The sequence below is a fragment of the Gossypium arboreum genome, chromosome 3, assembly GCF_025698485.1.
Source record: "Gossypium arboreum isolate Shixiya-1 chromosome 3, ASM2569848v2, whole genome shotgun sequence".
NCBI classification, from domain to species: domain Eukaryota; kingdom Viridiplantae; phylum Streptophyta; class Magnoliopsida; order Malvales; family Malvaceae; genus Gossypium; species Gossypium arboreum.
Window position 1 is genome coordinate 96,612,776 of NC_069072.1, and position 72,089 is coordinate 96,684,864.

Below are 72,089 nucleotides of genomic sequence, written 5' to 3' on the forward strand. Positions count from 1 at the left end.
AGCTTGATGAGTATATTTTCATATGGAAGAAACGAAACAACTATATGAGCTATATTTTATGAGATGTTTAAATATTTGTGAAATAGGGCCAGAGAGATTTCTGGATCCCCTGTTCTGACTTTGGAAATTCACCATAAATTTTAAAAAGATAATTATAAGTCATGCTTTATATTTAAAGACTCATTATTGAGTCTAGTTTTATTAGAGACAAACGGCATAGGCATTGAAGCCACATGCAGGAGATATCTCGATTAAGTAATGCACAGAGGTCGAGTAGTCAAACCACGAAATAGGGAGAATTTAACTAATAAACTGTACTAATTGGCCTAACCAAAAATTTTATAAAAATTTTATTAGATATATATATGAGTCTAGTTTCAGGAAAAATTTACAGAATTGGATTTCGAGTTTCGAAACTCGAGATATGATTTTTAAAGCGACTACGATGCAGTTAGCCAGCTTGTCTAGAAAATTTTAAAACAAATTGTATGAGCTGTTTAAGTAATGAATTAAGCCCGTTAACACCTCGTGTTCGACTCCGGAAATGGTCTCGGGTATGGCGTGTTACATTTTAATGGTATCAGAGCTATGGTTTAGTCGGTTCTAGGACTACCATAGCGCGTATGAGTCTAACTATACATGCCTTAATGTTAGTATTTGATAGTGTGATGACTTCTGACGGTCGAAATTATTGTTTTGATTAGTAAATGGAACCCAATCTAGAGAGAACCTTAGCGGATGACGTTGAAAGTGTAGTGGCTGCTCCTGCGCAAGGGACACCGCCTGTTGAACCTCAATCATCCGCTAATAATCAAGATGATGGGGCAAAACAAGCCTTCTTTACCATGATGAATGAGTGGGTCGCACAATATGCCCGAAACAACTCGGCTTCTCAACCATTTCCAAATTTAAATAATCCACCTCAGGTACCTATAATACCAGCAAATACTGATCCGTTGAGGCCGAGTAAACCTCCTGTGGATTTGATTAGAAAGCGCGGGTCGAGGAATTCGAGCCACGACCATCGATGATCTTTGAAAATTTGAGTTTTGGCTTGATAACACCATCCGTGTTTTTGAAGAACTGTCTTGCACACCTGATGAATGTTTAAAGTGTGCCATATCCTTACTACGGGACTCGGCCTACTATTGGTGGAGAACCTTGATTTCTATTGTTCCGAAGGAACGAGTTACTTGGGATTTTTTTCAGGCGGAGTTTCGTAAGAAGCATATTAGTCAACGATTCATGGATCAAAAGCGTAAAGAATTCTTGGAGCTCAAACAAGGTCGTTTGTGATGATCTCGAATCTGACGTCGGTTGTAAGACTCAGTCGATATGCTCGGGAGTGTGTAGCTGATGAAGTCTGTAACACCCCTTACCCGTTACCGTCGCCGGAACAGGATACAAGGTATTACTAGAATATAACACATACCATTAAACATAACCGAGATATAAATATGTCATCCAATTTGATAGTGCATCATATAACATATGTCTTGAACAATATTGTCCAACTTTAATGGCTTGTACAAAGTAGCTAGTCGAGTACTGTAACTAATATTTTAAACCTAGACAAATATGACACGTAACAAAATAATTAAGCCTACTATACATGCCATAATTCAAAACGTTTAGTTCAAATACCCTAAAGTATGATAGTGCGGGTAGATCTTCACGATCCTTAACTCCTGAGCAAGCCGAAGGACACTATAAGACAAAAGAGAGAAACAAAGTAAGCTTATAGCTTAGTAAGTAAGTATGTAAATACTAATTAAAGAATCTAACATGTTTACACAACAATTCAAGTATATCTACTTTAACTTCACTATTCATTCCACTTTGATTAAGTTGTCTCTACTGCGTCATATTCACTAAATAAATCATAACTCGAGTTACAAAACTCGAAATTTAAATCCGTAAAATTTCCCTGAATCTAGACTCATAAAGATTTTTTCTAAGTTTTTTCTATAATTTTTGGTTCAGCCGATTAGTACAGTTTATTAGTTAAAGTTTCCCCTGTTACACAGCTCGACTGATCTGACCTCTATTCACTACGAATTGAATTTCTCTCAGTACAAAATTCAAAAAACCCTGAAGTCTGTTTCATTTAAAACTAGTCTCAATAAGGAATTTAGGCATGTAAACTATATTTCTTAATTTTCTTTGTACAGTTTTTAATGATTTTTCAAAGTTGGAACAGGGGATCACGTATTCATCCTGAGCAAGTCACATACAATTGTAAATATCTCAAAATATAGAATTCCTTTGCTTGCTCTGTTTCTTTTATATGAAAGTAGACTCATTAAAATTTAATTTCACATCTCATTCAACCTCTAATTATATTCCTCCTATTTTGGTGATTTTTCAAAATCACGTCACTGCTACCATCTAAAAACAGTTTTAATGCTAATTTCACTCTTTCACACATTCTTTATGCTAACCTCATTTTATCTTATATATGTATATACCACAAATCATTTTCACCACATTTCATTCACCATAAGTGTAGGTCCAAACCATAATATCACCACAAAACCATCCCGTTGAACAATTGGATCAATCCTCGATATTTAATGGTTTCAAAGACACACCCCACCATCATACTTCGTTTAGTTCGGCTCTCTTGTACACATGGTGAACACTTAGTACCACTCATGCGACCTAACCGATTTGTCTCGTAGCTCTCTTGTCTACATGGTGTCCTTCACTTGGAATCGCGCATGCGACCTAGCTACATTTATCTTTCACGTAGCTCTCTTGTCTACATGGTGTCCTTCACTTGGAATCACGCATGCGACCTAGCTACATTTATCTTTCACGTAGCTCTCTTGTCTACATGGGATACATCTCGTATCACACATGTGACCTAGCTACTACAGGGTGTCTCGTAACTTTCTTGTACACATGATGTGCACTCAGCATCATACATGTGACCTAGCTACGCCCTCTATTTCATTCGATCTCTCCAGAATGTTCAACCGGATCTCTCTCTATATTTATTTCCATTCTTCCAATAGTCAATTTATATTTTAACATCAGCTAGTATATTTATATAATAGGCTGAAATATAAGAATGTACATGAAATTATTGTAATATTTACATACAAACTTACCTTGGTACAAAATGTGGAAATTTTGCAATTTAGTCCAAAACTTTTTCCTTCCCCCGTTCGAGATCAATTCCATCTTTCTTGATCTATAATAACACATTTAGCTCATTTAATACTCATACTATTTATTTCAATCCAAAATCACATCATGGAAAAATTACATTTTGCCCCTAACTTTACAAAATTACAATTTTGCCCCTAGGCTCGGGAATTTTATTTCATCCCTTATTCTTATATTTTATGATATGCTGAACATTTTCTCTTCTACAACAACATCAAATTCTCACTCTATCATATAGTTATGAACAATAGGTATTTTTACCGATTATCTGCTTTTACTCGTTTTCACTTAAAACCGAGTAGCACAAGTTATTTAACATAATTTAAAACCTCATATTCTATCATAAAACATCAAAATACATAAATTTCACCTATGGGTATTTTTCCAAATATGAACCCTAGGTTAAATTATTACTAGTATAAGCTTAATCGAGCTTCCGGGATTCCAAAAACGTAAAGAACATTAAAAACGGGGCTTGGAATCACTTACTATGGAGCTTGAAAATTGAAGAAACCCTAGCTATGGAGAGAGGGAGAATTCGGCAGCAACTAAGGAGGATGATGATCAATTTTGTGTTATTTTTCCCATTTTATTTCATTTAATATCCAAATGACCAAAATGCCCCTCCTTACTAAACTTTCAAAAATTCCTTCCATGTCTTAATTTTGTCCATGAACTTAAAATTGGTCAAATTGCTATTTAAGACCTCCTAATTAATATTCCAAAACAATTTCATGCTAAAAACTTCCGGGATGCAAATTTTGCAACTTATTCGATTTAGTCCCTACTTTCAATTTAAGCACTTTAGGCATAGAATTTAATCACGAAATTTTCACACAATCATGCAATCATATCATAAACCCCAAAATAATTATAAAACAATTATTTCTATCTCGGATTTGTGGTCACAAAACCACTATTCCGATTAGGCCCTAATTCGGGTTGTCACAAAGTCGCCATGTGTAAAAGATTCGAAGAAGGATTGAATGAAGATTTAATGCTACTGGTGGGTATTTTAGAAATAAAAGAATTTGTAACACTAGTTGAACGGGCTTGCAAGGCTGAAGAGCTTGGAAACGAGAAAAAGAAAGTGACTCTGAAGCTAGAGACTTTCGTAAAAGATCGGCGGGTAAAACTTCTTTCTCAGCTGGAAAGAAATTCAGAGACGATACTAATAAATCGAAGACGACTGCAGGAATTTCTATTAGGGAGCGACCATCAACGAACTCTCAAGCTACTTCGGTTGCTAGTGTTGGTAACAATCGACAAGAAAAACCTAAATGTCCACAATGTGGAAGACAACATGTAGGTGAATGTTGGGGTAAGTCTATCAATAGAGCCTGTTATAGATGCGGTTCCAGGGACCATTTCATTCGAGATTGCACGGAATCTGACGAGAAAAATAAGATACAAGGTGCAAGATCGAGTGGTACAGCGACTAGAGGTAGACCACCGAGAAACACAGGAGGTAGGGGTGGTAGTCAGCGAGGGACTTCTGATACGGCTGTTCGATCTGAGACTCGTGCTCCTGCCAGAGCTTATGCCATCCGCACGCGAGAGGAGGCATCCTCCTCTGATGTTATCACTGGTACTTTCACTCTTTTTAATACTGATGTGATTCCATTGATTGACCCTGGCTCTACTCATTCTTATGTATGTGAGACTTTAGCTGTAACACCCCTAACTCGTGACCGTCGCCGGTGTCGGACACGAGGGGTTAACGGCCAAATCCTCTCAAGGTACCAACCAATTTGACATTACCAGTCAGGCTGGAAAACTGCATCACCGTCGCCTTAAAAATCATATCTCGAGTTTCAAAACTCGGAAACTGGTTTTGTAAATTTTCCCTGAATTTAGACTCACATACCCATCCATGGATTTATTTTTAGAATTTTTGGTCAGGCCAATTGGTACAGTTTATTAGTTAAAGTCACCCATATTACAGGGATCGACTGCTCTGACCTTCGCACGTTACAACTTGAATATCTCTCTGTACAGGGCTTTAATACTGGTTCCGTTTGTTTCTAATGAAACTAGACTCAAAATGGAATCTTTACATATAAGAAATGACTCCTAATTCTTTCTGGATAATTTATGGTAAATTTTCAAAGTCGCGACAGGGGACCCAGAAACCGTTCTGGCCCTGTCTCACGAGAACTTTAATATTTCTCAGTATACTGCTCATATGGTCGTTTCGTTTCGTCCATATAAAAATAGATTCATCAAGGTTCAATTCCATAATTTACTCACTATTTAATTATACTTCTACTATTTTTAGTGATTTTTCAATCTCATCTCACTGCTGCTGTCCGCAACAGTTACTGCAGTAGACTATGCCAATTTCATGAATCTTTCCTTGGCCTTAATCCTCCATCATACATGACACAAATTATGGCCACCTTATCAAAATTAGAGTTTCTAAGACTCGTGGCTATAGGTTCTAGCATCCCACTCGACGACCACATAGGCCATTTTCACATGGCTTAAAGTTTACAACCCACAATTCGACAAAATATAATAGCCTATACATGCCAAATGTTCTTCAACAATGAAGACAATACCAAAAGATTTCAGCCGGTGTGATGACTTCAACGACGGTTCCGATCACGTGAACAATACGAGTCCGAGAGACCTAAAATGGGTGACAAGAAAACACCGAGTGAGTTTATAACTCAGTAAGTCATAAGCATTCAACAATCATCCATTGATAAAGTTATCACAACATGAACAATAGACGAGGCTAGGTATTCATCCATATTGAAGCTATACCATAAATCCTCGGACCTTTCGGTTCAATCTCATACCAAGTCATACATCCACATTTCATATTCTATACAACAAGATATTTGAGGCATTTTCAATTCTAATGTACAACATCTCAAATTCCCATGACCGATCACACCTATTCTTACTTTTCAATATTCGAAATATTCAAAATCACATCTTAAACACAATAGTCATGGACAATGCCGAATCCTCAAGTGTTTGAACATAAATTATTTTACTAATATAAACATTCACGAATCATATTCATAGGAAGACCAATTTCTTTCCATAGCACATTCATCATCCATACTTAGATGAAACAACCAAAATCCTTCCTTTATACCTAGCCGAATGCTCCAATCATCCATACAAATTACAAATTTTTGCATGGCTAAGTAGAAGCCATTTAACATGCAAGAAAAATAATCATAGGAGAAGAATTTATCATTCTAAGTAAGCTCCTATCTCCAACACTTAATAATTTGGCATTTTGCCTAGACACACACAAGAAATCTCAACTTCCTTGACCTTACCAAGAGTGCATCCACCATTCAACTTAGCATATTACAAAACCAAATCAACAAATTCAATGCTTACCTCCTAGTAGCCGAAGATGCTTGCCGAATTGACCTAGGTAATCTTCCTTCCTTTCATTTTTTTTTCTCAAGAACAACCAAAAGAATGAACAATGAATGAACAAAACCTTTTTTTTTCTTTTCTTTCTCTCTAGCTACGGCACAATGGGGGGCATCCATGCTCATTTTTTTTTCATTTCTTTAATGCTAGTTTTTATTTTATGGCTTCCTACATACACCACTAGCAAAACATGTTGGAAACATGTTTCCTTTGCCCATAATCTTGTCATGGCCGGCCACTCACCTTAGGAAAAGGGTTATTTGACATGCAAGGACAACCATTTTCCCACATGTATTAATAGGCCACCTTACATTTGCCTAGCACATTTTTAAATTTTCTCACATAAGTCCTATTTGATAAAATTCACTTACAATTAACAAAATCCAAACATTCAATTTTTCACACATTCATATTCACATATTCTAGACAATAAATATTACGTTAGAACATTTCGGTGACTCGGTTTAGCGGTCCCGAAACCACTTCCCGACTAGGGTCAATTTTGGGCTGTCACATTAGCATCCAGTAAGACTCTACCTGTTGAGTCTACTGAGTTCGTAATTCGAGTGTCGAATCCCCTGGGTCGATATGTACTTGTTGACAAAGTGTGTAAGAAATGCCCCCTGATGATCCGAGATTCCTGTTTTCCGGCCGATTTGATACTTTTACCATTTGATGAATTTGATGTTATCCTCGGTATGGATTGGTTAACCGTACATGATGCAGTTGTAAATTGCAAAAGAAAGATTATTGATTTGAGGTGTGCAAATAATGAGATGGTTCGAGTTGAGTCTACTGACTTGAACGGAGTGCCAGCAATAATATCCTCGATGATCGCTCAGAAATATATTAGAAAGGGGAGTGAAGCATATCTTGCGTACGTACCTGATAACAAAGAGTCAGAAAAGAAAATTGAATCAGTACCAGTGGTTTGTGAGTATTCAGATGTTTTTCCTGAGGAGTTACCGGGATTACCACCCGTTCGAGAAGTAGAATTCGGCATCGAGCTTGTACCTGGTACCACACCAATTTTGATAGCTCCATATTGTATGGCACCAACAGAATTGAAGGAATTGAAAACTCAGCTGCAAGAGTTGACGGATAGAGGTTTCGCTCGACCGAGTTTCTCACCTTGGGGTGCACCAGTATTGTTTGTGAAAAAGAAAGACGGAACCATGAGAATGTGCATCGACTATCGTCAATTGAACAAAGTGACAATAAAGAATAAATATTCGTTACCACGTATTGATGATTTGTTTGATCAGCTAAAGGGAGCCTCGGTATTTTCAAAGATAGATTTGAGATCGGGTTACTATCAGTTGCGTGTTCGAGAATCAGACATACCTAAAACTGCCTTCAGAACGAGATATGGCCACTACGAGTTCTTAGTGATGCCGTTTGGGCTCACTAATGCCCCTGCGGTATTTATGGACTTGATGAATCGAATCTTTAGACAGTATTTGGATTGGTTTGTGGTGGTGTTTATAGATGACATCTTGATTTATTCGCACGATGAATCTAAACATGCTGAGCACCTGAAATTGGTATTACAGATTTTACGAAACAAGCTGTTATATGCGAAATTGAGTAAATGTGAGTTCTGGTTGAAAGAAGTTAGCTTTTTGGGACATGTGGTATCCGCATCGGGTATTCGAGTTGATCCGAACAAAATTTCAGCTATAATTGTTTGGAAGCCTCCGAGGAATGTTATTGAAGTTAGGAGCTTTTAGGGGCTTGCTGGTTACTACAGACGGTTTGTAAAGGGTTTCTCGATGATAGCCACACCAATAACGAGACTACTTCAGAAAGATGTTAGGTTTGAATGGTCAGAAAAATGTTAGAAAAGTTTCGATCAGTTGAAAACTTATTTGACTGAAGCTCCAGTGCTTGTGCAGCCTGAATCCGGTAAAGAGTTTGTCATTTACAGTGATGCATCTTTGGTTGGGCTAGGTTGCATGTTGATGCAAGAAGGTCGAGTAGTAGCTTACGCGTCGAGACAATTGAAACCACATGAGAAAAACTATCCAACCAATGATCTTGAATTAGCTGCCATTGTTTTCGCTTTGAAAATTTGGCGACACTACTTGTTTGGAGAGAGGTGTCATATATATTCGGATCATAAAAGCCTCAAATACTTGATGACTCAAAGAGATTTGAATCTAAGGCAAAGACGTTGGCTCGAGTTGTTGAAAGATTATGAGCTTGTCATCGACTATCACCAGGGAAAGGCTAACATGGTTGCCGATGCCTTAAGTCGCAAATCAATGTTTGTTTTGTGAGCAATGAATGTACACCTGTCTGTTTCACCCGATAATGTGTTGGTAGCAGAATTAAAAGCCAAACCATTATTGATTCATCAAATACGTGAATCCCAGAAAGTCGACGATGAATTGGTTGCTAAACGAGTTGAAAGTGTTTCAAATGTGGAATCAGAGTTTAAAATTGATGATGACGATTGTTTGAGGTTCAGAAGTCGACTGTGTGTTCCAAGAAATTCAAAACTTATTTCTTTGATTTTAAGCGAGGCTCATAGTAGCTGCATGTCAATCCACCCGGGTAGTACGAAAATGTACAACGATCTGAAATGTCAGTTTTGGTGGCCTGGTATGAAACGAGACATTTCTGACTTTGTTTCGAAGTGTTTGATATGTCAACAAGTGAAAGCGGAACATCAAGTACCTTCAGGGTTACTTCAGCCGATCATGATACCCGAATGGAAATGGGATCGAGTCACGATGGATTTTGTATCTGGTTTACCATTGACGCATGGTAAGAAAGACTCAATCTGGGTTATTGCTGATAGATTGACGAAATCTGCCCATTTTATCCCTGTTCGTACAAATTTCTCGCTCGATAAATTGGCAGAATTATATGTCTCCCAAATTGTTCGATTACATGGAGTACCTATTTCTATTGTGTCGGATAGAGACCCGAGATTCACATCACGATTTTGGAAGAAATTGCAAGAAGCATTGGGTACCAAGTTGCATTTTAGCACCGCTTTTCATCCCCAGACTGATGGTCAATCCGAGCGGATAATTTAGATACTCGAGGACATGTTGAGATGTTGTATCTTAGAGTTTTGTGGTTCATAGGAAAGGTATTTGCCTTTGATTGAATTCGCTTACAACAACAGTTTTCAATGAAGCATTAAAATGGCACCTTATGAGGCTTTGTACGGTCGTAAATGCCGTACACCATTGTTTTGGACCGAACTTAGTGAAAGTAGAATCTTTGGGGTTGATTTGATTAAAGATGCTGAGCGGAAAGTAAAAGTGATCCGTGAAAGTTTGAAAGCTGCTTCGGATCGTCAAAAGTCGTATGCGGATTTAAAAAGAAAAGACATTGAATATTAGGTTGGAGACAAAGTGTTTCTTAAAGTCTCACATTGGAAAAAAGTGCTCAGATTTGGCCGTAAGGGCAAATTGAGTCCGAGGTTCATCAGGCCGTATGAAATATCTAAACGAATTGGGCCAGTTGCATACCGATTGATTTTACCCCCTGAACTTGAAAAGATTCACAACGTTTTTCATGTTTCGATGCTTCGACGTTATAGATCCGACCCATCGCATATAATTAATCCATCAGAGGTTGAAATTCGATATGATTTGAGTTACGAAGAAGAACCAGTTTGTATTTTGGCTCATGAGGTAAAGGAACTACGAAATAAGAAAATCTCATTAGTGAAAGTACTGTGTCTTAAACATGGGGTCAAAGAAGCTACTTGGGAACTTGAAGACACTATGAAGGACCGATATCCTAACTTATTCGCTGGTAAGATTTTCAGGGACGAAAATTCCTTATGTGGGGGAGAGCTGTGACAGTCTTAATCAGACCCTAGTCGAAATGTGGTTTCGGGACCACAAAACCGAGTCACAAAAATTTATTTTAATTTTAATTGCATATATTAAATGTGGTAGTGTATGTGTGGAAATAATAAAGGTTTAAAATTAGCCTTAGGAATGTGAATTTTCATGAAAGGACTTAGTTGAGAAATTTAGAAAAGATGATAGATAAATTGAAAGGATTAAATAATAACAAGGTGAGAAAGTATGGATTTGCATGTCAAAATGCCCTTAATTCATGAAGTGGCCGGCCATGTGATGATGATCCTCCATTAAGTCAAGTTAAATACAATTTTATAATGGTAAATGATAAAATAATCTAAATAGAAAAATAAATTAATAAGAAATGGAAGGTGGGAGAGTGTCATCTTCTCCTTGCAAAACCGAACATAAAGGAAGAAGGAAAGAAAAATGGTTAAAAAGCATTCGGTCAACTTAAGGGATTAATCAAGCTCAAGAATCCAAAGGAGGGGAATCAAGCAAAGGCAAAGCAAAGAATATTGAGTAGTTGATTGGGAATCACTTCATTCGACCTAAGGTAAGTCCTTAAGCATTTTTGTAAGGTTGATTAGCTTGTATATAAATAATATTAGTGAATCATAAAAGAATTCCTTTTGTTAGGTATTCTTTTGGAGTGATTTTCCTATTTATTAATGTAACCATATGTGCTATTTGAATTAAGTAAATTGAATTATCATAATGAGTTGACATATGGCACTATGTGTGCGGAATTAAGTGGCACTAGGTGTGCCGATTTGGATGTTGAAGCATGAGAGAAAATCCAATGCACTATGTGTGCGGTTTACTATGGCACTATGTGTGCGAGTGTAATTAGCACTATGTGTGCAAATACGGTTGATAATATAAAAGGTGCATGAAGGAACTAAGTGATAGAACTACTAACTAAAATATCGAATTTGAGACATGTGATGTGTATGTATAAATTTACCTAGTGCATCATTGTTCCATGCTGTGAGGAAATGAATCTAAATCAATTGGGTTGTTTTGGTATTTGATTTGATTGTAGGACTTGGCATGAGATTGAACCGAAAATCTAAGAAATTATAGCATAGTTCGGTATGGATGGAGTAATTGATCTTGCATTATTTGTTTTCTCTATGATCTTTTATTAATGGACGGTAGTGTAATACTTATGACTTACTGAGTTATATACTCATTTGGTGTGTTTACTTGTTACTTATTTAGGTTTCTTTGACCCATTTTGTGTGCTCGGGACCATCGTCGAAGTCATCACACCAGCTTGCAACTTTTTGGTACCTTCTTCTTAGTTGGTCTAAGAGAACATTTCGGCATGTATAGGCTATTATGTTTTGTTTGAACTTTGATATGTATACTTTTAGCCATGCGAATATGGCTTAAATGTTAAGTTTGGATTTGGTCTTATGGGTGCTTAGTTATAAGGTTTAGTAAGTTTGGTCTTGATAATTTGGTTATGATTGATAGTGGTTTAAATTCGTTTTAGTTAAAGTGATCAGTACTACGAATGGATGATGTTTGTGGTAAGCATTTCATGCATTGAAAATGACTTTAATCTTAGGTTCAAATTCGGTTTTGGTTCAGTAATAGTCTAAGTCTATTTGATTATTATGCCGTATGTCATGGCTGATCATTTTAGGTGTTACACTTATGATATGGTTATTGAGAAGTATGAAAATGCTGGGTATGATTAGCCATTGGAATGGCTAATCATGATCATATTTGGTGTTATGTATGTCAAATTACTAGTTAATCCATTGAAACCATGAAATAGGTAAAATTTACCAAAAAAAATAGATTCAGACAGCAGTAGTGATGTGAATTTGAAAAATCGCTAAAAATATTAGAAATTTAATTAAATAATGAATAAATTATGTAATCGAAGCTTGATGAGTCTATTTTCATATGGAAGAAACGAAACAACTATATGAGCTATAGTTTATGAGATATTTAAATTTTTGTGAAATAGGGCCAGAGCGATTTCTGGATCCCCTGTTCTGACTTTGGAAATTCACCATAAATTTTAAAAAGATAATTATAAGTAATGCTTTATATTTGCAGACTCATTATTGAGTCTAGTTTGATTAGAGACAAACGGCATAGGCATTGAAGCCCTGTACAGGGAGATATCTGATTCATAATGCACAGAGGTCAGAGTAGTCAAACCCTGAAACAGGGGAGACTTTAACTAATAAACTCTACTAATTGGCCTGACCAAAAATTTTATAAAAATTTTATTAGATATATATATGAGTCTAGTTTCAGGAAAAATTTACGGAATTGGATTTTAAGTTTCGGAACTCGAGATATGATTTTTAAAACGACTGCAACGCAGTTAGCCAGCTTGTCTAGAAAATTTTAAAACAAATTGTATGAGCTATTTAAGTAATGAATTAAGCCCGTTAACACCTCGTGTTCGACTCCGGCAACGGTCTCGGGTATGGGGTGTTACACACACGCCCGTGTCTCTACCCATGTAAACAAAAATAGGCCATTTGCAAGGCCAATTTGTCACCCTAACATCAATGTACCTACACAATGCAAAATATACCATTTTCATACACAAAGGGTAGCCAAATCAATCCCAAATCATGGACAATACATACCATATTAATTTCATCTATTCCAAATCTCAAATCACTACCATTTACTTAGCCAAATACCTGCTAAAACAATATCAACAATATGGCTTATTTACCATAATTTACACATACACAACTTACCCTATAAATAACCAACACAACATCTAAAATCATGTTTCAACAAGGCATTTCTCAAGCATTTATACTCCACAATCAATTAACCATTTGAGCAACTAATAGACCATAACCACATTCATACTCTAACACCCCGTACCCGAGACCGTTGCCGGAGTCGAACACGAGGTATTTACGGACTTATTTCATTTATTTTCACAGTTCATTTTAAAAGTTTCCAGACAAGCTGGCTAACTACGTCACTGTTACCTTAAAAATCATATCTTGAGTTCCAAAACTCGAAAACCAGTTTCGTAAATTTTACCTGAAACTAGACTCATATATCCATCTACCAATTTTTTTCTAGAATTTTTGGTCAAGCCAATTAGTACAGTTTATTAGTTAAATTCTCCCCTGTTTCAGGGTTTGACTGCTCTGACCTTCATGCATTACGACTTATATATCTTCCTGTACAGGGCTTCATTACTTATGCTGTTTGTTTCTAACTAAACTAGACTGAAAAATGAATTTATACATATATGGCATGACTTCTAATTATCTCTGGTCAATTTATAGTGAATTTCCAAATTCAGATCAGGGGATCAATAAATCGCTCTGGCCCTGTTCCACAAAAACTTAAATATCTCCTAAACTACGACTCATATGATCGTTTTGTTTCTTCCATATGAAAGTAGATTCATCAGGGTTCGATTACATAATTTATTCACTATTTAATTCCATTCCTAATATTTTTAGTAATTTTTCAAATCCACACAACTGCTGCTGTCAGCATCTGTTTTTAAGGTAAACTTTACCTATTTCATGGTTTTCCATGTATCGACTAGAATTTGTCATACAAAGCACCAAAATGATCATGATTAACCATTCCAATGGCTAATCGTTACCAAACATTTCCATACCTCTCAATGAACAACATACAAAACGATTATAATGCTATGCTCAAAGTATATATAAGCCATTTTCGCATGGCTATCCAAATTTATACAAAACCAAAGGGTACATGACCAACAACAAAAGGGTAGTCCTATACATGCCATTTTCGAGTTCAACCAAAAGTGTACCAAAAGGGCTTTGATAGTGTGGACGACTTGACTTCGACAATCCCGAGTCCGATGGTGACGAACCAAAATCTATAAACAGAGAATCAAAGAAACGGAATAAGCATTTAATGCTTAGTAAGTTTTGAGCAATGAAATTAGGCACAATTGAAGTATAGCATTCATATGACTAAACGGATAATTTCATATACACACATTCTCAAAATCATACCTACTTCACATTACCAACCCTTATACTCATACATAAGAGATCAACTTAACCAAAAGTCGGAAGCTCATTAATCGACTGAGCGAATACTATTTAAAAGGAATCAACTAATCCAATGCATATACGAAACATACCTCATCGTTGGGATTTTACAACCATATTAATTGAAATTATTACAGCAAGATCGCTCATTCCCAAACCAAGTACCTTCGGGATTTAACCGGATATAGCTACTCGCTCAAATGCCTTCGGGATTTAACCGGATATAGCTACTCGCTCAAATGCCTTCGGGACTTAGCCCGGATATAGTAGTTCGCACAAATGTCTTCGGGACTTAGCCCGGAATTAGTAACTCGCACAAATGCCTTCGGGACTTAGCCCGGAATTAGTCACTAGCACAAATGCCTTCGGGACTTAGCCCCGTTATCATCCGAATATTCATGCACATATCAGTAAATCATGACACATCTTTATTTCATTTTCATAACTAGAATTCAAACACAAGTCAATTATTAAGCATTCCCATTTTCGGCTCAATAGCCACATACAAACAGCATGATTTGGTTTGCTTTGTGACATGATCTCTATGCACATACGGCTACCCATCATACATATAGACTAATTAACTCAACATATAATTCAAGTAGAATCATTATATCACCGTATATTTGTTATGATTATACGTCATGACTTAATCAAATCGTAAGCTAAGTTTCATTACTCGAAAACTTACCTCGGATGTTGTCGAACGATTTCGACGGCTATTCGATCACTTTTTCCTTCCCTTTATCGGATTTAGCTCCCCTTTGCTCTTGAGATTAATTTAACAAATAAATTGATTTAATCATTTGAACATCAAAAAGAGAAACTCAAGGTACTTAACCCATATATACATTAGACATTAGAGTCACATATATATGAAATCATGAATCAACTCAACATATTAGCCCACACTCTCTTTTAGCCGATTATCTAAGCCAAGATAAAAGCATCAATATGCTTGCCTCTAACCGAATACATGCAACACCAATCTACCTCATGTGGCGAATATGCATGTCTATGTTGAGGCCGATTATATGCTTAATACTTCCTACAAATATGGTTACTTGTATTGACTACATACCATTTTGTTTCAAGTTCAAAACTCGGCTAATACACATATATACACTAGTAATCAAATACTAACATTTGCACTTCACCTTACTACCAATTCTCATCTACTTCCTACCATGGCCGAATGCATCAAGACACCATACCATTTCAATTTTGGTCATGGGTTAAACAAAGAACTTAATGTCTAACTCAAAAATGCTAAAAAGAAAATCCAAGAGTCATCAATCACCATCACATGTATCACTACAAAGCTTCACACTTAGCATGTAAATGACATCAACACAAGTCCACCTTAGCCGAAACTTAGCTCATCTTCATGCCTCATCACCACAACATCAAACACCAACCAAGAAGACAACACCCATGGCCGAATATCATCTCCGTCTCATAGCAAAGATTTAAACCATGGGCTAGGTAGAACTCAAGCTAACAACTAAAAATATGCATGAATCTCATGGAACAACATCAACATACCTTAGCCTAGTGAACCACCATAGCCGATTTTCTCCAAGCTCTTTCCTTCTTTTCTTTCTTCTATTCGCCAAGTTCAACAACATGAGAACTTTTTCTTTTTTTTCTTCATCATTTTCCTTTTCATTATTTTATTACCATGCTCCTTATTTTATCATTTCTAACATAAAGCATTAACACAACATGTTTATGACATGTTTTACCCATCACATTTTGTCCACCCTCATTGTCATGGCCGGCCACTACTACTTAAGTGGGGAAATTGACATGCAAGTCCACCCTTTTGATTACATGCACTAATAGATCCTTATAGATTAACCTATCACATTTCAAAAGTGTCACACATAAGTCCTATTAACTAAATTCACATGCAATTAACTAAATCGAAGCTTAAAACTTTCACACATTCATATTCACATATTTTAGACAATAATTATAGTATTCAGATAATTTGGTGACTCGGTTTAACAGTCCCGAAATCGCTTTCTAACTAGGGTCACTTTAGGGCTGTCACAACTCTCCCCCACTTAAGAAATTTCGTCCCCGAAAATCTTACCGGTAAATAAGTTTGGGTATCGTTCTTTCATAGAGTTCTCGGGTTCCCAAGTAGCTTCTTCCATCCCGTGTTTGAGCCATAACACTTTTACTAAAGGAACCGTTTTATTTCGCAACTCTTTCACTTCACGAGCTAGGATACGAATTGGTTCTTCTTCATAACTCATATCGGCTTGAATTTCAACCTCGGAGGGACTTATTATGTGCGAAGGATCGATCAGAACGTCAAGCATCGAAACATGAAAAGCGTTGTGGATCCTTTCAAGTTCGGGGTAAAAGCAACCTATATGCAATGGACCAACTCGTTCGGAGATTTCATACGGCCCAATGAATCTCGGACTCAATTTTCCTTACTACCAAATCGAGTATCTTTTCCAAGGTGAAACTTTAAGAAACACTTTGTCTCCCACGATACTTAATGTCTTTTCGTTTCAAATCCGCGACGACTTCTCGACGATCGATGTCGCCTTGGACTTTCACGAATTATTTTACTTTCGCTCGGCATCTTTAATCAAATCAACTCCGAAAATTTTACTTTCACCGAGCTCGGTCCAAAACAATGGTGTACGACATTTTCGACCGTACAAAGCCTCGTAAGGCGCCATCTTAATGCTTGACTGAAAACTATTGTTGTAAGCGAACTCAATCAAAGGTAGATACCGTTCCCATAAACCACTAAACTCAAGGATGCAGCATCTCAACATATCCTCGAGTATCTGAATTATCCGCTCGGATTGACCATCGGTTTGGGGATGAAAAGCGGTGCTAAAATGCAACTTGGTACCCAAAGCTTCTTGCAATTTCTTCCAAAATCGCAAGGTGAATCTCGAATCTCTATCCGACACAATAGAAATGGGTACCCCGTGTAATCTCACAATCTGAGAAACATACAATTCAGCTAGTTTATCCAGTGAATAATCCATACGTACGGAAATAAAATGAGCCGACTTAGTCAGTCTATCAACAACAACCCAAATCGCATCTTTCTTACTTGTCGACAATGGCAACCCAGACACAAAATCCATCGTGACTCGATCCCATTTCCATTCAGGTATCATGATCGGTGGAGTAAACTCAGAGGCACTTGATGTTTCGCTTTCACTTGTTGGCATATTAAACACTTCGAAACAAAATCGGAAATGTCTCGTCTCATACCATGCCACCAAAACTGACGTCTCAGATCGTTGTACATTTTCGTGCTCCCCGGGTGAATTGACATTCGGCTACTATGAGCTTCATTCAGAATCATCGAAATAAGTTCTGAATTTCTTGGAACACACAAACGACTTCTGAACCTCAAACAATCGTTGTCATCAATTTGAAACTTTGACTCCCAATCCGAAACACATTCAGCCCGTTTTGCAACCAATTCATCATCGACTTTCTGAGCTTCACAAATTTGATGAATCAACAATAGTCTAGCCTTTAATTCTGCTACTAACACATTGTCGGATAGAACAGACAAGTGTACATTCATCACTCGTAAAGCAAACAGTGATTTACGACTCAAAGCATCCGCAACCACATTAGCCTTTCCCGGGTGATAGTCAATGACAAGCTCATAATCCTTTAACAACTCAAGCCAACGTCTTTGTCACAGATTCAAGTCTCTTTGAGTCATCAAATATTTGAGACTTTTGTGATCCGAATATACATGGCACTTCTCACCAAATAAGTAATGTCGCCATATTTTCAAAGCGAATCGATGGCGGCCGATTCGAGATCATGGGTTGGATAATTTTTCTCATGTGGCTTGATTGCCTCGACGCATAAGCTACAACTCGACCTTCTTGCATCAATACACAACCCAACCCAAGTAAGGATGCATCATTGTAAATGACGAACTCGTTGCATGATTCGGGCTGCACTAGTACTGGAGCTTCCGTCAAATGAGTTTTCAATTGATCAAAACTTTTCTGACACTTTTCTGTCCATTCAAACTTAACATCTTTCTGAAGTAGTTTCGTCATTGGTGTGGCTATCATCGAGAAACCTTTTACAAACCGTCGGTAGTAACCGGCAAGTCCCAAAAAGCTCCGAACCTCAGTAATATTTCTTGGAGGCTTCCAGTTAAGTATGGTGAGATTTTGCTCGGATCAACTCGAATACCGATCACGGATACCACATGACCCAAGAAGCTCACCTCTTAACCGAACTTACACTTCATGAACTTAGCATATAATTGCTTATCTCGTAAAATCTGCAACACTAATCTCAGGTGCTCAGCATGCTTGGTTTCATCTCTTGAGTAGACCAAGATGTCATCAATAAACACAACTACAAACCGGTCCAGATCATCGTCTCAAGACCCGATTCATCGATCTATAAATACATGAGGGCATTAGTGAGCCCAAACAACATCACTAAGAACTCGTAGTGACCGTATCTCGCTCGAAAATTTGTTTTGGGTATATCCGAATCTCGAATTAGAATCGATAATAACCCGATCTCAAATCTATCTTTGAAAACACCGAGGCTCCCTTTAGTTGATCAAACAAATCGTCAATGCGCGAGATCGGATATTTATTCTTTATTGTCACCTTAGTCACCGACGATAGTCGATGCACAACCTCATGGTTCCGTCCTTCTTTTCACAAACAATCTTGGTGCACCCCAAGGTGAGAAACTTGGTCGAGCGAAACCTCTATCCGTCAACTCTTGCAACTGAGCTTTCAACTCCTTTAATTCTGTTGGTGTTATACGATACGGAGCTATCGAAATCGGTGTAGTCCCAGGTACAAGCTCAATACGAAACTCTACCTCCCGAACAGGTGGTAAACCCGGTAATTCTTCGGGAAAAAAATCCGGGTATTCACAAACCACTGGCATAGATTCAGGCTTCTTTTCTAACTCTTTGTCATCAAGTACATACACAAGGTATGCTTCACACCCTTTTCTTACATATTTCTGAGCCAACATCGATGATATTACTGTTGGCAACCTATTCAAGTCAGTAGACTCAACTCGGATTACCTCGTTATTTACACACCTTAAATCAATGGTTTTTCTTTTGCAATTTACAATTGCATCATGTACGGTCAACCAATCCATACCGAGGATAACATCAAATTCGTCAAACGGTAAAAGCATCAAATCGGCCGAAAAACAGGAACCTCGGATTACTAGGGGACATTTCTTGCACACTTTGTCGACAAGCACGTAACGACCCAAAGGATTTGACACCCGAATTACAAACTCAGTAGACTCAACAGGTAGAGTCTTACTGGATGCTAAGGTTTCACATATATAAGAATGAGTAGAACCATGGTCAATCAAAGCAATCACATTAGTATCAAAGAGAGTAAAAGTACCGGTAATAACATCTGGCGATGAAGCATCCTCGCGTGCGCGTATAGCGTAAGATCTAGCAGGAGCACGAGCCTCAGATCTGGTTGTAGCATCTCTAGATCCTCTCTGACCGCCACTAGCATTGCCCGTATTTCTAGATGGTCTACCCCGAGCAGTAGTAGCACCAGGTTTCCCACTCTGATTTACGTTCTGTTCAGACAATCTCGGGCAATCTTTAATAAAGTGGTCAGCTGATCCGCACTTGTAACAGGAGCGGTCATGGAATCTACAACTCCCCGAATGCCATTTACCACAATATTGACACTCCTTTCGTCTCGATGATCATTTCCAACATCTGGCGATCAAGTGACTCGTGCACTCGTGGGGTCGATCGCGATCTCGTCTAGAAAAACCCGAAGTGTCTCTAGACCGCCTAAGTCATCTCTAAATTTCTTCGATGATTTGTTGGAAGGGCTTCCCAAGACCTCTTCTGAAACTCCTTTGCTCCCACCTCACTTTTCTTTTCTCCATCTTGAGCTCCTTGGCTTTGCAAGCTCGTTCGACAAGTACCACAAATTCTCGGATTTCCAAAATGCCAACATACGACTTTATATCATCATTGGTCCATCCTCGAAACATTTACACATCACGGCACGAAGAAATACATTCTCGAGTGTACCGCTAAGCCTTACAAACTTTCGTTCATAGTCGGTAACCGACATGGAACCTTGTTTAAGTTCAAGAAATTCCTTCCGTTTTTGATCCATGAATCTCTGACTGATATACTTTTTCGAAACTCGGTTTGGAAAAACTCCCAAGTTACTTACTCTCTAGGCACAACAGAAGTCAACGTATTCCACCAATAGTAGGTAGAATCACGTAGCAAGGAGATAGTACACTTTAGGCACTCATCGGGTGTGCAAGATAGCTCACCGAAAATGCCGAATAGTGTTGTCCAACCAAAATTCAGCTTGCTCGGCATCATCATTGTCTGTAGCTTTAAATTCAAGAGCCCGTGTTTTGATTCATCAGCTGGGGCTTATTTGACCTTATTTGGTCGATTCTTGGGAGGTATTGTAGGTCTTGGGGTGGTATTAGTCGGGAATGGAGGTTGTGGAATGTCAGATTAGTTCGAATGTATTGGTTGAACCAATCATTCATCACGCTATAAAAGCTTGTCTAGCTTCATCGTTCGGATTACTAGCAATAGGTTGAGAGTCCGCATTGTCCCTCCTTTGCGGGAGTAGGCGCTACACTCTCAAGATCATCACTACCGCTTCGGTTGGGATCGGGATCCATTACTATAAATAAACACATTTTCAATTGTCGAAATCACCACACCATCAAATAATTGCATAATGGCATGTATAGCTAGACCCAAACGTATTACGGTAGTCCTAGAATCGACTAAACCGTAGCTCTGATACCAATAAAATTGTAACACCCGTGCAGAGACCGTTCTTTGAGTCGAACACAAGGTATTTCTGGACTTATTTCATTTATTTTCACAGTCCATTTTAAAAATTTCTAGACAAGCTAGCTAACTGCGTCACTGTTACCTTAAAAATCATATCTTGAGTTCCAAAACTCGAAAACCAGTTTCGTAAATTTTACATGAAACTAGACTCATAAATCCATCTAAAAATGTTTTTCTAGAATTTTTGGTCGAGCCAATTAGTACAGTTTATTAGTTAAATTCTCCCCTGTTTTAGGGTTTGACTGCTCTGACCTTCATGCATTACGACTTATATATCTTCCTGTACAGGGTTTCATTACTTATTCTGTTTGTTTCTAACGAAACTAGACTCAAAAAGGAATCTATAAATATATGGCATGACTTCTAATTATCTCTGGTTAATTTATAGTGAATTTCCAAAGTCAGATCAGGGGATCCAGAAATCGCTCTGCCCCTGTTCCACGAAAACTTAAATATCTCCTACACTACGACTCATATGATCGTTTCGTTTCTTCCATATGAAAGTAGATTCATCAAGGTTCGATTACATAATTTATTCACTATTTAATTCCATTCCTACTATTTTTAGTGATTTTGCAAATCCACACCACTGCTGCTGTCAGCATCTGTTTTTAAGGTAAACTTTACCTATTTCATGGTCTTCCATGAATCGACTAGAATTTGTCATACAAAGCACCAAAATGATCATGATTAACCATTCCAATGGCTAATCGTTACCAAACATTTCCATACCTCTCAATGAACAACATACAAAACGATTATAATGCTATGCTCAAAGTATATATAAGCCATTTTCGCATGGCTATCCAAATTTATACAAAACCAAAGGGTACATGACCAACAACAAAAAGGGTAGTCCTATACATGCCATTTTCGAGTTCAACCAAAAGTGTACCAAAAGGGCTTTGATAGTGTGGATGAGTTCGACTTCGACAATCCACGAGTCCGATGGTGACGAATCAAAATCTATAAAACAGAGAATCAAAGAAGCGGAATAAGCATTTAATGCTTAGTAAGTTTTGAGCAATGAAATTAGGCACAATTGAAGTATAGCATTCATATGACTAAGCGGATAATTTCATATACACACATTCTCAAAATCATACCTACTTCACATTACCAACCCTTATACTCATACATAAGAGATCAACTTAACCAAAAGTCGGAGCTCATTAATCGATTGGCGAATACTATTTAAAAGGAATCAACTAATCCAATGCATATCTGAAACATACCTCATCGTTGGGATTTTACGAGCATATTAATTGAAATTATTACAGCAAGATCGCTCATTCCCAAACCAAGTACCTTCGGGATTTAACCGGATATAGCTACTCGCTCAAATGCCTTCGGGATTTAACCGGATATAGCTACTCGCTCAAATGCCTTCGGGACTTAGCCCGGATATAGTAACTCGCACAAATGCCTTCGGGACTTAGCCCGGAATTAGTCACTAGCACAAATGCCTTCAGGTCTTAGCCCCGTTATCATCCGAATATTCATGCACATATCAGTAAATCATGACACATCTTTATTTCATTTTCATAACTAGAATTCAAACACAAGTCAATTATTAAGCATTCCCATTTGCGGCTCAATAGCCACATGCAAACAACATGATTTGGTTTGCTTTGTGACATGATCTCTATGCACATACGGCTACCCATCATACGTATAGACTAATTAACTCAACATATAATTCAAGTAGAATCATTATATCACCGTATATTTGTTATGATTATCGTCATGACTTAATCAAATCGTAAACTAAGTTTCATTACTCGAAAACTTACCTCGGATGTTGTCGAGCGATTTGACGACTATTCGATCACTTTTTCCTTCCCTTTATCGGATTTAGCTCCCTTTGCTCTTGAGCTTAATTTAACAAATAAATTGATTTAATCATTTGAACATCAAAAGAGAAACTCAAGGTACTTAACCCATATATACATTAGACATTAGAGTCACATATATATGAAATCATGAATCAACTCAACATATTAGCCCACACTCTCTTTTAGCCGATTATCTAAGCCAAGATAAAAGCATCAATATGCTTGCCTCTAACCGAATACATGCAACACTAATCTACCTCATGTGGCCGAATATGCATGTCTATGTTGAGGCCGATTATATGCTTAATACTTCCTACAAATATGGTTACTTGTATTGACTACATACCATTTTGTTTCAAGTTCAAAACTCGGCTAATACACATATATACACTAGTAATCAAATACTAACATTTTCACTTCACCTTACTACCAATTCTCATCTACTTCCTACCATGGCCGAATGCATCAAGACTGTGACAGCCCAAAATTGACCCTAGTCGGAATGTGGTTTCGGGACCACAAAACCGAGGCATAAAAATAATTAAAAATTTATTTTGATGCCTATAATATGTGTGTGCTCATGTATGACATTTTATGATGATTGATTTAGTGTTATAAAGGTGAATTCCATAAGAAAGGACTTAGTAGTGAACTTTGAAAGTACGATAGGGAAATGTGTGATGACTAATTAAAGCATGCATGCAAAATAATGGACTTGCATGTCAAATTCCCTTTTACAAGTGATGGCGGCCATGACAAAGAGATATGGGCTAAACATGTCATGAAACATGTTTTGTTGGGCATTAGGGAGAAATAATAAACAAATAAGCATGGGTAAGAAAAGAATGAAAAAAAAAAATGTGTGAGAGAGTAGCATTCCCCATTGCCGTGCAACCAAGAAGAGAAAACAAAAAATTTGTTTATCCTTGTTCTCTCCTTTTGGCCAAAAATACTAAGAGGAAGAAGAGATTTTTCTTCATTTCCTTTGTTTAGAAGAGATCTAGAAGGATATTTGGCTAAACTTGCATCAAGATTGAGGTATGTATGAGGTTGTGTCATGAGATTCATGCATGTTTTAGTTGCCAACTTGATGTTCATGTTAGCCATGGTTCAAATCCTTGTTATGCCATGGAAGTGGTATTTGGTCAAGGTTGGTATTGTGATAAAGCCATTGCATGTTAAGTGTGAAGCTTGATGATGATGCATGCAATGATGGATTGTCTACTCTTGAAATTTCTTTGTAGCCATCTTGAGTAAGACTTTGAGTTTTCTTTTGTTTAACCATGATTGAAGATAAAAGGGCATGATTATGATGTATTCGGCCATGATGCATTCATGAGCATGGTTCATGCTTCTTGCATGTTAGTTAAAATTTGTGTTTTAGATGGCTATGGACACCTTGAAATTGGCCATGCTCATATATGTATATATATGTTTGCATGATGTTTTGGCTATGAAGTAAGTGATGAATATGTTTGTTTAAAGAAGAAGATGTTGAAGAATGCTTGTGAAATTGCAAGCACATTGGCCTACACACATATGAGTGCTTGATGCTATATTATAAGTTTTGAGCTACAACATGCAAAGCATTAACTAGTAAAATGCATGCTGTTTTTGTGTGGTATTAAGTGCATAATTGGCCTCAACATGGACATGTATATTCGGCCTTAGGTAGCCTATTGAAGGCCTTAGCTTTTCCTTGATGCCCGAATGAATTGTATTGAATTGCTTGATGTAGTATAAAATGTGCATGACCATTGTGTATTCAAGCTAAAGGGTGGCCATTTGACCATTTAAACTCCTTGTCATATTCGGCCATAAGCTAGCACAATGAGGTTTTAATAAATTGAATTTGTTTGAATTAGCTCAAGAGCTTAGAGGCCACAATTGGACAAGGGGAAGGAAAAAGTGATCGAATAGCCGTAAAAGCCGTTCGACAACATCCGAGGTAAGTCCTCAAGAAGTGACCTTAATTGAATTATGTGGAATGAAATATGGATGTATTGATTATTGATTTATGTGTGTATGAGTATTGAATGATACCGGGCTAAGTCCCGAAGGCGATTATGCTAGTGATTATAATTGTGTTTGAGCCTTAGTAACGAAAATGAAATATGTATGTCCAATGATTATTGATGTATGTGTGCATGAGAAATTGAATGATACCGGGCTAAGCCGAAGACAATTATGCTGGAAATTATATCCGGGTTAAGACCGAAGGCAATTGTGCTAGTGGCTACATCCGGGCTAAGACCAAGGCATTCGTGCGAGTCATTCTATCCGGGCTAAGACCAAGGCATTCGTGCTGCGTGGTTATATCCGGTTGTATTCGAAGAAGCTTGGGCTGGAGGTGAGTGTTGGTTGCTGTAATAATTTCAATTAATGCGCTCGAAAAGCCCAAAGAATAAGGTACGTTTATATGTGCATTGGAAAGTTGACATATTTGAGCAACATTCGCTCAATCGACTAACGAATTTCAGCTATTGGAATGGTTGATACTTTGTGAAAGTATATAATGATGAAGTGTGAAGTAAGAATGATTATGAGAAGGTGTATTAATGAAATGATGCATTTGGTTATGTGAATGTATTGCTTAAATTAAAGCTTATTTTATTCCTTGAGACTTACTAGGCATAAAAATGCTTACCCCGTTGCTTTGGCTCTCTGTTTTATAGATTACGCTCGATAGCAATCGGATTCGGGATCATTAAAGTCGAAGTCATCCACACTATCAACGCCTCTATTTTGGTATAAATTTTGGTTGAACTTTGAAATGGCATGTATAGGACTACCCTTGTTGGTTTAAATATGCTGTGATGTATATGTGTACGGCCATGCGAAAATGGCTCGTAAAAGTGAAGTCTGAACTTAGACTATTTGCGGTTTGTATATATATATATGGTGTCATGATGTGATTATGGATTGGAGATGGGAATGTTGGTCACATGATCAGCCATTGGTATGGTTAAAATGATCATATATGAACCTATGTATGGCAAGACTAGTTGGTTCATGGAGACTACAAAATAGGTAAGACCTACCTTAAAAGCAGATGCTGCCAGCTGCAGTGGCGTGAATGTGAAAAATCACCAAAATTTGTAGGAATGGTATTAAATAGTGAATAAGCTATGTAAATGAACCTTGATGAGTCTATTTTCATATGGAAGAAATGAAATGGTCATAGGAGTTACATGTTAAGAGATATTAAAGCTATTGTGAGACAGGGCCAGAGCGGTTTCGGGTCCCCTGTCATAACTTTAAAATTTACTATAAATTATCCGAGAAAGAATTAGGAGTCATGCCTTATATGTACAGATTCCATTTTGAGTATAGTTTCATTAGAAACAAATGGCACCAGTATTAATGTAACACCCCGAACCCGAGACCATCGCCGGTGTCGGACACGAGGGGTTAACAAGCCAAGTTCACTTGTTTTGCCCATCCATTTGACATTTTCAGTCAAGCTGGAAAACTGCGTCACCGTCGCCTTAAAAATCATATCTCGAGTTTCAAAACTCGAAAACTGGTTTCGTAAATTTTCCCTGAATTTAGACTCATATATCCATCCATGGATTTATTTCTAGAATTTTTGGTTGGGCCAATTGGTAAAGTTTATTAGTTAAAGTCACCCATGTTACAGGGATCGACTGCTCTGACCTTTGCGTGGTATAACTTGAATATCTCTATGTACAGGGCTTTAATGCTGGTGACGTTTGTTTCTAATGAAACTAGACTCAAAATGGAATCTGTACATATAAGGTATGTCTCCTAATTCTTTTTGGATAATTTATAGTGAATTTTTAAATTTGCGACAGGGAACCCAGAAACCATTCTGGCCCTGTCTCACAATAGCTTTAATATCTCTTAACATGTAACTCCTATGACCATTTCGTTTCTTCCATATGAAAATAGACTCATCAAGGTTCATTTACATAGCTTATTCACTATTTAATTCCATTCCTACGAATTTTGGTGATTTTTCACATTCACGTCACTGCAGCTGGCAGCATCTGTTTTAAGGTAGGTCTTACCTATTTGGTAGTCTCCATGAACCAACTAGTCTTGCCATACATAGGTTCATATATGATCATTTTAACCATGCCAATGGCTGATCATATGACCAACATTCCCATTTCCAAGCCATAGCCACATCATGACACCAAATATAAACATACAACCACAATTATTCTAAGTTCATGTTTCCTTTTCGAGCCATTTTAGCATGGCCGTACATACTTACATCACAACATATTTAACAAACAAGGGTAGTCCTATACATGCCATCTCAAGTTCAACCAAAATTTATACCAAAATGGAGGCTTGATAGTGTGGATGACTTGACTTCAACGATCCCAAATCCGATTGCTTGAGCGAAATCTAGAAAAGCGAGAGCCAAAGCAACGGGGTAAGCATTTTTTTTATGCTTAGTAAGTCTCAAGGAATATAATCAACTCTAATTACAGCAATACATTCACATAGCCAAATGCATCATTTCATTAATACACATTCTTACTTCACACTTCATCATTATATAATTTCACAAAATATCAATCAATTCAATAACTGAAATTCATTAGTCGATTGAGCGAATGTTGCTCAAACATGTCGACTTTCCAATGCACATATAACGTACCTTATCCTTTGGGCTTTTCGAGTGTACTAATTGAATTCATTACAGCAACCAACACTCACCTCCAGCCCAAGATTCTTCGGAATATAACCGGATATAATCACGTGCACAAATGCCTTGGTCTTAGCCAGGATAGAATATCTCGTCTGAATGCCTTGGTCTTAGCGGATGTAGCCACTAGCACAATTGCCTTGGTCTTAACCGGATATAATTTCCAGCATAATTGTCTTGAGATTTAGCCGGATATCATTCAATTTCCCATGAACACATACATCAATTATCATTGGACATACATAATTCATTTTAGTTACTAAGGCTCAAACGCAATTATAGTCACAAGCATATTCGCCGGGACTTAGCCGGGTAGAATTCAAATACTCATGCATACATAATCAATAGTCAATACACATCCATACTTTATTTCACATAATTCAAGTAGGGTCACTTCTTGAGGACTTACCTCGGATGTTGTCGAATGGCTTTTTCGGCTATTCGATCACCTTTTCCTTCCCCTTGTCCAATTGTGGCCCTCTTAGCTCTTGAGCTAATTCAAACAAATTCAATTTATTAAAACCTCATTGTGCTAGCTTATGGCCGAATATGAAAAGGAGTTTAAATGGTCATATGGCCACCCTTTAGCTTGAATACACAATGGTCATGCACATTTTATACTACATCAAGCAATTCAATACAATTTATTCGAGCATCAAGGAAATGCTAAGGCCTTCAATAGGCTACCCAAGGCCGAATATTCATGTACATGTTGAGGTCAATTTTGCACTTAATACCGCACAAAAATGGCATGCAATTTACTAATTAATGCTTTGCACATTGTGGCCCAAAACTTATAATATAGCATCAAGCACTTATATGTGTGCTAGGCCGAATTGTGCTTGCAATTTCTCAAGCATTCTTCACATCTTCTTCTTTAAACCAATATATTCATCACTTAGTTCATAACCAAAACATAATGTGCAATCATATATATGCATATATGAGCATGGCAATTTCAAGGTGTCCATAGCCATCCAAAACACAAATTTTAACTAACATGCAAGAAGCATGAATCATGCTCAAGAATGCATCATGGCGAATATGACAATCATGCTCCTTTTCAACTTCAATCATGATAAAACAAAAAAAGCTCAAAATCTTACTCATGAGTAGAAAATCCATCATTGCATGCATCATCATCAAGCTTCACACTTAGCATGCAATGGCTTTATCACCATAACAACTTTGGCCAAATGCCATTTCCATGGCATAACAAAGATTTGAGCCATGGCTAACATGCACATCAAATTAGCAACCAAAACATGCATGAAACTCCCAACACAACCTCATACATACCTTACTCTTGATGCAAATTTAGCCAAATCACCTTCTAGATCTCTTCTAAACAAAGGAAATGAAGCAAAATCCTTCTTCCTCTTAGTATTTTTGGCCAAAAGGGAGAGAGCAAGCATGAACAAATTTTTTTTGTTTTTGTTTTCTTTTCTTCTTGGTTGCACGGCAATGGGGTATGCTACTCTCTCACACACATTTTTTTCATTCTTTTCTTACCCATGCCTATTTGTTTACTATTTCTCCCTAATGCCCAACAAAACATGTTTCATGACATGTTTAACCCATATCTCTTTGTCATGGCGGCCATCACTTGTAAAAGGGGAATTTGACATGCAAGTCCATTATTTTGCATGCATGCTTTAATTAGTCATCACCCTTTCCCTATCGTATTTTCAAAGTTCACTACTAAGTCCTTTCTAGTGGAATTCACCTTTATAACACTAAATCAATCATCAAAAAATGTCATACATGAATACTCACATATTATAGGCATCGAAATAAATTTTAAATTATTGTTATGCCTCGGTTTTGTGGTCCCGAAACCACATTCCGGCTAGGGTCTATTTTGGGCTGTCACAACTCCCCCCCTCTTAAGGAATTTTCGTCCCCGAAAATCTTACCGGTAAATAGGTTTGGATATCGTTCTTTCATAGAGTTCTCGGTCTCCCAAGTAGCTTCTTCTATCCCGTGCTTGAGCCATAACACTTTCACTAGCGGAACCCGCTTGTTTCGCAACTCTTTCACTTCTCGTGATAGGATACGAATCGGTTCTTCCTCATAACTCATATTAGCTTGAATTTCAATTTCTGATGGACTAATCACGTGCGATGGATCGGATCTATAGCGTCGAAGCATCGAAACGTGAAAGACATCGTGAACCTTTTTGAGTTTAGGGGGCAAAATCAAGCGATATGCCACTGGACCGACTCGCTCTGATATCTCATATGGTCCAATGAACCTTGGGCTCAACTTGCCCTTACGGCCAAACCTGAGTATCTTTTTCCAAGGCAATACCTTGAGAAATACTTTATCACCCACCTGATACTCGATATCCTTACGCTTCAGATCCGCGTACGACTTCTGACGATCGGAGGCTATCTTGAGACTTTCACGGATTACTTTCACTTTACATTCAGCATCCCTAATCAAATCCACCCGAAAATCTTACTTTCACCGAGCTCGGTCCAAAACAATGGCGCACGGCATTTACGACCGTACAAGGCCTCGTAGGGTGCCATCTTAATACTTGATTGAAAGTTGTTGTTGTAAGCGAATTCAATCAGCGGCAAATACCGTTCCCATGAACCACTAAACTCGAGGACGCAACATCTTAACATATCCTCAAGTATCCGAATTATCCGCTCGGATTGACCATCGGTTTGGGGTGAAAAGCGGTCTGAAATGCAACTTGGTACCCAAAGCTTCTTGCAACTTTTTCCAAAATCGCGAGGTAAATCTCGGATCTCTATCCGACACGATAGAAATAGGCACCCCGTGTAATCTCACAATCTGAGAAACGTACAATTCGCTAATTTGTCCATTGAAAAATTCGTTAGGTACGGGGACAAAGTGGGCCGACTTAGTCAATCGATCTACCACGACCCAAACCGCATCCTTCTTCTTGCTGACAATGGCAGTCCGGATACAAAGTCCATTGTGACTCGATCCCATTTCCACTCGGGTATCGTGATTGGCTGAAGTAATCCTGAAGGCACCTGATGTTCGCTTTCACTTGTTGACATATTAGACATCTCGAAACAAAGTCGGAGATGTCTCGCTTCATACCATGCCACCAAAACCGACGTTTCAATTCATTGTACATCTTCGTACTCCGGGTGGATTGCCATTCGGCTACAATGGGCTTCATTTGAATTATCGAAATGAGTTCAATTCTTTGGGACACACAGACGAACTTTGAACCTCAAACAATCGTCATCGTCGATTTGAAACTCCGAGTCCTTGTTCGAACACACGCAGCCCGTTTTGCAACCAACTCGTCATCGACTTTTCGGGCTTCTCGAATTTGGTGTGTCAATAATGGTTTGGCTTTCAATTCAGCCACTAACACCTTTGTCGGATCGGACGGACAAGTGCACATTCATCGCTCGTAAAGTGAATAACGATTTACGACTCAAGGCATCCGCAACCACATTCGCCTTTCCCGGGTGATAGTCAATGATCACTCATAATCCTTTAACACTCAAGCCAACGTCTTTGTCGCAGATTTAAGTCTCTTTGGGTCATCAAATATTTGAGACTTTTGTGATCCGAGTATACATGGCACCTTTCACCAAATAAGTAATGTCGCCAAATCTTTAAAGCGAATACGATGGCGCCAATTCGAGATCATGAGTCGGATAATTTTTCTCATGTGCCTTTAATTGCCTCGACGCATAGGCCACAACTCGACCTTCTTGCATTAATAACCTAACCCAAGTAGAGGCGTCGCTATAGATGACAAACTCCTTGGGACTCGGGTTGCACTAGAATTGGGGCTTCAGTCAAATAAGTTTTCAGTTGATCGAAACTTTTTTGGCATTTCTCCGTCCATTCGAACTTAACATCCTTTTGGAGTAGCTTCGTCATCGGCGTGGCTATCGTTGAGAAGCCTTTTACAAATCGTCGGTAATAACCAAGCAAGCCCCAAAAAGTCTCGAACCTTAGTAATATTTCTGAGGCTTCCAATTAAGTATGGCTGAAATTTTATTCGGGTCGACTCGAATACCCGATGCAGATACCACATGACCCAAGAAGCTAACCTCTCTTAACCAGAACTCACACTTGCTGAACTTAGCATATAATTGCTTATCCCGTAAAATTTGCAGCACTAACCGCAGTGTTCAGCATGTTCGGTCTCATTTCTTGAATAGACCAAGATGTCATCAATGAACACGACTACGAATCGATCCAAATATGGTCTAAAGATCCGATTCATTAAATCCATAAATCTGCGTAGGGCATTAGTGAGCCCAAACGGCATCACTAGGAACTCATAGTGACCATATCTCGCTCAAGGCGGTCTTGGGTACGTCCGAATCTCGGATTCGCAATTGATAATAGCCCGATCTCAAATCTATTTTCGAGAACACCGAGGCTCCTTCAGTTGATCGAACAAGTCATCAATACGTGGCAGCGGATATTTGTTCTTTATCGTCGCTTTATTAAGTCGACGATAGTCGATGCACAATCGCATGGTTCCATCCTTCTTCTTCACGAACAACACCAGCGCACCCAAGGCGAAAAACTCAGGCGAGCAAAACCTCTATCCACCAATTCTTGCAAGCGAGCTTTCAACTCCTTTAATTCCGTTGGTGCCATACGATACGGAGCTATCGAAATTGGAGTGGTACCAGGTACCAATTCGATGCCAAATTCTATTTCTCGAACAGGTGGTAAACCCGGTAATTCTTCGGGGAAAACATCCGGGTATTCACAAACCACGGGCACAGATTCGGGTTTCTTTTTTGATTCCTTGTCATCGAAAGCACGTCGCAAGGTACGCCGCACCCTTTTCTTACATTTTTCGGGCCAACATCGGCGATATTACGGTGGCAACCCCTTTAAGTCCGTAGACTCAACCCGAATTATTTCATTATTCGCGCACCTCAAATCGATAGTCTTGCTCTTGCAATTTACAACTGCATCGTGCATGGTCAACCAATCCAAACCAAGAATAACGTCGAACTCATCGAAGCGGCAAAAGCATCAAGTCCACGGAAAACAAGAACCTCGGAACACTAGGGGACTTTTCTTGCACACTTTGTTGACAAGCACGTAATGACCCAAGGGTTTGACACCGAATTACAAACTCGATGAGACTCAATGGGCAAAGTCTTCTTTGGATGCTAAGGTTTCACATATATATGAATGAGTAGAACCGGGGTCAATCAAAGCAATCACATTTGTATTGAAAAGAGTGAAAGTACGGTAATAACATCTAGAGAGGCAGCATCCTCGGCGTGCGCGTATGGCATAAGTCCTAGTAGGAGCACGAGCCTCGAGATCGATGGTAGCATCTCTAGATCCTCTCGACCGCCACGACATTGCCCATATTTCTAGGTGGCCTACCTCGGCGATGGTAGCACCGGGTTTGCACTCGACTTACATTACATTCATGCATCCTCGGGCAATCCTTCATAAAGTGGTCGGCCGATCCACACTTATAGCAGAGCGATCACGAAACCAACAGCTCCCGAATGCCATTTGCCACAATGTGGACACTCGCCTCTCTCGCGATCATTTCCACCATGGCGATCGAAGTGACTCGTGTGGTCACAGGGGTCGATCGCGTCCTCGTCTAGAAAAGCCCAAACGCCTCTAGACGGCTCGCATCATCTCGAAATCTCTTCGATGCTTGTTGAAGAGACTTTCCCTAGGACCTCTTCGAATTCTCCGGTTCCCACATCACTTTTTGTTTCTCCTTTCTAAGCTCTTGACTTTACAAGCTCGCTCAACAAGTACTACGAACTCTCGTATCTCGAGAATGCCAACAAACATCCTTATATCATCATTCAGCCCATCCTCGAAGCGTTTACACATAATAGCTTCGGACGAAATGCATTCTCGTGCGTACCGGCTAAGCCTCACAAACTTTCGTTCGTAGTCGGTAGCGGACATAGAACCTTGCTTAAGATCAAGAAATTCCCTCCGCTTTTGGTCGATGAATCTCTGACTGATATACTTTTTTCGGAACTCGGTTTGAAAGAATTCCCAAGTCACTTGCTCTCTAGGCACCACAGAAGTCAGAGTACTCCACCAATAGTATTCGGACTCGCGTAGCAAGGAGATGGTACACTTTAAGCACTCATCGGGTGTACAGGATAGCTCATCAAGCACCGGATAGTGTTATCTAACCAAAATTCAGCTCGCTTCGGCATCATCATCATCCGTAGCCTTAAATTCAGTGGCCCCATGTTTTCGAATCCTATCGACCGGGGGCTTACTTGACCTTATTTGGTCAGTCACCGGAGGTATTGTAGGTGCGGGGGTTGCATTTGTCGGGAATGGAGGTTGTGGAACAGCCGTGTTGGTTCGAATGTATTGATTAAACCATTCGTTCATCACACTATAAAAGGCTTGCCTAGCCTCGTCATTAGGATTGCTGGCCATAGGTTGAGAGTCCGCCGCGCTGTCTTCTTGCGCGGGAGCAGCGCCACACTCTCCACATCATCAGCTATCGCTCGGTTGGGATCGGATCCATTGCTATAAACAAACACAAAGTCAAATTGTCAGAAATCATCACACTATCGATTCATCATTTAATGGCATGTATAGCTAGACCCCAAACACATCACGGTAGTCCTAGAATCGACTAAACCGTGGCTCTGATACCAATAAAATTGTAACACCCCAAACCCGAGACCATCGCCGGTGTCGGACACGAGGGGTTAACAAGCCAAGTTCACTTGTTTTGCCCATCCATTTGACATTTTCAGTCAAGCTGGAAAACAGCGTCACCGTCGCCTTAAAAATCATATCTCGAGTTTCAAAACTCGAAAACTGGTTTCGTAAATTTTCCCTGAATTTAGACTCATATATCCATCCGTGGATTTATTTCTAGAATTTTTGGTTGGGCCAATTGGTACAGTTTATTAGTTAAAGTCACCCATGTTACAGGGATCGACTGCTCTGACCTTCGCGTGGTATAACTTGAATATCTCTCTGTACAGGGATTTAATGCTGGTGCCGTTTCTTTCTAATGAAACTAGACTCAAAATGGAATCTGTACATATAAGGTATGTCTCATAATTCTTTTTGGATAATTTATAGTGAATTTTTAAAGTTGCGACAGGGAACCCAGAAACCATTCTGGCCCTGTCTCACAATAGCTTTAATATCTCTTAACATGTAACTCCTATGGCCATTTCGTTTCTTCCATATGAAACTAGACTCATCAAGGTTCATTTACATAGCTTATTCACTATTTAATTCCATTCCTACGAATTTTGCTGATTTTTCACATTCACGTCACTGCAGCTGGCAGCATCTGTTTTTAAGGTAGGTCTTACCTATTTGGTAGTCTCCATGAACCAACTAGTCTTGCCATACATAGGTTCATATATGATCATTTTAACCATGCCAATGGCTGATCATATGACCAACATTCCCATTTCAAGCCATAGCCACATCATGACACCAAATATAAACATACAACCACAATTATTCTAAGTTCATGTTTCCTTTTCGAGCCATTTTCGCATGGCCGTACATACTTACATCACAACATATTTAACAAACAAGGGTAGTCCTATACATGCCATCTCAAGTTCAACCAAAATTTATACCAAAATGGAGGCTTGATAGTGTGGATGACTTGACTTCAACGATCCCAAATCCGATTGCTTGACGAAATCTAGAAAACGAGAGCCAAAGCAACGGGTAAGCATTTTTTTTATGCTTAGTAAGTCTCAAGGAATATAATCAACTCTAATTACAGCAATACATTCACATAGCCAAATGCATCATTTCATTCATACACATTCTTACTTCACACTTCATCATTATATAATTTCACAAAATATCAATCAATTCAATAACTGAAATTCATTAGTCGATTGAGCGAATGTTGCTCAAACATGTCGACTTTCAATGCACATATAACGTACCTTATCCTTTGGGCTTTTCGAGTGTACTAATTGAATTCATTACAGCAACCAACACTCACCTCCAGCCCAAGATTCTTGAATATAACCGGATATAATCACGTGCACAAATGCCTTGGTCTTAGCCGGATAGAATATCTCGCACGAATGCCTTGGTCTTAGCCGGATGTAGCCACTAGCACAATTGCCTTGGTCTTAACCGGATATAATTTCAAGCATAATTGTCTTGAGTTTAGCCGGATATCATTCAATTTCCCATGAACACATACATCAATTATCATTGGACATACATAATTCATTTTCGTTACTAAGGCTCAAACGCAATTATAGTCACAAGCATATTCGCCGGGACTTAGCCGGGTAGAATTCAAATACTCATGCATACATAATCAATAATCAATACACATCCATACTTTATTTCACATAATTCAAGTAGGGTCACTTCTTGAGGACTTACCTCGGATGTTGTCGAACGGCTTTTTTGGCTATTCGATCACCTTTTCCTTCCCCTTGTCCAATTGTGGCCCTCTTAGCTCTTGAGCTAATTCAAACAAATTCAATTTATTAAAACCTCATTGTGCTAGCTTATGGCCGAATATGACAAGGAGTTTAAATGGTCATATGGCCACCCTTTAGCTTGAATACACAATGGTCATGCACATTTTATACTACATCAAGCAATTCAATACAATTTATTCGAGCATCAAGGAAATGCTAAGGCCTTCAATAGGCTACCCAAGGCCGAATATTCATGTACATGTTGAGGTCAATTTTGCACTTAATACCTCACAAAAACAACATGCAATTTACTAATTAATGCTTTGCACATTGTGGCCCAAAACTTATAATATAGCATCAAGCACTTATATGTGTGCTAGGCGAATTGTGCTTGCAATTTCTCAAGCATTCTTCACATCTTCTTCTTTAAACCAATATATTCATCACTTAGTTCATAACCAAAACATAATGTGCAATCATATATATGCATATATGAGCATGGCAATTTCAAGGTGTCCATAGCCATCCAAAACACAAATTTTAACTAACATGCAAGAAGCATGAATCATGCTCAAGAATGCATCATGGCGAATATGACAATCATGCTCCTTTTCAACTTCAATCATGATAAAACAAAAAAAGCTCAAAATCTTACTCATGAGTAGAAAATCCATCATTGCATGCATCATCATCAAGCTTCACACTTAGCATGCAATGGCTTTATCACCATAACAACTTTGGCCAAATGCCATTTCCATGGCATAACAAAGATTTGAGCCATGGCTAACATGCACATCAAATTAGCAACCAAAACATGCATGAAACTCCCAACACAACCTCATACATACCTTACTCTTGATGCAAATTTAGCCAAATCACCTTCTAGATCTCTTCTAAACAAAGGAAATGAAGCAAAATCCTTCTTCCTCTTAGTATTTTTGGCCAAAAGGAGAGAGCAAGCATGAACAAATTTTTTTGTTTTTGTTTTTCTTTTCTTCTTGGTTGCACGGCAATGGGGTATGCTACTCTCTCACACACATTTTTTTTTCATTCTTTTCTTACCCATGCCTATTTGTTTACTATTTCTCCCTAATGCCCAACAAAACATGTTTCATGACATGTTTAACCCATATCTCTTTGTCATGGCGGCCATCACTTGTAAAAAGGGGGAATTTGACATGCAAGTCCATTATTTTGCATGCATGCTTTAATTAGTCATCACCCCTTTCCCTATCGTATTTTCAAAGTTCACTACTAAGTCCTTTCTAGTGGAATTCACCTTTATAACACTAAATCAATCATCAAAAATGTCATACATGAATACTCACATATTATAGGCATCGAAATAAATTTTAAATTATTGTTATGCCTCGGTTTTGTGGTCCCGAAACCACATTCCGGCTAGGGTCTATTTTGGCTGTCACAATTAAAGCCACATGCAGAGATATTCAAGTTATAACGCGAAGGTCGAGCAATCGATCCTCGTAACATGGGTGACTTTAACTAATAAACTGTACCAATTGGCCCGACCAAAATTCTAGAAATAAATCCATGGATGGATATATGAGTCTAAATTCAGGAAAATTCTGAAACCAGTTTACGAGTTTTGAAACTCGAGATATGATTTTTAAAGGCGACGGTGACGTAGTTTTCCAGCTGATTGGAAATGTCAAATTGGGGGCAAAATATGTGAACTTGGCTTGTTAACCCCTCGTGTCCGACACCGGCGATGGTCTCGGGTTCGGGGTGTTACAAAGACACCATACCATTTCAATTTTGGTCATGGGTTAAACAAAGAACTTAATGTCTAACTCAAAAATGCTAAAAAGAAAATCCAAGAGTCATCAATCACCATCACATGTATCACTACAAAGCTTCACACTTAGCATGCAAATGACATCAACACAAGTCCACCTTAGCCGAAACTTAGCTCATCTTCATGCCTCATCACCACAACATCAAACACCAACCAAGAAGACAACACCCATGGCCGAATATCATCTCTATCTCATAGCAAAGATTTAAACCATGGGCTAGGTAGAACTCAAGCTAACAACTAAAAATATGCATGAATCTCATGGAACAACATCAACATACCTTAGCCTAGTGAACCACCATAGCCGATTTTCTCCAAGCTCTTTCCCTTCTTTTTCTTTCTTCTATTCGGCCAAGTTCAACAACATGAGAACTTTTTCTTTTTTTTTCTTCATCATTTTCCTTTTCATTATTTTATTACCATGCTCCTTATTTTATCATTTCTAACATAAAGCATTAACACAACATGTTTATGACATGTTTTACCCATCACATTTTGTCCACCCTCATTGTCATGGCCGGCCACTACTACTTAAGTGGGGAAATTGACATGCAAGTCCACCCTTTTGATTACATGCACTAATAGATCCTTATAGATTAACCTATCACGTTTCAAAAGTGTCACACATAAGTCCTATTAACTAAATTCACATGCAATTAACTAAATCGAAGCTTAAAACTTTCACACATTCATATTCACATATTTTAGACAATAATTATCGTATTCAAATAATTTGGTGACTCGGTTTAGCGGTCCCGAAACCGCTTTTCGAGTAGGGTCACTTTAGGGCTGTCACACATGCCAAAGCATACCAAAATAAGCCATCACTCATGGCTATATATACAACCAAAACATATATATTTACAAGCCATTTCAAAGAGCCAAACGCACATCAATATTAACATCATTTACAAGCCAAATCTCATGGCTATAATAACAACCAAAATACCACATCTAGCCTATACATGTCATATACTATAATTTTATATTTCAAAAGTACCAACTTAGATATTTGATAGTGCGATGATGTTCCCGATGACTCCTGGATCTGAGCTAGCCTTGATGCACTATAAAACATAGAAAAATAATACGAAGTAAGCTTCATAGCTTAGTAAGCTCATATGAGAAAAACTTAATGCAATCATATAAACATAAATCAATATGTAACATACATTAACTATCAAACCTTTTGAGTACTCAATCACAAAACTGTATACTCTCATTATAATATCTTTGATTCAAATCTAAAATAGTATATTCACATACCTGTACCATCTTGTACCAATCTCATGTATGTTCTCGTCTTTCATTTACCCGTTGAACCATTTGAAATAGAAGTCAGATACTCAGGGGTCTCATATGATAAGTACCTATACCATCACCCGAAGCCAAATCAAGGTAACTTATCCAAAATTTTGATATTATGGCCTGAAGCTAAATCAACCGATATGCATGGCCCAAAGCCAAATCGGTATCTCTCGCACCCGAAGGCAACTCAAGTATACCTAATGACATGTCACTAGTATCCTAAACTATTCCTAAGGTTCAACCAGGATTTCAATACCAAATCATAGTTAAATCACTTTCAATTCATTATCGAGTAGTTCTCGGATCGTTGTTGAATATGTCTGTAGTCTCGTTTCCACAATTCATGCAATATCAAAGCATTTAAACACAATTATAAATAAGGCTCATTGCATATGAACTTAACTCATATTTGAAATTGACGGATTGGGTCGACTACTCGTGAACCTTACTTTTCCCCCGATCTAAATCTGAATTCTTTATTTCTTGATCTTAATCAAGCTAGGAGTTGGGTGAACGCTTTAAAACCTAAGAATGGTTTTCTTTCTCTTCAATATTTCGCTATCTAAGGAAGATGATAGCATCAAATTGATTTTATTTCTTTTGTTTTATTACATTAATACATAATTTACTATTTTAACCTTACTAATATAACTTATAAATCATTTAATGGTTGTCCAAAATTGTCCACTCACCTTCCAAATGGTTTATTTAAGATTTAAGGCCACAATATTTAAAATCCAAAGCTATTTAACACTCTTAACTAATCGAACATGCATTTTACATTTTAGGCGATTTAGTCCTTTTTATCAAATTAACCAACCAATCGATAAAATCAGCTCACGAAATTTTCACATATATCACATAACATGCTGTAAATACTGAAAATATTATTAAAACAATTTTCTAACATCAAATTTGTGGTTCTAAAATCACTGTTTTGATTTAGCCAAAACCGGGCTGTTAGAGAAATTTAAACCTACTTTTAGTAAACTCAAACCCTTACCTTCACCTATAAATACCTTGTCATTCTTCACTTTTCCCTCATCCCTCATCCCTCATCACTCAACATTTCTCTCTCACTCTCAATAGTTTCCTCTCAATTCCTTTTCCCTTTTCCCCTTGCACAGCCATCTATCCCTCCTTCATTCTTTAATCTCAAAAGCTTTGTCAAAAGCATTCTAGTCGGCTACCTTCTAAACCCTTAGCAAAATAAGCTTCAATCAAAATAGAGGAGCGCTTCAGTCAGAATAGATCCAAAAGGCTGCTGAGTTGAGTAAAGTTGAGCACATCAATTAGAATAGATTCGAAAGGCTGCTGAACTGAGCAAACTCTTTCCTCTTTTCATTTATTTTAAACATTTTTGCTTTGTGTTTTATGTTTTTGACATCAACTATGAAGTTTTAATTCTTATCTACTAGGATGATTATATTAATTTAATGAGATTTATTTAATTCATGTTAACATATTTTGTGCCTTAGCCAATTATGTTTTCAATTAATATCATGATGCATTTCACTCATATGTGATTGGGTGCACTCGGATTAGCTGAGCGATTCTAACCAGATGACAGTTAGTAAACACATATTTGAAAAGTACAATGCTCAATTTAGGTCATTAAACCTGACTAAGTTGAGGTTCATAATATCTTTAGTTAGCACTATTATCTTGCATGGTTTTTAGATTTATGTAATTAAACTATTGCAAAGGTAAATCTCCCTCTAACCTTGCATAAATGCTACGCAACCCTTAGTTTAATATGATCAGTAACGTGCATATTTAACTAAGTAAAAGATCCGAGAGGACTTAATTTTGTTTCCAAACCCAAAAGAGATCGAGTTGCCATGGAAGTAATTCCAAACATGTTAGCATGATGAAAGTAAGTTGATTTGATTAATATAAATATCCCAGCCAATTTAATGTTGATTGTTTTTGTTGCTAAAGGCTTTATTCATACACTTAGGTAAAGTGCATAAGGGATCACTCTTGCATTTAATTAATCTAATCATCACTATCCAAATTTATTGAGTTTTTTTTCATCAAATTGTTAATTATAATTTTGCAATTAATTGTTTAAGCTTATATAGTCCCAATGGAAAGGATAACCCATTTTTACTTACTTGTTACTTGAACGACTACATACACTTGTGTAGAGACGTTACAATTCGTTACACCTACCACTGCCACCACACCAAGAGAGAAAGCACCTATGATCACACAAGAACATGCAATTCATCAACTAATTGATGAACTGACGAAATCAGATTCTAATGATAAAGTAGAGGTGCTTATTAATCAGCTTAAACGAGAGCGTTACAATACAACTACTGGAAAAGTAGTCCAAGCTGATAGTGATGAAATAGCGAGGCCGCAGTGTTACAAACATGCATCCAAGTCAACCAAACAAAATTAAGAGTAACAAGTATTCTGTCCAAGCTTTTATTTAAATACATGCATTCAATTTTGCCTGTCATTGCATTTCCATATTTGTAAAGACGTGTTTTTTTTTCTAACATTTTTCATTTTTTTATGAATTGAGGACAATGCATCCCTTAGGTTTAGGGGTGTGTTAGGTTGCAGTAGATATGTATGTTAATATGTGTTGTTTTAACATTTATTTTTCCATGAAATACAATTGCCAAATAATTGCTAAACTTTGCTAAGTATATTTTTGTTTATGATATTCGATGAGGATAATAACTCTTTGATAAATTTAGAAAATTGTTTGAGTAATTAGGTCTGTTTAGCCTAGGATAGCTATTTGAAAATTGATCCTTAACAGTAGAATGTCCTATTTATAAGTGCAATTATTTTATAGTAGGTTCCTTTTAATACACTTAGGTTTTCTTGAACCTAGAATCAGTAAGCTACCAGCAACAAATAATGTTTATCATGGTAAAATACATTAAACACTCCAATGTTTGGGATCTCTTGAGTAGGCCAGTAATATTGTAACACCCCTAACCTGTATTCGCCGCCGAGATAGGGTTACGGAACAGTACCATAAAAGTATAACTTTAAAACATACATTTTAAACCTCAATATAAGCATATCATAAATCATTTATATACATACATATAATCCCTTAATCGAGCCTTCAAGGCCTTACAATCACTTTAGAAACAATCCGGAACTAAATTGGAATCAATCAAAAAGTTCAAAAAAACGTTAGAAAATTTGAACTGCAGGAGTCACACGACCGTGTGACTCATGGCTAAGACACACTGTAACACCCCTAACCCATATCTGTCACCGAAATAAGGTTACGAAGCATTATCATAAAACCATAACATAAAAGTATACATTTCCAAACCCTTCAACCCCATATTTTCCAACCAGAACTCGGCTCTATCTGGATCATCTTTAGACGTTGCTCTAAACTCTTCAGCCCTATATTTATGGATTTGATTTACTAGAGGCTTGCTCAACTATACTGGTTCCAAACCCTAAGGAACTATGAGGACCGATTAGGGAACAAGTGGGGGTGGAAGTTGTTGAGCCATCAGGTTCGTTCATATGAACTCAGTAAACCATTCATTTATCATCTGGAAGAAGGCTTCCTTAGCCTCTCCTCCCTAGCCCTCAAATATAGGCCTAATACCACTCGATGTTGCTCCGTGAACGGAGGCTTGTGCACTACTTTTAGCCTCATCAGAATCGACTCGATTGGATGACATTATCTATATAAAAGCATAATTCAAATCGAGTCAGGAGTTATCACACTATCACAGGTTATATAATGGCATGTATTTTTAGACTCCTACACACTACGTTCAGTCTGAGAACTGACTAAACTGTAGCTCTGATACCACTAAATGTAACACCCTTAATAAGTATCTATCACCAGAATAGGGTTACTGTAACACCCCTTACCCGTATCCAACATCGGAACAGGTTTCGAAGCGTTACCGGACTTAAACATATATATTCATATAAAACCGAGTCATAAAATTTTGTCCTAATTTAAAACTTTTAGATCACACACAAACTATCCCTTATAAGGGTCTACAAGGCCCGATACATGTATCAGAAGTGGTCCTGGACAAACAGAGAACTTTTGAAACCTTTTAAACTGTGGGTAGGCCGTGTGGTTACACACGCTCGTGTGGCTTGGGACACGCCCGTGTCCTTAGCCTTTGTAACTCTGTGACTATAATGTCATCAATAGAATAATGCCACACGGTCAAGTCACACGCCTGTGTGCTTAGACCGTGTGGCTAATTAAATTCCAAAAAATTAAGTGCAGACTTCACACGGTCTCGGCTCATGCCCATGTACTAAGGCCATGTCCTTCACACGGCTGAGGCACACGGTCGTGTCTCTGCCCATGTGTTTACTACTAGGCATTCTGTTTTGCATAATTAAGGTGCAGGGGACACACGGCCAGATCACATGCCCATGGGACAGACTATGTGTCACACACGGCCTAGACACATGCCTGTGTGTCTAACCGTGTGGACAATATCTAGGCTATTTTCCAAGCCATTTGTCACCCTTAAACACTCACACATTTACACTCACTTCATGGCATGTAACATGGCACATTTGATTACTCAAACATTCATATTCATGATTAAACTATGACTTCGTAGTCAACATGTCATTCAAATTATCATACTTTTATATGGCATTCCATACAGATTCCATGTTTATTTATCATCTTTACCAACCTACCTTCAAGTTACAGATTTTCGCCAGATTTATTGCATACTTATTAACCATACCTCATTCACCAAACGTACATACCATCCATCACACTCATCAACCATAATCAATCATAACCATATTAAAGCATCAACACATTTGCATGCATGCATCGATAAATAGGGTTACAACCCAGAATGATCAATATGAGCCACCTCTTATGGCCATATACAAAATAATCATGATACCATCATAAGCCAACACATTTGGCTAATCTATATGACACATGACAAAAAGACCAAGTCCCTATACATGCCATACTCAAAATAATAAGGCTAGCTATACCCCAAATGTTCAATTGATAGTGTGATCGTGCCTCCGATGTCTTTCGATCCCTGAGATAACTTGGCGAAACTATAAGAGATGGAAATGAAAGGGAGCAAGTTTAAAGCTTAGTAAGTTCACATACAAATAAAATGCAACTTAAACAAACATATATCATGTATAAAACATAACGAACATAACCTTACGTTTTATCAAATCTGATGAACTTATTTCTCATATATATATATACATGTTCTTACCACAAGCTCATCATATTTCATGTCATTCATGAGTTCGATGTCCATACCTGTGCCACTTGCACATAATAACTTACTTTCTTGTCTTGATGCAATCATTAAGATCGCTCATTGAGCTTCCCTTGAACTACCCATTGAATAATCGGAATACTATCAGATACATTGAAAACTTGCACCTAAGTGCCTCATATGTAGCCAATGCTACTCCATATCTCAGACCACATGTTGCTCACTTACAAGCTACTCACTGGACTACTTATACAGGCAATCAGATATCTGCAACACATGTCGGACTACCTCGCCACTAATAGCATATACGAGAATAGTACCCGGATGCCAAAACATGTGTCATACATATCACAAACTCAGACCACAACTCAATGAGTTTGGATGTCACATACATCATGAACTTAGACACAACCCAATGAGTTCAGATCACATAGTTCCTAGTGACATGTGACTTGTATCCTAAACAATTCCTAAGGTTCAAACAGGATTCTTTAATACCACATTTTTGTCGAACTTGCTCGTAACGTCGAGTTCAATACTCATAACACCAATCACATATTCATGGAATTGTCAAGCATAATTCATAATACAATTTAGGCAATAAACACATAATACAACATCATATTAAATATGTATGTACTTACCATACATGCAATATTAAAGCATTTAAAGTTTGGTACATGTTGCATTATTTTCAAATGAACTTACCTCGGTACAAAAATGATAGAAACGAGCCTAATCCTCGTAAACCTTATTCTTCCCCTGATCAATACCTGAATCACGTTTTTCTTGATCTATAATGCCAAATTTAACTTTCTCAATACATGCATTACTCGTATCGACTTATAACATATACTTTGGTAAAATTACCTTTTTACCCCTAACTTTTCACTTATTTACACTTTAGTCCCTATGCTCGAAAAATGAAATGCATGCAATTTCTTGGTTATCCAAGCCTAGCTGATCCATATTCTACCTCATATCAGCCCATATTTTTCTTTATTTCACATTTCTACTACTCATTTTTACACCTTTTACAAACAAGTCCTTTTTTGTTGTTTTCACTAAAAATCATTTAGCAAAAGATGTTTATCACACATCAAACATTCATATTCCTCCATTAAACATCAAAATACAACCATGCTACACATGGGTTAAATTTCATGTGCTAACCCTAGTTCAAAATAATGGTAGGAATGGATAGATTATGCTTCAAGGACTTCAAAAATGAAAAGAACATAAAAAACGGGGCTAGGGAGCACTTACAATCAAGCTTGAAAAGTTGGAAACCCTAGCTATGGAACCCTTGTAAAATTCAGCTATGGCTTGAAGAAGATGGACAAGATTTTCACTTCATTTTCCCTTTTTATTCTTTTATTTACCAAATGACAAAAATTCCCTTAAGGCCTTTCTTTAATATTTTTCCTATTCATGCCCATTTTTGTCCAAATTTTTAGAACTTGGTATAATTGATATTTAAGGACCTCTAATTAAAAATTCAATTCAATTTCATGCTTAAAGCTTCTAGAACACAAGTTTTGCAACTTATTCAATTTAGTCTCTAAAGTCAAATTGGATATCTTAGGCATAGAATTTATTCATGAAAAATTCACACAAGCATGCAATCATATCATGGACCATCAAATAATCAGAAAATAATCATTTCTATTTTGGATTTGTGGTCTTAAAACTACTGTTCCGACTAGACTCTAATTTGGGATGTTACAATTACAAAGCATTACTGTAAAATCATAACATAAAAACATACATTCCCAAACATTGATATAAACATAGAATAATCCATTCATATATGCATATATCGTCCTTTAATCGAGCCCTCGAGTCCATAGAAACACTTTAGAAATGATTCGGGACTAAATCAAAAACATTTAGAACATTGAGGAAAAAGTTAGAAATTTTAAACTGTAGAGGTCACACGGCCTTGTGGCCAGGCCATGTGAGACACATGCTCGTGTCTTAGGCTATGTAACAATCGAAATAGGGACACACGGTCATGTCCCAGCCCGTGTCCATGCCTTTGTAACTCTCTGAGTTGGGTCACACGGCCAAGTCACATGCCCGTGTGCCAAGTTGTGCAACACTCGAAACGGCATCACACACCACTGTGCCAGGCCGTGTGCTAAGCTGTGTAACTGCTTGACTTATAACCTTTAAAACCTACAGGGGACATATGACCATATCGCATGGCCATGTGTCAAACACAGTTGAGACACATGCCCGTGTCTTAGGCCGTGTGGACAAGAAATTTGTAACAGCCCATTTTTCAGTGAAATCAGAATAGTGGTTTCGAGACCACAAATTCAAACAAAAAATATGATTTATTTTTATTTTATTATATGGTCCCTAATATGGTAGATATATTGTTTGAAATTTTTGATACAAAAATTTTATCAATTTAGTGCTTAATTGCGAGAAGGACTAAATCACATAAAATGCAAAAGTTGAATTCTAGTAGCTATGAAGATCAAATAGCTACGGAATTCAAAACTAGAGGTCCTTATATGGTAATTAGACCATTAAGAAAAGTATGTAGATTTTTTTTAGTGACTCATATATCGAATTATAGAAAAATGGCAAGGACTAAATTGGGAACAACAAAATACCTAATTAATTAAAAGATGAAAAGAAATTATATCATCTTATTTCCATCATCTTCAACCTAAAACATATGGAAACCCTAGGAGAGAGAAAAGATACTTTCAAGGCCTAATTGGGTAAGTTCTCTTGTCCCGTTTTTAGTAATTATGGTATTTTTAAAACCGAGATAGCTTAATCTCTCTATTTGAGGGATTAATTTGACAAGTTATCAAGGTATGAAAATGGGTCATGGATGTATATGCTGGAAATTAGAAATTTATGGTAGAAAATGAAAGATTATTGATAGATAAACAACTTCTATAAAGTGATTTTTTTATGGAAACATGATTGAGGGACTAAAATGAAAAGTTGTAAAATTTGATGAAAGATTCTGAAATTTTATGAATACATGTGCTGCAAAATTCTTAAAGGGGCTTTGGTTAGACTTGGAATAGGGAGTAATTTGCACAACTTTCATTTTTTAGGCTTAGGGACAAAATTGAAATTTATGGAAAAGTTGGGGGCAAAATGGTAATTTTTCCTAGGACGTAAATTGAGTCGATTTAAATATGAAATGTGTGATATTGATGGTTAAATTCATTTATATAGATCCAAAAAAACACTAATTCGAGGTTAGATCGAGGAAAAGAAAAGACTTCAAATTAGTAGACTTTTACGCGAACAAGTGTCGAGGTAAGTTCATGTAACTTAATCGGGCATGTAATTATGTTAATTGAATGTTGTGTTTGTATGTAATGTGATTTATATTGATGTACATTACTTGAATGCTATCATGAGAAATTTGATACATGTTTGAAAATCGTGAAAAAGGGGTTAAATCCCGATTGGATATTGAATTCTGATGATTGTATGTGCTTGCCCGAAACAAATAGGGTCCTACATTTGTTGCAGATGGGATTTAGCTCAGACGAGTAATCCAAATGACCTTATTATAGAAAGTATTTAGCCCAAATAGGTAATCCCGATATAATAACTCTCGAGTATACGTTATGATTAGGGTTTAGCCTGGACTGGTATTCCTAATCAAGCTCTTGTGAGCTTATGTTATATAAAACATTTAGCCTGGACTGGTAATCTTGTCATACGATAAGCGGATTGAGAGAGTGTTTCTTGGTTAAGTGCCCTAATAGGTACCCTTGAATAAGAAATTGACGAAATTATTGAATCTTACACTTCGAGTGTACTACTTGAGCATCAATCGGAATTTAATGATTCAATGGACATTTAACTCTTAACATGGCATGAGAACTTTGAGATGAATTGATAATGTTTTGAAAGAGTATTGCATCATGAGCTCATCTATGTTACTTGATTGATATGAATATTTTGGTGACTAATTTGTTTGATGGAATGTATATGATTAGATAATTTAGCCAAATGAATGGAAACATAACATTGTATGCCTAGATTTTAATAAACAAGATTGGTAAGTTTAGTTTTCACTATACGAACTTACTAAGAATGTAATGCTTACTATGTTTATTTTTCCCTATTTTATAGTGCTTGGAAGCTCGTAAAGGTTGGAAGACCATTGGAGCATCGTCACACTACCAACTAGCATTTTGGGTATATTTAGTGAAATCCTTTTGGTATAATGGCATGTATAGGACAACTTGGTAAATAGTGACTTGAAATGTTATTTTGTAACCTAGCTATTGGAATGGCTAGTAATGGTTCATTTTGGTATGACTAAGTAGATTATTATGTTATATAAATTTACACATGTGTGACATTAAGAACATGTGATCAAATGTTGTGAATGCCTAAGCTAATCTAAGGTAAGTTACAAACACATTTACATGTAATGGTATGCAATGATCAATGATGGAATTTTCTAATTTAAATACTTGGATTGGTTGGTTTTGGTTGTGTGTTTCAAGTGCAGTTTGGGTAAGAAATGAAGCTAGGAATGTGTAACAGCCCGATTTTAGCTAAATCAGAACAGTGCTTTCAAAACCACAAATCTGAAATCATAAAATTATTTTAATATTATTTTTGGTATTTACAGCATGTGAATCTATATGTGTAAAAATTTCGTGAGCTAATTTTATCGTTTAATAGCTCAATTTAAAGAAAAGGACTAAATTGCGTAAGATGCAAAAGTTGCATTCAATAAGTTAAAATTGCTTAATTGATATATTTTATTAAATAGGAGGTCCTTATGATGTTATTATAGCATTAATAGCTTGAGTGGACCATTATGGACATGTATTAGTTAATTTTTATGTTTATTATAAAAAATTAAAATTGAAAATTGAAAATTATGTTAATATTAATTAAAACAAAGCTAAAAATAAGACATATTCTCATCATTTTGAGCCAAAAAATAGAAGAAAGAAGAAGCTAATTTCATGTTTTAGGGTTCGGCCATGTTGAAGCTCAATTGAAGGTCTGTTTTTGTTCCGTTTTCGATGATTTCTATGTTTTTGTGATCATTGCTTCGTGTTTCAGCTAGCCCGTACCCTAATTTCTGAAATTGTTGATGATTTTGTGAAATCCCACTGATGAATCCATGAGTTTTATGATGTTTGATGATGAATTTTGCAAGCTTAGTGTTTCATATACATGTTTAATTAAGTGATTTTTTGATAAAAATGCTTAATGTGGACTAAATTGTGAAATTGGAAAATTTAGGGGTTTAAATGTGAAATAAATTGAATTAATGGGCTGCTAGGGACCAAAGGAAAATTCAGCCTAACATGAGCATGTTGAAATTTTGTGTACTTTGAGTTGTTTTGAAATAGGGGCTAAATTGAGAAAATATGAAATATTAGGGAAAATATGTGTTTGTCAATAAAATTGAATGTGTTGATGAATAAAGAAGTTAATTTTGAAAGTATAAAGATCAAGAATGAAAGAAATCAGATTTAGATCGGGGGAAATGAAAGTTATTGAATAGTCGACCCCATTTCTTATTTCTGACTACGAGGTAAGTTCATATGCAAATACATGTCTTTGAATTGAATTATATATGTTTTATTATCATTGAATTACTATGAATGTCGAATGAGCAAATATGAGCATGAATCGACGAAGTTACAGCATCCAAAAGTCCCATACAAACCTTAGGAATAGTATAGGATACGAATGTCATGACATTAGGTTATTGAGATGTGATTACATGTAAGACCATGTTTGGGACATTGGCATTGTATTGCGATTATGTGTAAGACAATGTCTGGGATATTGGCATCGTTAATCAATTTCATGTAAGACCCTGTCTGGGACAATGGCATCGATATGTGATAACATGGAAGACCATATTTGGGATATGGCATTGTACGAGCTTATGTGATTTCTGAGTATCCTTAATGATTCTAAATGGTTCAACAGGAAAAGTCAAGTTGAGAAAGAATATGTGAATGAGCTAAGTGACTCAAGTACGTACGAAATTCATACGAGTATTGAAAAGGGGAAATATTTGATGAACTTGATTAATACATTGCATATACGGTCAATGGAAAGGTTTGTGAATTTGAATGATATTAGCTATGTTAAACATATTTGAATTGAAATACAAATGTTCATGTGATATCTTTATTTGTATATGGCTTACTAAGCTTTTAAAGCTTACTTTGTGTGTACTTTCCATGTTTTATAGATTATCAAAACTAGCTCGGATTCGAGAATTTTCGGGAAACGTCATCACACTATCGATCGTCTCGTTCGTACTTTTGAAGCTTTTTATATATGGTATATGGCATGTATAGGCTAGAGTCATTTTGGTATGTTTTGGAACTTTGAACTTAGCCATGCGAATTGGCTTGTAAATGGTGTTGTTGATGAAGTTGAATTTGACTTATGTTATGTGTTAATATGTGATATGTGATGTATTTATGATGCCTTATGTTTTGGTAGATATGATATGGTTATTTTGATGGGTTGATGAATAAGTATTTAGTGAATTGTTAATGATGTGTTATGTTTGAGAAATGGTAAGTTTTGGTATAATTTAAGATAATGTTGGATGCCATTTTGGTTTAGTAAATGAATGATTTGGGTTGTGTCTAAATGTGGATATTAGTTAAAGTATCAATTTGATTTGGTATGTTTTTGGTTGTGAAATTGAGCAGTGAAAAAGATGATGTATAAATGGCATGAAATGTATATGAAATTGTATGTTTTGAATTTCGTTTTATGTGATGAATTGGTACCAAATTTGGTTACTTTATGTGCTTGAGAGTAGGGTGGCAAATTGGCTTTACAAATGGCCTATTTTTGTCCACACGAGTAGAGACACGGGCGTGTGTCTCAGCCGTGTGTGACACATGGTCATGCTACATGGCGTGTGTCCATTGGGGTACCCTCCGAATTAAAGTAGTATACCCTACAGTTTTGACACGGCCTAGACATACAGGCATGTCTACTGGCCATGTGTGGCACACGGGCTGGTAGATGGGTGTGTGGGCGTGTCCTCAGCCGTGTGGTGCAAGTCAGTATGTATGACCTATTTTCACATGGCCTGTGACACGGGCGTGTCTGGTGGTCGTGTGAGGCACAAGGCCTGTTCACACGAGCGTGTGACCCTGCAATTAAAGAAAAATTTCTAAGTTTCTTAAAGTTTGTAAATGTTATCGGTTTAATCCGGAACCTCGTTTAAGCATGTTTTAAGGTCTCATAGGGCCTTATATGGGACAACGTGATTGATATGAATGGATTGTGAATATGATTGAATATGTTATGTATGTGAATGACATGTATTGATCGGTAATGCCTCGTAACCCTATTTTGGTGATGGATACGGGTTAGGGGTGTTACAGAATGACTTCATTTTGTCCACACGGGCATACACACGAGCATGTGTCTAGACCGTGTGTGACACACGGCCTGGTAACACGGATATGTGGTTAGGCCATGTGTCCCTTGCACCTTAATTTTGAGAAACAAAATGCTTAAAATGGGCACATGGGCAAAGACATGGGCATGTGTCTCAGTCGTGTGTGCCACATGGCCTAGAACACGGGTGTGTGTCTTGGCCGTGTGAAACCTACACCTAAATTTGAATTGAATTAATTAACCACACAGCCTAGCATATGGGCGTGTGGCACGGCCATGTATGCAAGTCAAAGAGTTACACGAGGTCAAACACAGCCTCCAACACGAGCGTGTCCCAAGGTCACATGGGCATGTCCCTTAACCACACGGACTTGTGAGCCCTACACCTTGGAAAAACTTTGAAAAGCCACAAAAAATTATTAGAGGTCTTGATTAAGTCCCGATTTGATTCTAATGCTCATATTGGGCCTCGAGGGCCTGATCAAGGGACGTTATGGATGATCACGGTAAATGAATAGTAATTTACGTAGTTTAATAGAAAATGTTTTGAATGTTCTGGAAATGCTCCGAAACCCTGTTTCGATGATGGTTACGGGTTAGGGGTGTTACAAAATTGGCCAAAATCAAGCCATTCCCTTCACCAATTTCAAACGCTTACCTACAAGCAATATACACATAAAATCAAGGCACCAAAACATGCATAATAAGAACAAATCAATAGGTTATTAATCCATCCAACCAATATGCCATATAGGCATCTCAATCATAATAAAAAAAATATACCTAAACTTCTGCATAATTGGCCATAACTCATCTATACACATCTAGCTCAATTCTATACCAAAACATACCCTATTTGACCACATTGCGAACATACCATCACTTACCACTTTGGTCATTAAAACATGCATCAACTTAACCATATTAACAACCAAACACAATGTATCGCAAGTACCAAAAGTACCAAAAATTCAAAGTAACATTTACATGCCAAAAATATCAGCTAGCCATTAAACATAAGTACACCTATACATGCCATTATAATCTTGAACAAAACATCAAAATCTATCGATATAATTGTTGGAAATTATGATAGGTCTCCAATGAGCTTCCAAATCGATCTAGCTTCTGATAATCTATAAAACATAGGAAATAAAACTATGTAAGCATATAATGCTTAGTAAGTTCATATAACATGAAAAAAACTTACCATTTCAATGCATAACTTTCAAATTAAACATGATACAATCCAACTAATAGCTTGGCACAAGCCTAAGCATCATCAACAACAATTGTTAGCGCATTAACACATAATTCACTTGAATTATCACATGGTAAGGTAAATTCACATGAACATAATGCCATTGAATTCATACTTTCCATAAACATAAATATACATTCATAGATCATTATGATTTCATACATTTCCATATGTTCATAACATAACCATTGGAACATTTACTGTTCCTTCCCTTTTCATGCTCGTTGAACCACTTAGAATAATATCAGATACGCGGGAAAGCTCACACAAAGTGTGCTAAACCTATGGTCAAAACCATTCCTTTTCCTTTTCCTTTTTCCTTTGTTGCTCACTTGAGCCACAAAATGGGTCTACTCACACAAGCTGATGGTCAGAATGTAAGCTACATGATGTCGCTCACACAGTTTGACGAGTATGTAGAACAAATGTCAAAACTCAGCCATAGGTAGGACATTCAGTACCAGCACCCGAAATATGGTAAACGTAATGACATGTAATTTGTATCCTATATATTCCTAAGGTTCAAACGGGGCTCAATAATTGTCAAAACGTTGTTGGATTTTTATCATTTCATTACATGATATATAGCACAATTTATAAATATCAAAATAACATTACAACATTATTTAAACGTACGAACTTACCTCGATTTTAAAGATGTTGAAATAATATCAACTAATCCGAGGCTTTAGCTTTTCCTCATCTAGATCCGTACGGGGTTTATCTTGATCTAAATAATCAAATTAAATCCATTTAATATTCATACTATTCAATTTAGTCAAAAACTCATACTTCTAAAAAATTACACATTTGCCCCTAATATTTTTACTTCTTTAACATTTAGTCATTAAGCTAGTAAATGGAAATTTATGCAATTTCATCCACATTTCATACTAGTAGATTTACCTAGGGGCTCATATCAACCCATACAAACCATCTTTTCACAATTTTACCATGATATTTTACTACTTTTACAAATAAGTCCTTCAATGACAATTTCATCCAAAATCACTTTACAAAACTTGTTTATTTAAGAATGACTCATAATCTTTCATTAAACTTCAAAAACCATACAAAAATGTTCATGGAAAAGCTGTAAACCTTTAACAGTTTTGTAAATTAGTCCTTGGGCTAGCTAGATTTAGCTACAACAATAAAATCATTAAAAATGAGACAAAATAACACTTACATGCTAGCACCCAAAGTAGCCGAATGGAAGAGCCCTAAAATGGTGTTCTTCTCCTTAGAACTTTACTTTTGCATCTTTTACTATTTAGTCCTTTTCACATAATTAAGCATGCAAACATTAAAATTTCTTAATAAAATTTTTATATAACCTTACTAACATATTATAGACATTAAAATAATAATAGAATAAATATTTACTCATCGGATTTGTTGTCCTAAAACCACTGTTCTGATTTCACTAAAAATGGACTGTTACAACTTTCCCCCCAACGGAATTTTAGTCCCAAAAATCTTACCAGAAAAGAGGTTTGAGTATTGCACTTTCATAGCTTCTTCCGGTTTTTAGGTGGCTTCTTCTATACCGTGATATTGCTAAAGAACTTTTACTAAAGCTATGTTTTTATTTCTCAATTCTTTAACCTCTTGAGCTAGAATTTGATTGGTTCTTCACTATATATCATATCAGGCTGAATCTCAACATCAACAAGTGAAATCACATATGCAAGATCTGATCGATACTGTCGCAACATAGATACATGAAATACATTGTGAATCTTTTCTAACTTCGACAGAAAAGCTAATCTGTAAGCTCTCAGTTCGATTCTTTCAATAACCTCATAGGCCTAATAAACCGTGGACTTAACTTTCCTTTATGACTGAATCGAAGAGCTTTCTTTCAGGTGATACACTTTATCGCCGACATGAAATTCAATGTCTTTTCTATTCAAATTCGCATAAGATATCTATAGATCTGAAGTTGCTTTCAAGCGGTCTTGTATGACTAAGCTCGATCAAGTATAATAGAGTTTGACACTTTTAACCATACAAAGCTTTGTAATGTGCCATCTTAATGCTCGATTGATAATTGTTATTGTACGCAAATTCAACCAACGGTAGAAATCTCTCCCACTTACCTTTAAACTCCAAAACACAACATCAAAGCATATCCTCGAGTATCTGAATCACTCTCTCAGATTGATCACTAGTCTGAGGATCAAATGCGGTAATAAAATGCAAACTAGTACCTAGAGCCTCAAGTAACTTGCTGTAAAAATCGAGACATAAATCGCGGATCTCTATAAAAAATAATGGAAACTGGCACACCATGCAATCTAACTGTCTCAGCCACATGAAACTCTGCTAATCTCTACGCATTGGATTGAAATGCGCAAATTTTGTCAAACGATCAATGATGGCCCAAACAACATATTTTTATCTCGGAGATAAAGGCAATCCCGATACAAAATCCATTGTGACACTTCCCATTTCCACTCTAGAATCATCACTAGATGTTCCACTTTAACTTGCTGACAAACTAAACATTTTGATACGAGCTCAGAAATCTCTCATTTCATACTTGGCCACCAGTATATTTGTTTCAAATCACCGTACATTTTATTGCTACCAAGATGAATAGACAAGCTACTACTATAAGCTTCTTGTAAAATCTTCTGAATGAGGTTAGAATTTCTCGAAATGCAAATTCTACCTTCAAAATACAAACTATCATTAGAACCAACATGGAAATCTAAATCAGGCGTAGTCTCAATATATTTCTGTTTAGCTATCAAAAGATTGTCACATTTTTGAGCTTCCCTAATTTGTTGCAAAAACATCGATTTAGCTTTCAACTCAGCTAAAATTGAACCATCATCAATCAACGTCAACCGCGTGTTCAAAGCTCGTAAAGCAAATAGAGACTTTCTACTCAAAGCATCAGCAACTACATTAGCTTTTCCCAGATGATAATCAATGATCAAGTCGTAGTCTTTCAATAACTCGAGTCATTTGCACTGTCTCAAATTCAAATCTTTCTATAACATCAAGTACTTCAAACTTTTATGATCCATGAAGATATGACATTTTTCTCCGTACAAATGGTGTCGCCAAATCTTCAAAGCTAGCACTATACCTGCAAGATCTATATCATGCATCGGATAATTGTTTTTGTGCGGCTTTAACTATCTAGAAGCATACGCTATCACTTTACCTCTTGCTTTAAAACACAACCCGAACCATTCAACGATGCATCGCTATAAATCATAAATTCTTTGCCCAGCTTTGGCTGAACTAACACCAGTGCCTCAGTTAACAATGCTTTCAATTAAATAAAGATTTGTTGACATTTTTTAGACCACTCAAACTTAATATCTTTTTGCAACAAACTCATCAATGGTGTAGTAATCATCGAGAATCCCTTGACGAATCTTCTGTAGTATCCAACTAAACCTAGAAAACTTTTGACCTTGGATACATTTTTCAAAGGCTCCCAATCTACAACAGCTAAAATTTTGTTCGGATCAACTCTAATGCCATCAGTCAATACAACATGTCCTAGAAATCTAACTTCCTGAAGGCAAAAATTCACATTTTCTAAACTTAGTGAACAATTATTTTTCACACAAAGTTTGCAAAATAATTCTCAAATGCTCGACATGCTCTACCTCATCTCATGAATAAATCAGAATTCGTCAATGAATACCACAACAAATCTTTCTAAATACAGTTTGAAGATTCTGTTAATTAAATCCATAAATACTGCAGGTGCGTTAGTCAAACCAAATGGCATGACAAGAAATTCATAATGTCCCTACTTGGTCCTAAACGTATTTTTTTGGCACATTTGAGTTTTTAACTCTCAACTGATAATAACCAAAACGAAGATCAATCTTTGAAAACACTGTCGCACCTTTCAATTGATCTAATAAATCGTCAATACGTGGCAATGGATACTTGTTCTTAAGTGTGACTTTGTTGAGCTGTCGATAGTCGATACACAATTGCATGGACCCATCTTTTTTCTTAACAAATAACGCTGGAGCACCCCAAGGAGAAAAACTGGGTCGAGCAAAACCCCTATCTGTCAACTCTTGGAACTATGCTTTCAACTCTTTCAACTCTTTGGTGCCATTCTGTAAGGAGCTATCGATAATGGAAACATTTATGTTACTAACTCAATAGCAAACTCAACCTCTCTAATCGACAGTAACCTGGTTAACTTCTCTGGAAACACATCTGAATATTCACATACCACTGGAACCGTCTCTAACTTCAACTTGGAAACTCTGGAATCAAATATATAAGCGAGATACGCTTCACACACTTTTCTAACATGTTTCTGTGCTGAAATAGCTAATATAACATTAGATATACTATCCAGTCTATCCAACTCAATCCAAAGCTTTTCACCACTCTAACATTTCAACACAATATGCTTTCATCTACAGTTCACAACAGCATCAAGCAAAGTTAACCAATCCATACCCAGAATTACGTCAAACTTATGAAAAAGTAGTAACATCAAATCAATCGAAAAGTTACAACCCCGAATCATCTAAGGACAATTTTACAAAGTTTATCAACTAACACATACTGACCTAGGGGGTCCATTACTTAGACCACAAATTCTCTGGACTCAAAAGTTTATTTCTTATCTGACACTAAATTTGTGCATACATATGAATGTGTTGACCCCAGGTCAATCAAAGTAGTAACATCAGTATCAAAGATAGAAAATGTACCAGTGATAACATCTAGCGCTAAAGTGTCCTCTCTTGTGCGAATCACATAAGCTCTAGCAGACGCTTATGCCTCGGATCTCATAGAAAAATCCTTTGTCTCACTATGACTATTTCCTACATTTTTAGTATTCCGTGGCTGTCTCTCTCACTGTAATGTTGCTCGATCAAACAATGTAACACCCCTTACCGGTATCTGACACCAGGACAGGGTCTGAGGCATTACGGAACTCAAATATAAACCTTCATACAAAATCAGGCCATATGTAACACCTCTTACCCAAGACCGTCGCCAGAATCGAGCACGAGGCGTTACCAGACTTAGCTTACTAATTCGGGCCATAAAAATTTGCTTTTAAAATTAATATAGTTCATTCATTCATTATGTCCCTAAAAAGGGTTCTCCAGACCCTAAAACATGAAATTGAAACTGTTTAGGAACAAACCAAAATCAATAAAAATTCCCGATCACTTAAACAAATCAAAACAATTTATTTCATCTTTCATAAATAAACTATCCATCTGCATCATAGTCACTAAATAAATCATAACTCGAGTTACAAAACTAGAAACTCAAATCCGTAAAATTTATCTGAAACTAGACTCGTATATGATCGCGTGATTTCTAGATTGATACAATATAAACCTCTGGTAAAATGCCCCCCCGTAACCCAGCGGATAAAGTACATTACATAGTGATAGGTTTTAAATATTTATAATTCCTCATTCTTGAACTAACTATTATCGCGATGTAGGCAAGTGTACCTATTGAACAGTAGTATAGTTTTAGCAAGACTGGATTGTCGAACCTAAAGGAACTAAAAAGTACTAGTAATGACTATCTTTTTATTATCTAGCCTAAGAATAAAGAGGTTTTTGTTTTAACTAACTAATTATCTAAACTAAGAATGCACAGAGAATGGAATTTTGGAATTGCCTTTGGAAAAATTGATTGAATGAAGACAATCATAAGGAAAAATCCACCTAGATTGTACTTGTTATTCTGGTTCCGAATCGGACGATTTATTCATTTAACTTGTTCCGTAGAGATCTGTAAGTTATGTTATTATCCCTATTCAAGACTAATAACGTCTAATCCCTAGATTGAATAACCGAGACTTTTCTCTAATTAACACTCTAGGGTTGCGTTAACTCGATCTATGGATCCCCTTATTAGGTTCCACCCTAATTCGGTAAAATCTTGTCACCCTATGTCTAGGCATGTAATCAACTCCGCTTAATTATGACAAATGTACTCTTAAACAGGGTCTATTCCTCCTCTGAATCAGAGCTTATCTTGAATCGGTATCATGGGATATCAAAATAAGAATTAAGAATACATAATTAAGAACAAGTCAAATATTTAACATACAATTCAGAAAATAATAACAAGATTCGTCTTAGGTTTCATTCCCCTTAGGTATTTAGGGGATTTAGTTCATAATTAAATAAGAAAACATATTAGAATAATAAAGAATACAAAACATAAATTAAACCCAAAACTCCTGAAGGGGAATTGAGGAGAGATCTTCAGTTTTGATGATGAATCTGGCTTCTGAGATGAATCAATCGTCTTTCTTGGAGTAATTCCTTACTCCCTACTCTGTCCTCCATTTTCTTCCTTCTCTAGGGTGTATTTATAGGCTTTGGAATGCCTAAAAGCCCTCAAAAGTAGCCTTTTTCGAATTGGACTCAACTTGGGCTCGGCAGGGACATGCCCGTGTGCGATTACTTCAGGCCATGCTCGAGCCTGCCAAATTGGCACGACCATGTGGTCTGCCCATGTGAGGAGGTCTAGGCCGTGTTGATTTCTTACATTGGCCCATTTTCTCCTTTTTTGGCCCGTTTCTCGTTCCTTTTGCTCTCTTATGCTCTCCTAAGTGTAAAACATGAAATTAAAGCATTAGTAGCATCAAATTCACCAATTCTAATGAAAAATCATCCGTAAAATGCATTAAACATGGGGTAAAAATATGTATAAATTACGGTTTATCAGTATATCTTCTCACTAATTTTTTTTCAGAATTTTTGGTCTAGCCAATTAGTACAGTTTATTAGTTAAAGTTTCCCCTGTTTCAGTATTTGGCTGCTCTGACCTCTGTTCACTACGAATTAATCTTCTCCCTATACAAAATTAAAATAACCATGTCGTTCATTTCTCTTAAAAGTAGACTCAATAAGAAATCTATTCATATAAATTATAACTCATAACTATTTTTGTACAATTTTTAGTGCATTTCTAAAGTCAGAACAGGGGATTCAAAAATCACTCTGACCCTGTCTCACCAAAATTTAAATATCTCACAAAATACAACTCCTTTATTCATTCTGATTCTTTCATATGAAAATATACTCAATAAGCTTTAATTCTATATCTGATTCACTATCTAAATCCATTTCTAATATTTTTCATGATTTTTAAAATTCACATCATTACTGCTGTCCGATACTATTTTAAAGCTAATTTCACCTTTTTCATGATTTCCATGGAATAACTAGCATTTAGGCATACATAACACCAAAATGTCCTTGATTAGCCATTCCAATAGCTAATCATTATCAAGCATTTGCGTACCATTCATTAGCCATATCATAAGATCATACACACAAAATGGCTAGATGCTATACATGCCATACTCAAAATGAAACGTCTAACTGTACCAAAATAATCCTTGTGATAGTTTGCATGCAAATAAATAACAACATTCATAAGAATTGTCTTACTACTTAGCATGGTACTACTTAATGTAACTTGATTAATTGTCATAGACATATTTTAAACTTCTTCACTTACTCACTTACTTAAATACTTACTTACTTAATCAAATTTATTAATACATTTTACTTACCTTTTTCCTTTTCAAGCATACATGAACATAATATACTTACCTTTGCTCTTCTACTATGAACTTGTCTTACCGTTTTTAGTATAACGTGTCTTACCATACTTGTAACACCCCAAACCTGGCCAAAACGTTATGACCGGATCCGACCTATCACATTGAAGTTTTTAAGAAAACCCATGCCTCTTTCAACGTCCTTCTTAGTGTTTTAAAAGATAGTCTTTCCTAAGTTAATAAAGTGAATGGAAGCTGTGCACCAAGTAGGTATCCAAAACAGGGGAGGTGAGCCTAGAAGGCTGCTTAAGTACCTAGCTCTTGATTGGATCCAATCCTAGACATGCCCACAACCATTGCCACACTTTGGTGCTAGGTTACGTTTTGAGAAAAACGAGTTGGAATTCATTTAAGTAGATATTTTTGATAAACTGATTAATTGTATCGTTGCGTTATTTTGAAAACAATTATCATTTTGGAAACACGCCCTAGGTCTAACTCAATTGTTATCAGAAAAATATAGGGTATAAGATAAAATAATCCCAGAAAAATAATTAAAATGGCCTTATTACAACCCAAAACCAAATAATAATATTAATAAGATAAAACTTATAAAAAAATAAATCGGCTACTTATTGCAATTAAAAGAAACAGAAACAGTAGCGTGGCCATCTCTGAATCCCTCGCAGCTCCAAGCCATCTAAGCTTAGGGATTACCTGCACAGTTAGAAACGGGGTGAGTTTTACGAAAACTCAGTGTGTAATCCCAATAACAAACAAACAGTAAATAACACGGTATCAGTACAATCTGGGCCAAAGCCCTATTTAGTCTTGACATATACTAGGCCGAAGTCTTTCCATAAATTATATCACTGGGCCGAAGCCTTTTCATAAATCATATCACGGGGCTGAAACCTTTTCATAAATCATATCATCGGGCAAGCCTTTCTTTCAGAAGTATGGCCCTTAGGCCCATTTCAATATCACATGTAATGTCAATGGATGTATGCAAGCCCATTTCAATATCACATGTAATGTCAATGAATGTATGCAAGCCCATTTGGGGGGACTACTCGACCCACCATCTGCTACTCTCCACCCGTACCAACCAAGCTCTCCATGTAGGAATAACTCAACCCACCCAACCAAACTCTCCTTTGGCAAAGCATAGTGCTTTATCATATAACCGAGGCCTAGCCTCTTTTAATAACTGGGGCAAAGCCCTTTCTGATAAATTGGGGCAAAGCCCTTTTCGGTAAACTAGGGCAGAGCCCTTTTAGCACTTCCTCCATCAATATAACCCATATCCCATGCAATATGTCATGTATGCAGAATGTCATACCCATATTTGAATCAAACAATCACAGTCAAGTCATTCATATCACCAACATATATTCACAATCAAATCTGTCAACCACACAGTCCAAGTCAGTCACTTGCCCACAAGGGCAAAACAGTCATTTTTCATATTATAAGGGTATTTTTGTAATTTTACCAAAAATCAGGGTTTTCCATGTTCATTACAATTGTCAATATTTCCGAGTGTTTAAACAATGATTTTTAACCCACTTATCAAATTCGGGCTTTTGGGCCCAAAACCCCTAATAGGCCCTACGAATGTTGATTTAGCCCACTAAGCCTGCTTAACCCAAATTTTACAACAATACTAACTATGTTAACATGCAACTTTTCCAAATTCCATTTTCTATCAATTTTACCCAAATGGGCCCAAAAGCCCATTTGGCCCAATTCCAGCCCATTGAGGCCCAACTTACCATTGTGCACAAAATTGAGTTCTTACCCGTTCCATCGATCCAAACACCGATCTTATCGTATTTATTACATCTATACCCACACGCAACATTACAAGTTCCCGAAATGTCGGTATTTTAGCATTTCGGCTTCTCAGCAAATATTAATCTAAGCTACTACGAGGGTTAGTACACACCTGTTATGGGTTGAAGTTGAAACGTTTCCATAATCAATCACCTATGATAACAACCACTTGTCACTCAAACTTAACTAATCCAATATCAATGTATGTAAATCCTAAGCACATCAGTCATTCGAAACATAAGGGCATATTTGTCATTTTACCATACAGGGGTATTACGGTCACTTTACCCTACAAGGGCTTTACGGTCTTTTTTACCTATTAGGGGTATTTTAGCCATTTCATCCTACAAGGGTGTTTTGGTAAATCTACAAACCAAGGGTATTTCAGTAATTTTGTAAACCAATGGTATTTCTATAATTTTTAGAAAGTCAAGGGTATTTCTGTAATTTTGTAAATTAAGGGTATTTTGGTAATTTTACAAATTGAGGGTATTTTGGTAATTTCACAAACTAGTGGTATTTTGGTAATTTTACAAACTAGGGGTATTTTGGTAATTCTACCCTATAGGGGTATTTCAGTAATTTCACAATCGAGGGTAAAACGATAATTTTGTAAATCGAGGGTAAAACAGTAATTCTGTAAATCAAGGGTAAAACAGTGATTCTATAAATCGAGGGTACTTTGGTAATTTTACAAGTCGAGGGCATTTCTGTAATTGGTAAACTAAAGTATTCTAAACAGGGATAACAATATGAATGGCCCTAAAGCCCATTCTCGGCCCAAATTGACCCACACGCACGTGTGGCCCTTTTAGCCCAAATCCAGCCACCAAGATTCACCTAGCCTAGTCCAATATTTACTACACAATCAAACAACTTATCCAATTGGGCTCGTAGGCCCATTGGGCCCACATGGCCCTTTTCGGTCCATCGCGGCCCGAAGTAGCCATCCTACAACTAGAGTAGTGAGAAATACACACATGATAAGAGACTAGAGTTAATCCACGCTCCAAGCACTCTTAGCTGACGCCCAACCCAAACGAGCACGCCATACAGCGAAAGGGATCAGCCAAGAAAGGTACCTTTACTCTCCTCATGGTTCACTCTATTTAAAGCCAGCTTTGCAACCACTCTTATGTTAGCTTCCCGATGTGGGATCCCTCCAACATCAGAGTTTAAATTCAACACCAAATCTTGCCGCCCCCTGTTAGCAAAATAAATGCTCCTTGCTTGCCACGGGATTCGAACCCATGCCTCCCCTCAGATGCTCCACACGCTACTTGCCACTAAGCCACAAGGCTTTTTGTGTCATATTTTATCCCCAATTAATTATAAGGTCTAAAGGCCAAAGTTCAGGTTACCTTAAAAAAAAACCAAAATAAATTGCAAGAGCCAAGGCTTGAACCCAGGCTCTCATGCAACCTTAATGACGCCACAACCACTAGACTACAAGCTTCCTTGTGTCATTTATTTAACACAATAATTTAAAAACCCTCATCCAAGCATCCAGGTTTTTTTCACTTAATACCAAAATTTTTGCTAAAGGCGAAGTTTGAACCCAAGATTTCTCCAACACTTCTCAAAGCCATTAACCACTAAAGTAAACATTTAATTGTTTCATTTCATTGCACAATTAAATACCTATATACAACCTCCTTACGAACCCCCACTCAAGGCCCAATACTTCTAGGCATTAATTCGGGGTGTTACATTACCTTACCTTGATATTCTCTTTAAATTTTCCCGTTGAACCACTTGGAATACTAAGGATACACGGGTACCTTAGCATTGCCATGGCTTGTCATGGTCTTACGTGGTATCCTTTTGAAACTTACCATTACCATGTCTTGACATGGTCTTACATGGTATCCTCGCCTTCAGAACTCACCAATGCCATGCCTTGGCATGGTCTTACATGGGACCTTTGCCTTATAGTAACTTATCAATGCAATGTCTTGATATGGTCTTACATGATATCCATGCCTTAGAAACCTTACCAATTGTCATGCCTTCGCATGGTCTTACATGGTATTCTTAAACCCTAATGTCATGACATTTGTATCCTACACATTCCTAAGGTTCAACAGGGACTTCCCTAAATTACTTCTCTGTCAATTCATGCTTGAGTATTCTTTGAATAATTTCATAAAATAAATTTATACATGCTGGAAATTAACAAAATTAACATAAAATAATAGAATATTGCATTTATATACCGCAAACTTACCTCGAAACAAAATACAATCAACTATATCGATTTAGTCCACTATCTTTTTCTTTCCCTGGTCTAACTCCGAATTTCGTTCTTCTTGATCTATAATAACAAATTTAGCTTATTTAATACTCACATTTAGTAAAACATTCCTTGACTCAAACTTTGGCAAAATTACATTTTTGCCCCTAAACTTTTACATATTTACACTTTTTCTCCAAGGCTCGGAACTTAAACTTCATCCTATTTTCTTATGTTTTATGACATGCTGATCATTTTTCCCTTCTATGGCAACATCAAATTCTCACTCTAACATGTACATATGAACATTAGGTATTTTTAACGATTATGTCGTTTTACTCGTTTTCACGTAAAATCGCTCAGCAAAAGTTGTTTAACACAATTTTAAGCTTCATATTCTACTATTAAACATCAAAATAAACACATTTCACCTATGGGTACTTTTCCAAATATAAACCCTAGGTTAAATTATTGCTAGAATAAGCTTAATCAAGTTACCGAGATTCTAAAAACGTAAAGAACATTAAAAACGGGGCTAAAACAGACTTAAAATAGAGATTACAAGCTTGAAAAACCCTAGCTATGCCTTCCTCATGTGAAATTCGGCCAAGGGGTTGAAGATGGACAAAAATTGGCTTTTAATTTTGTTTTTAATTCATTTTAATAACTAAATGACCAAAATGCCCTTAACTAAAAACTATGGTGTTTTATCTTCCTTTACTTAACTAAAAACTATGGTGTTTTATCTTCCTTTAGGTATTTTTGTCCAAAGTAGTATAATGGTCTAATTACTATCCAAGGAACTCGACTTCAAAAACCCATTACTCACAAGTACTTAGTACCTTTGTGAACTAGAACACACATTTTACGACTTTTGCAATTTAGTCCTAAATATCAAATTAGACCTTCTATCGATAAAATTTCTAAACAAAATTTTCACACAATCATGCAATCAAGCCATAGACCTTAAAATGATAATAAAATAAAATTTTATACCTCAAATTTGTGGTTTCAAAACCACTGTTCCGTTTAGGCCCTATTTCGGGATGTTACATTTCTCCCCCCTTTAGGGATTTTTGTCCTCGAAAACCTTACCTGTGAAGAGATTTGGGTACTGTTTTTGCATAGCCTCTTCGGGCTCCCATGTAGCCTCGTCTACCCCATGTCTATTCCATAATACTTTCACAAGTGCAATACTTTTGTTCCTTAATTGCTTTACCTCTCGAGCTAGAATCTTTACCGATTCTTCACCATAAGTCATGTCTTGCTAAATCTCAACCTCTGTCTGATAAATCACATGTGTTGGATCTGAACGATAACGACGTATCATAGACACATGAAATACATCATGAATCTTCTCTAACTCAATCGGCAAAGCTAACCGATTGCTAATGGTCCAACTCTCTCAATCACTTCAAACGGTCCAATAAAACGTGGACTTAGTTTGCCTTCTTTGCCAAATCTGAGAACTTTCTTCCACGAGGATACTTTCAAAAACACTTTGTCACCAACTTGATACTTAATCTCTTTTCTCTTCAAATCTGTATACGACTTCTATCTGTCTGAAGCTACTTTCAAGCAATCTCTAATGACTTTTACTTTCTCTTTTGTTTCTTAACTAGATCAACCCTGTAAATCTGATTTTCCTTAAGCTCTATCCAATACAAAGGTTTATGATATTTACGTCCATACAAAGCTTCATAAGGTGCCATCTTCAAACTCGACTGATAACTATTATTGTAGGCAAACTCTACTAATGGTAAGTACTTTTCCTAACTGCCTTGAAATTCCAGTACACAGCATCTAAGCATATCTTCAAGTACTTGAATAACTCTCTCTGGCTGAGCATCGGTCTGAGGATGGAAAGCTGTACTAAAACTCAACTTTGTGCCCAAAGTTTCCTGTAAATTCTTCCAAAATCGTGAAGTAAAGCTCAGATCTCTATCTGAAATGATCGATAATGGTACCCCATGTAGTCTGACTATCTCTAAAATATACAACTTGACAAACTTTTCAAGTGAATAATCCATACGAATTGGGATAAAATAAGTCGACTTTGTTAACATATCACAACCCATATTGCATCTTTCTTTCTCAGTGTCAACGGTAATCCTGTCACAAAATCCATAGTAACTCGGCCCCATTTCCACTCAAGGATTAGCACAGGTGGCAATAAACCTGAAGGTACCTGATGTTTGGCCTTTACCTGCTGACAGATCAAACATCTAGAAACAAACTCTGAAATGCCCCTTTTTATTCCTACCCACCAGTACATTTTCTTCAAATCATTATATATCTTTGTACTACCTGGATGAATAGGCAAAGATCTACTATGTGCTTCCTATAAGATCTTTTGAGTAAGCTCATCATTCTTCGGTACACATACCCTGTCTCTAAACATCAAACAACCATCAGAACTAATCTGAAAATCTGACTCTATATCTGACTCACACTGAGCTCCTTTGGCTAACAACTCACTGTCATTTTTCTAAGCTTCACAAATTTCTTCAAGAAACATCGGTTTAGCTCTCAACTCAGCTAAGATAAAACCATCATCTGATAAGGCTAGACTAGTGTTCAAAGCTCTTAATGCAAACAAATATTTCCTACTCAAAGCATCAACAACAACGTTTTCCTTACCTGGGTGATAATCGATCACTAGCTCATAATTTTTAATCAACTCTAGCCATCTTCTTTGCCTCAAGTTCAAATATTTTTGAATCATCAAATATTTCAAACTTTTGTGATCAGTGAATATTCGACACTTCTCACCATACAAATGATGTCTCTAGATCTTCAGCGCAAAAACAATGGCAGGTAGCTCTAAATCATGTGTCGGATAGTTCTTCTCATGTGGCTCTAGCTGTCTAGAGGCATAAGCAATTACCTTTCCTTCCTGCATAAGTACACAACTAATTCCATTCAAGGACGCATCACTGTAAATCACAAACTCCTTACCTGGTTCTGGTTGTACTAAAATCGGAGCTTCAATCAACAATGCCTTTAACTTGTCAAAACTCTGTTGACACTTCTCAGTCCATTCAAACTTGACATCCTTTCATAGAAATCTTGTTAGTGTTGTAGCTATCATGGAAAATCCCTCTACAAATCGTCTATAATATCCGACAAGACCAAGCAAACTTCTGACTTCTGATACATTTCTAGGAGGCTTCCAATCAACAATAGCTGAAATCTTGCTCGGATCAACCCTGATACCTTCACCTGAGATAATATCTCCAAGAAAACCAACTTCTCGTAACCAGAACTCACTTTTGCTGAACTTGGCATACAACTGATTATCTCTCAGAATCTGTAAAACTGTCCTCAAATGCTTTACTTGCTCAGTCTTATCATGAGAATAAATCAAGATATCATCAATGAACACAACTACAAACTTATCCAAATACGGTCTAAAAATTTGATTCATTAAGTCCATGAAAATGGTAGGAGCATTAGTTAAGCCAAATGGCATCACAAGGAACTCATAATGACCATGCCTAGTCCGAAAAGCAGTCTTCGGGACATCTGACTCTTTAACTCGCAACAAATAATATTCAGATCTCAAATCTATCTTGGAGAACACAACGGCTCTCTTGAATTGATCAAACAAATCATCGATTCTAGGCAGTGGATACTTATTCTTTACTGTTACCTTGTTAAGTTGTCGATAATCTATGCACAATCTCATCGATCTATCTTTCTTTTTCACAAATAGCACTGGTGCACCCCATGGTGAACTACTAGGTCTTGCAAAGCCTTTATCTGTTAAATCTTGCAACTGAGCTTTTAATTCTTTCAATTCCAGCAGGGCCATTCTATAAGGAGCAATAGAAATGGGTATGGTACTTGGAATCAACTCAATACCAAACTCAACTTCTCTAACAGGAGGCAAACCTGGTAGTTCTTTGGGAAACACATCGGGAAACTCACATACCACAGGCATTGATTCAATTTTCAATTATAGATCCTTAGTGTTCAACAAAAAAGCAAGATAAGCTTCATACTCTTTTCTCAAACATTTCTGAGCAAAAATAACAGAAATCATGGCAAATGAACTATCTGACTCTTCTGAATTAACCCAAAGAGTTTTACCATTTTCACATTTCAACTCAATGAATTTCTTTCCACAATTCACTATCACATCATGTGTAGTCAACCAATCCATACCAAGAATCACATCAAATTTATCAAACGGCAATAGCATGAGATCGGCCAGGAAACAGTGACCTCTAATCATTAAAGGGCAATTTCTACATATTTTATCTACTAATACATGCTTGCCTAATGGATTCGATACTTTAATCACAAATTCTGTAGATTCTATAGGCATAATCATACTAGGAATCAATTCCATGCAAACATATGAATGGGTAAAACCCAGATCAATCAAAGCAATAACTCTAGTATCATGGAGAGAAAATGTACACGTAATCACATCAGGGAAGGATGCCTCTTCGCAATCACGGATAGCATAGGTCCTCCCAGGTGCTCAAACGTCTGGCCTCACTGCTGAATCTCTAGATGCACCTCTATTACTTGCCCCAGCTCCCAGATTTCTCAGTGGTCTGCCTCTGACAGGAGCATTGCCTGATCTTACACTCGGTATTTCTTCTCTTTTAATCATCTCGGGACACTCCCGAATAAAATGCTCTGGTGCACCACATTAGAAACAACCTGTCTCAATTGCTCGACATTGACCTGGGTGACATCGACCACATCGGGGACACTCTGGTCTATCAGGTTGAACACTGCCAACACTTGCAATTGAAGTGGTTTGACCTTTCAGACTCATAAATCTTCTACCTCTGTTTCGGCTAGAATATCCAACTGAATAATTAGATCTAGTGGAGAACTCTCTAGGCCTCTTGGATGTAGACTGAAATGACTTGCTCATTAGTCTTTTCTTCGTGTCTTGCATCTCAATTTCAACTTTGCCCTTTCTTTTTAACAGCTCCTCTACCTTATAGGCTCTCTCAGCTAGGACAACAAACTCTTTTATTTCTAGGACACCAACTAACAATCAGATATCATCATTAAGCCCATCCTAAAATCTTTTGCACATAATAGCCTCTGTAGACACACAATCTCGAGCATAATTGTTGAGTCTAACAAACTCGGACTCATATTCAATCATTGTCATATTTCCTTGTTTCAACTTTAGAAACTCTTTTCTTTTCTTGTCAACAAACCTCTGACTGATGTACTTTTTACGAAATTCCTCCTAAAATAAATCCCAAGTGACTCTCTCTTTTGGTACAACTGATACAAGTGTCTTCCACCAATTGTAGGCCGAATCTCTAAGAAGTGATATAATACATTTCATACATTCCTCAGGTGTGCAGGATAACTCATCAAAGACTCTGATAGTATTCTCGAGCCAAAAGTTTACCTTTTCTACATCATCATCTTTTATAGCTTGAAACTCTTCAGCTCCTTGTTTTCTGATTTTATCAATTGGTGGCTTTTCTCTTATAACCGTACTTGTGAGTGGGGGAGCTACATGGGTGGTCTGAGGATCATGAGGGGCTGGAGGTCTAACAGCCGGATTTGTACGAACGAATCGGTAAACCATTTATTCATAGCTTGGAAGAAGGCTTCTCAAGCCCCACCTCCCTGACTAACTGTAACGGGCCTTTCACTACTATCTGGTGGCACCGTCCCTTCTGTGGGAGCTAGCGCGTTACTCTCTACATCATCTGCACCAGCTTGTTCAGGATCCATAACTATAAAAGAAAACATTTTAAAATCGTCACACTATCAACATATAAGTATGGCATGTATAGCTAGACTCTTACTCATACTAAATATTCTGAGAACTGACTAAAACCTAGCTCTGATACCAATAAATGTAACACCCCTTACCTAAGACAGTCGCCAGAATCGAGCACGAGGCGTTACCAGACTTAGCTTACTAATTCGGGCCATAAAAATTTACTTTTAAAATTAATATAGTTCGTTCATTCATTATGTCCCTAAAAAGGGTTCTCCAGACCCTAAAACATGAAATTGAAACTGTTCAGGAACAAACCAAACTCAATAAAAATTCCCGATCACTTAAACAAATCAAAACAATTTATTCCATCTTTCATAAATAAACTGTCCATTTGCATCATAGTCAGTAAATAAATCATAAATCGAGTTACAAAACTCAAAATTCAAATTTGTAAATTTTATCTGAAACTAGACTCGTATATCTTCTTACTAATTTATTTTCAGAATTTTCAGTGTAGCCAATTAGTACAGTTTATTAGTTAAATTTTCCCTTGTTTCAGTGATAGGCTGCTCTGACCTCTGTTCACTACGAATTAATCTTATCCCTATACAGAATTAAAATAACTATGCCGTTTATTTCTCTAAAAATTAAATTCAATGAGGAATCTATACATATAAAGTATAACTCATAATTACTTTTTTACAATTTTTAGTGAATTTTTAAATTTAGAACAAGGGATTTAGAAATCACTCTGACCCTGTCTCACCAAAATATAAATATCTCATAAAATACAACTCCTTTATTTACTCTATTTCTTTCATATGAAACTAGACTCAGTAAGATTTTATTTTATATATCATTCAATATCTAAATCCATTTATAATATTTTCAGTTATTTTTCAAATTCACATCACTACTGCTGTCCGATACTGTTTTAAAGCTAATTTCACCTTTTTCATAATTTCCATGGAATAACTAGCATTTAGGCATACATAACACCAAAAATGTCCTTGATTAGCCATTCCAATAGCTAATCATTATCAAGAATTTACATACCATTCATTAGCCATATCATAAGATCATACCCACAAAATGCCATACTCAAAATGAAACGTCTAGCTATACCAAAATAATCCTTGTGATAGTGTGCCTAGACCTCTAACGTACTTTACGATCCCCAAGTTATCTTGAAAAAACTATAAAAAGAAGGAAAATAAAGGGGGTAAGCATTAAGTTTAGTAAGTTTGCATGCAAATAAATAACAGCATTCATAAGAATTATCTTACTACTTGGCATGATACTACTTAATGTAACTTCATTAACTGTCATAGACATATTTTAAACTTCTTCGCTTACTCACTTACTTAAATACTTACTTACTTAATCAAATTTATTAATACATTTTACTTACCTTTTTCCTTATCAAGCATACATGAACATAATATACTTACCTTTGCTCTTCTAGCATAAACTTGTCTTACCGTTTTTAGTACAACTCGTCTTACCTTACCTTACCTTGATATTCTCTTTAAATTTTCC